Here is a 72,089-nt window from a genome sequence, read left to right on the forward strand (position 1 = left end):
GAAGCATTTTGAGTCAAGCTCAAACCTAATTTTCGTCCAAAATTGAGTTTAGTGTCAAAACTGCCCAGTTTGTGTTTTTAGGCAGTTTTGAGAGTTTTTAGCTTGTTTTGAGTCTTGTGAATCTGTTTTGAGTCCTTTGAGTCTTTGTTTTGTCCAAATTAGTTAGAAAGTGTTTTGATTTGTGTTTATAAGCGTTTTGATTCAAGTTTCCATCCAATTTCGTCCAAATTAGTGTAGGTGCTCAAAACTAACCTTGAAGAACGAGTCCTAGAAGAGGACTTTGAGAGGACTTTGAGAGGAAAGAGGAATCAACACGAATCGAATCCACCAAGCCCAGAACCTAACCTTGAAGAACGAGTCCTAGAAGAGGAAGAAGAGGTTACGGATCAGATTTTTGAAGAAACACAAGGCATGGCCGTGGACAACCGGACACTCAAGGAGCTTTCTACTTCAGGATTGGATAATGCCGCACCTTTGTGTATCCAATATCCCACGCCTGCCCAAGGTAAGACCGAAGAGTTCGAGTTGAAGTCAAGTTTGCTCCACCACATTCCAAAATACCATGGGTTGTCCATGGAGGATCCGAACAAACATCTGAAAGAATTCGAAGTGGTGTGTTCAAGCATGACTCCTGTCAACGTCGATGGAAGTATTTTGAAAATGAAGGCTTTTCCATTCTCTTTAATGGACAAAGCCAAAGATTGGTTGTATGAATTAGCTCCCGGAACCGTCACATCATGGGAGAGTATAAAGAGGGCATTTCTGGAGAAGTTTTTCCCAACTTCTCGAATCATCCTTCTACGTAAGAGGATAAGTGGAATTCAGCAAGATAAAGGTGAGTCTTTTCCTACATATTATGAACGTTTTAAATCACTTGTTGCTTCTTGTCCACATCATCAGATGAAGGAGGAGTTACTTCTACAATACTTCTACGAGGGGCTCCTACCAATTGAACGTCAAATGCTCGATGCCTCAGCGGGTGGAGCATTGGTGGACAAGACACCCATGGCTGCCAAGATCTTAATTGCTAATCGAGCGTTGAACGCTCAACAATACGAAGGAGTAGGCCAAAGAGGACCCCCACGACAGCAAGTTCATGAGGTAAGTTCCACACCCGACATTCATTCACAATTAGCTAATCTTACTTCCATTGTGTCTCAGATGGCCGAAGGAATGAGGATGCAAGGACCAATTATATGCAGAGTGTGTTCTATCCAAGGACATGCTTCTGAGAAGTGCCCACAACTAATTGAAAATGGTGGATGGGAAAGCGCAAATGCAATTGGATTTCAAGGCCAAAACCAACCAAGGAACGATCCATATTCTAACACATATAATCCAGGTTGGAGAGACCACACAAACTTCAAGTGGAGGGAGCCCCAACAACCACCACAACAATGAGGCTTTAGACAACAACCCCCGGGTTTCTTCACTAAGCCATACACACCCACACATGCTCCACAACAATCTGCCCCAAATGCTTTAGGTACATCCTTAGACAATGATAAACTTCTTAAGTCACTAACTAATTTGTCTCAGGGGCAAGAGAATCAAGCCAAAGCCATGCAAAACCAAGACAAGAGGGTGGTTCAATTGGAGAAACAAATTTGGCAGATTGCAGATTTTGTAGGGAAGTTTCGTGACCAAGGCCAATTTCCTAGTTCTACCATTCCAAACCCAAAGGGAGGCTTCGAAAGTGCAAAGGCCATACTCTTGAGAAGTGGAAAAGAAGTTGGGGCAAGTCCTACACCATCACCATCAGGTCCCAAAGAGGATGAAAAACTGAAAATTGAAGAGGAGGAAGTAAGCCAACCCACGGCAAAGGTGGAAACACCTTTGCCGCAAGTTTCTAGTGATCCCAAACTGTCCAATTTGTCCAAAAAGGGTAAGAATGTGTCAAATTCGGTTCCTACTAATGTTTTTCCTTCGAATGTGCCTTTTCCTAGTAGGTTCTTGCAAACAAAGAAAGAAGATGCCGAGAAGGACATCCTTGAGACATTTAGGAAAGTTCAAGTTAACATACCCCTCTTGGATGCAATCAAGCAAGTCCCGAGATACGCCAAGTTTTTAAAGGAGCTTTGCACCACTAGGAAGAGGATTTCGAACAAAGAGGTGGTAAAGGTAGGTGAAAATGTCTCCGCCATCTTGCAACGCAAACTACCCCCCAAATGCAAAGATCCGGGTAGTTGATGCGAAAATAGTTAAGCACACAAATTAACCCTCTTGTTGTCAAATTGTAGTAAGGATGCAAGTAGGGATCGTTTTGGACCGGGGATTAGGAGGGCTTGCTAAAGCCTCTAAACTGACTTAAAAACATAAAAACAAAGTTAAAAATGTTCACAAAGACTCAAAGGACTCAAAACAAGTTCAAAAGACTCAAAACTGCCTAAAAACACTAACTAGGCAGTTTCTGACCTTAAACACAATTTTGGACGAATTTAAGATTATAGGTTGATTCAAAACACTTTAAAACACAAACTAAACAGATTCTGAACACTATAGAACAAGAAAGTAAAGGGGGGTTTTGATTTGACGAAAATTGAAATAACAAAACAAGTTATAAAACTAGGCAGATTGTAAAACGAATTTTGGAAACAAGATGATGGATGGATTAGTTAGAGGTCCATTCTCCACACATGACACATTTGTATATGAATCGATTTTCCAATTGCTTTTCACTAACTATGATGCTCAACACCCCAAGTTAACCGTGATGCACTAATTAACCCTCAGATTTCCTTATGTCATTGAATTGGATGATGCATGCGACAATTCAAATCATTCTCCAACGGTCCTCAACATGAATGCATAGAAGAGGTACAGTGAGAGATCATTATGCTCCATGAAAATCATAAGTGTTGATGAGGCAATTGTAACTATGAATGCATGATACTCTTGCCAAGAATTCAATTAACGCGGTTGTGACTAGCAACCTTCACTACTCATGTTTATAAACTTGTGACGATTAGGTGAAACTCGTTTATAAACTAGCATCAAGTTCATGCATGAAAACTAAGTATGCATCCTTAATCAACATACAAGAACAAGTTTTGAATAAAACAGATAATTGAATTGCAATCACAACTTAACAAATCACAATTGGAAGAAATCAATTCATATCTCAAACATGTTCATGGCTTCAAACTTTCCCCTAACTAATTAGGGGTTTAGCCACTCATGATTACAGCAAACTCAGAAAGTAAAAACAAAGTAAACATTGAAAACAAGAACGAAGTACACCTAAGAACGCTCCAATCTGCAAGCATGAAACGTTCAAGGCCTCCTTCCTCTCCTAATTGTTGCGGCACAAGAGGTTGGGTGAGTTTAGGGGATTATGGATGATGTCGAATGATGGATTTAGGGTTAGGATGGATGTAGGGGACGACAAAAGTTGGTTTTGGGCAGAAAATATGGAGAATGGTGAAGTATGGATGTGTTAGAGGGAAGGGATGAATTTCTGGCGTGAATGGTGAATGAATCAATCAGTTTGTGGCTGCAACAAGGAGGTTTTATTATAGGATTTCAGGAATTAAAACCCTAGGTTATTTAGGTAATCAGAATTTAAGTCAAAAGCCTTTAGAAATAGGAAATCAAATCAGAAAATTAAAGGAACCTCCCTAAAAGCTGCGGCAATGCATAAAACACAAAAGGAGTGTGTTTTAATGCAAGGAAATAGGAAAGAACTATCTCCCTTGCACGGCAAGGAAGAGGAAAGGTCAAGGGAGGTGCACGGCAAGGCTTGCATAGGAAATAAGTAAGTGTTTAATTCCCCAAATCAATTCTAAGAATCAGGAATTAAGTTAAATCCCTTTAGAATAGGTAATTGAAATCAGGAATTAGGGGAAAAAGGGCTAAGTCTTGCGGCAAAGGGAGGAAGAGAAAGGGAAAGTGCAAAACTTGCAGATTTTGAGTGAAAGGGAATGTATAGATGCGGCTCAGACTTTTAAGAAAGGGATTGTGACATAATCTTGCAGATTTTGGGAGAGAAAAGGAAGGTAAGGTGCGGCACAATATAGGACATGTCTAGGGCTTCTAGAACATGTGATTTAGGCAACCAACATTATTTGGAAACTTGCACAATTGGAAACCTTTCAAGAATAGAAACTCCCCATAATGGAAACTGGTTTCCCATTCTTGATTCCTCCTTCTTCCTTCGATTCTAGGCTCACTTGGTCTTCAATTTCGTCCAACACTTTGGCTCCAAGCATAAGCTATCCATCCTTAGCCCAAAAGTGCTCCAAAAGGCTCCAAAATGCACTTCTTTGCTCCTTTAGCCCTTAGAACTTGAAAACGTACGAAAATGGCTTAAAAGACTTAAAGAACTAAGAAATAACAACGTAAATGCACAAGAACAAGCCAACTAAGTCGCCTAAATATGCTCCTATCAGTAGTTTTACCATTCGTTGTGTCATAGGTAACACTCATTTTGAATCTGCCATGCTAGACCTAGGTGCCTCTATAAATGTCATGCCATATTCAATTTATGCATCTATAAACCTAGGAGTATTGAAAAATGATGGTGTGATCATACAATTGGCTGATAGATCTAATGCCTATCCAAAGGGAGTTTTGGAAGATGTGTTAGTGCAGGTCAATCATTTAATCTTTTCGGCGGATTTCTATGTGCTCGAGATGGATGAATCTGACCATGCCCCTTCGTTGCCAATCCTCCTTGGATGACCATTCATGAAGACGGCTCAGACGAAGATTGATGTGTTTAATGGAACTTTGTCCATGGAATTTGATGGGGAAGTTGTTAATTTTAATCTCTCTGATTCTATTAAGTATCCTAGTGAGGATCATTCATGTTTCTCCATTGATATAGTTGACTCTTTGGCGCAGGGATACCTTGAAGAGTTGAACGCCGATGTACTTGAAAATGTCATTACAAGAAGCATGGAACTTAAAACCAAGGGAGGGGAACTTTTGCTAACCCACGACACACATGCTCTATCCCATGCCGTGCCTCCTAGTGAGGAATTCATTGAGTTGGTTGCTGGCCTTGAGTCATTGCCTAAGCACGATGGTAAGTCTTCTAACTTTGATTCAATTCCCATTTCGACTAACAAGTTGCTTCCATCCATAATTCAAGCACCTATCCTTGATCTCAAACCACTACCTAGCCATTTGAAGTACATTTTCTTGGGGGAAAAGGAGACCTTACCTGCCATTATTTCTTCATCACTCACGGCATAAGAAGAAGAGAAACTAGTGCGTGTTTTGAAGGAGTTCAAATCTGCCCTAGGTTGGACCTTGGCCGATATCAAAGGTATTAGTCCCACAACATGTATGCATCACATATTTCTTGAGGAGGGGGCCAAACCAACTAGAGAGGCTCAACACCGTCTCAACCCTCCGATGATGGAAGTGGTGAAAAAGGTGATAATCAAACTCCTTGATTGTGGAGTGATTTACCCCATCTCCGATAGCCGTTGAGTTTCACCTATCCAATGTGTTCCCAAGAAATCTGGAGTGACGGTTGTGGAGAATGCAGAGAATGAGCTTGTGCCCACCCGAATCCAAACCGGTTGGTGCGTATGCATTGATTATAGGAAGATAAACGCCACCACAAGGAAGGACCACTTCCCATTGCCGTTCCTAGATCAAATGCTTGAGAGGTTAGCGGGTCATTCCTTTTATTGTTTTCTTGACGAATATTCTGGTTATAATCAAATTGTTATGCCCCGGATGATCAAGAAAAGACCACTTTTACTTGTCCCTTTGGAACGTTTGCATATGAACGCATGCCATTCGGTTTGTGCAATGCTCCTACCACGTTTCAAAGGTGTATGGTTAGCATATTTTCTAATTATGTTGAGAGGATTATTGAGATATTCATGGATGACTTTAGTGTGTTTGGTGATTCCTTTGATAATTGTTTGGCTAAGCTCACTTTAATCTTGAAACGTTGTGTTCAAAGAAACCTTGTGTTAAATTGGGAGAAATGCCACTTTATGGTTAAACAAGGTATTGTTTTGGGTCATATAATCTCTGAAAAAGGAATTGAAGTTGATAAGTCTAAAATAGATCTTGTACGCTACTGATAGGAGCATATTCATGCGACTTAATTAGCTTGTTCTTGTGCATTTATGTTGTGTTTACTTAGTTATTTTAGTGTTTAAGGCCACTTTTGTGTATTTTCAGATTATAAGGCCAAAGTGTGCAAGAAGATGCAAATTGGAGCTTTTTGGAGCAAAAGAGGAAGGAATGAGTTGAAGAATTGAAGAAACGATGAATTCCTACTCCAACGATGAATTCCTACCAAAACGAGGATTCCTACTCAAACAAGGATTCCTACTTGAAGTAGGAAAGTTAACCCTAGGTTTCCCGTTTTGGTAACCTTTCCTAATCTTAAACGTCCGTATTTTCTAGCCACTTTGAAGGCCTTGTATGCACTTGAGGACACAAAACCAAGGCCCTAGCCCAATTGCATAGCCCTTGCCGTGCCTTAATCCTTATTCCCTTCCCTTGCCGTGCAAGGGGGGGGCATTTAGGTCCAATGTCATTCACTTAAACCTTATTTCCCTCTCCTAACCTAACCCTAGCCGCTCCTTGCAGCCATCCCTTTTAATTTCTGATTTTATTTCTTAATTCTAGAAGCTTTTAACTTAATTCTAATTAACCAAAATAAATTAGGGTTTGATTTTCTTAAACCCTAGGTTTTCCACCACCTAGCCGCACCTTAGGGACCTCTCATTATTACTTTTCATATTTTTTTCAGCCACCAAATCCATATCAGCCGCACCCAGGTTTAAACTTTCCATTCATTCACAAAACCATATCAGCCGCACTTTTTTCCTAACCCTAGGGCATTATTCATTCACTTCTCATTCTCTAATCATTCACCCTAATTTCCCCTAAGCCGTGACTCCCATCATTCACCCAAAAACTCCCTTGCCGCAGCCACCATCTTTTCTCCCACCTTCAGTCCGCAAGAACCATCCACTTCCAGCCACTTCCACACCTTGCCGCAACCATCTCCACCATTCCAGCCACCATACAAACCTTCCTCCATCACTCCACCACCTTGCCGCACCACCATATCACCATAAATCCATCCCTAAACCAGAAAATCATCCAAAAACACCATTTAACCTCACTGCCGCAGCAAGAAGAAAGGAGAAAGAGGAGCTTAAACGCGCAGAAATTCAAGTGGATTCGTTGGGCGTTTTAGGTGTAATCGATCTTTTAATCTTTATGTTTAAATTCAATTTTATTTCTCTTTCTATGAACATGATAGGCTAAACCCCTATTTAGCTAGGGGGTGATTCGAAACCATGTTTATGCTTGCAATATGATTTGATTACCTTTGGTTGGAATTTCATGTATTGTGGATTCAATTTGTTTAACTGCTTGATTGATAACTTATTTGTGTATGTTTATTGAGAGTGCACGCTTAATTTTCATGCATGAATATGACGCTAGAATGTAAGTGAATTTCACCTAATAGTTATGAACTTATATTCACAAGTAGTGGAGGTTGCTTATAAACAATCGCGTTAAATGAATTCTTGGCACTAGTTTCATGCTCATCATAGTAACGATTGCCTTGTCAACACTTATGATTTCCAAAGAACGTAATGATTCTAACTTGTATCTTTATCATGCTGTTCATATAGAGAACTTGTTAGGAATAATTTGTTTGCGATGCATATTCATCCAATTCAATGATTCTAGGGAAATCTGAAGGTTAATTTAAGCGGACTTAATTAACCCGGAGTGTTGAGTTTCACAATTCATCGAAAGACCAACTAAAAATCATCTTGTATGCAAGTGTGACATGTGTGGAGAAGAACCTTCTAGCTAGCATTCCATCCATATTTTCATCACATTCGTATTTACATTCTGCCCTTAATTACATTATGTGCTATTTGTTTAATTTCGTCAAAATCTCAACCCCCCTTTACTTTAGTGTCCAATTTAGTTAGAAAGTGTCTTGGTTTGTGTTTCTAAGTGTTTTGAATCAATTTATTACCCAATTTCGTCCAAAGTAGTCAAAGTGCTCAAAACTGCCCAGAAAGTGTTTTTAAGGCAGTTTTGAGTGTTTTGGTGCTGTTTTGAGTATTTTGATTTGTTTTAGTGTTTTAAGTGTTTAGTTTTGCATTCTTTGAGTCTATTTTAGTGTGTTAACCTTTGTTTTACGTTTTCGAGTCAGTTTCCAAGTGATTTAGTAATCCCTCCTAATCCCCAGTTTAGAACGATCCCTACTTGCATCTTTACTACAATTGTCACAAGAGGGTTTTAATTTGTGTGCTTATTTAGTTCGCATCACATTTTTGGCGCCGTTGCCGGGGATTAGCAACTTTGCTAATCCTTTGGATTGTTACTTTCTGTTTATTTAGTTATTTTGTTAAAGATTCTGACCTTGTGTTCTTTTTCTTGTTTTAGGTACTAGTGCATGACTCGGAGTTCTCAACCGATTTGTGAGCATATCTCGGACTTTGACAGCAATTTTGAGAGGACTTTGAGACGGAAGAGGAAGCAACACGAACCAAATCCACAAAGCCCGAAACCTGACCTCGAAGAACAAGTTCTAGAGGAGGAGGAGGAACCCATGGCAAGGATCTTTGAAGAACCACAAGTCATGGTCGTGGACAATCGAACACTTAAGGAGCTTTCGGCCTCGGGATTGGATAATGCCGCACCTTTGTGTATCCAATATCCCCCACCTGCCGAAGGGAAGACTGAGGAGTTTTAGTTGAAGTCAAGCTTGCTCCACCATATTCCGAAGTACCATGGGTTGTCCATGGAGGATCCGAACAAGCACCTGAAGGAATTTGAGGTGGTGTGTTCAAGCATGACTCCCATCAACGTCGATGGAAGTATATTGAAGATGAAGGCTTTTTCATTCTCTTTAATGGACAAAGCCAAGGATTGGTTGTATGACTTAGCTCCCGGAACCGTCACATCATGGGAGAGCATGAAGAGGGCTTTTCTGGAGAAGTTTTTCCCAACTTCTCGCATCATCCTTTTGCGTAAAAGGATAAGTGGGATCCAACAAGAAGAAGGTGAGTCCTTTCCTACGTATTATGAACGTTTTAAATCTCTTGTTGCTTCGTGTCCATAGCATCAGATGAAGGAGGAGTTGCTTCTACAATACTTCTACGAGGGGCTCCTACCAATTGAACAGCAAATGCTCGATGCCTCGGCGGGTGGAGCATTGGTGGACAAGACACCCAGGGATGCCAAGGTTTTGATTGCTAACCGAGCATTGAACGCTCAACAATATGAAGGAGTAGGCCAAAGAGGACCCCCACGGCAGCAAGTACATGAGGTAAGTTCCACACCCGACATTCATTCACAATTAGCTAATCTTACTTCCATTGTGTCTCAGATGGCCGAAGGAATGAGGGTGCAAGGACCAACTGTATGCGGAGTGTGTTCTATCCAAGGACATGCTTCTGAGAAGTGCCCACAACTCATTGAAAATGGTGGATGGGAGAGCGCAAATGCAATTGGATTTCAAGGCCAAAACAACCCGAGGAACGATCCATATTCGAACACGTATAATCCAGGTTGGAGAGACCACCCAAACTTCAAATGGAGGGAGCCCCAACAACCACCACAACAAGGAGGCTTTAGGCAATAACCCCCGGGCTTCTACAACAAGCCATACGTACCCACACAAGCACCTCCACAATCTGCCCAAACAAGTTCAGGTAACACCCTAGACAATGATACACTTCTTAAGTTACTAACTAATTTGTCTCAGGGGTAAGAAAATCAAGCCAAAGCCATGCAAAACCAAGACAAGAGGGTGGAGCAATTAGAGAAACAAATTGGGCAGATTGGAGATTTTGTAGGGAAGTTTCGTGAGCAAGGCCAACTTCCTAGTTCTACCATTCCAAACCCCAAGGGAGGCTTCGAAAGTGCAAAGGCCATACTTTTGAGAAGCGGAAAAGAAGTCGGGGCAGGTCTTACACCATCACCATCAGGTCTTAACGAGGACGAAAAACTAAGAATTGAAGAGGAGGAAGCAAGCCACCCCACGGCAAAGGTGGAAACACCTTTGCCGCAAGCTGATAGGAGCATATTCATGCGACTTAAATGGCTTGTTCTCGTGCATTTACGTTATGTTTCTCTCGTTATTTTAGTCCTTTATGCTTCTTTTGTGTGTTTTCAGGTTCTAAGGGCCTAGGGAGCAAGAAAGTGCATTTTGAGGCCATTTGGAGCATTTTTAGGCATGGATTGGATAGCTTATCCATGGAGCCAAGAGGATGGACGAATTTGAAGGCCTTGTATTCACTTTGGACATAAAACAAAGGGCCTAGCCCATTCTCTCTTATTCTCTCCCTTATAGCCATGCAAAGAACCATCCATTCCATCAAAAACAATCCATCAATTCACATGCAAAACCACCATTAACACACATGCACCCAAACAAAGCCAACCTAGCTAACCCTACATGCATTCTTTATTCACTCTTCATCATTGCATTCATTCTCCAAACACTTTCATTAGTTAAAACACATTTGCACATCCACTCATTCTTTCCCCAAAGCCGTGCATTCCCAATCCCTTTCCAACATTTCACATGCATTTCCACCTTGGTCATGATTTCCCATTTCATTATTCATTCACTTTGCATTCATTCAATCAACCCACATGCACTTTAATCATTCAAACATGTAGCCACATAATCATTCACCCTATCCATTCTTTGTCACAAAACAATGTCACATACACTCATCATCACACAACCTAGCTAACCCTACATGCATTATTTATTAACTCTTCATCATGCATCAACATTTTAAATCATCAAAAAAACCAACCCATTGCCGTGCATAATCTCTCATCATTTCAGCCACATTTCTAACTCACATGCATCACATTCATTTCCAAACAACAATCACTTCAAATGCCATGCATTCACATGCATTTACACCACCAAAAACCCCTTTGCCGTGGGCTTTCAATGCCTTTCCAGCTTTCCCTTTTATTTTCCAGCTTTCATTCTTCATCATTGCAGCCATTCCACATGCAATTCTCCATCATTCCTCCACACAAACACCTTAAACAAACAGCCATATACATCTCCACTCCTCCTATAAATACCCTTGCATTCCCATCATTCAAAAGCATCTCATTTTCATACACAACACATTACAAACACATTCTCCCTTCCCTAGCCGTGAGCTTCCCATCTCTCCCCTTATAATCCAAACACCATTTTTCCATTCCCCTTCCACTTCTACACCACTCCTCATCCATTTCCATAATCCCCCAAACCTCACCTTAGACCTTGTGCTACAACAACGAGGAAGATAAGAGGGCCTAAACGTTCATACAATTCAAGTTTGAGTTGTTGGAATGTTTAGGTGTTTCTTTGATTTCAAAGTTTAAATTCAATTCTCTTTGTTTTGTACGTATGAGGAATGGAAGAGAAGAGTGCCTAAACGTTCATACAATTCAAGTTTGAGTTGTTGGAATGTTTAGGTGTTTCTTTGATTTCAAAGTTATGAGGAACTAATCCCCCTTTAGCTAGGGGGTGATTCGAAACTATGTTTATATTTACAATATGAATTGATTAACTTTCGTTGGAATTTCATAAGTTGTTGATTCAATTTGTTCAACCGTTTGATTGATAACTTATTTATGTATGTTTATTAAGAATGCGCGCTTAATTTTCATGCATGAATATGACGCTAGAATATAAGTGAGTTTCACCTAATCGTTATGAACTTATATTCACAAGTAGTGGAGGTTGCTTATAAACAATCGCGTTAAATGAATTCTTGGCACGAGTTTCATGCTCATCATAGTAACGAATGCCTCGTCAACACTTATAGTTTTCATGTTGCTTAATGATCTTTGATTGTATCTTTATTGTGCTGTTCACGTAAAGGACTTTTGAAGAATGTGGTGAATTGCGTTGCGCTAACCCATCCAATTCATTAACTTAAGGAGAATTTGACGGTTAATTTAAGCGGACCTAATTAACCCGGGGTGTTGAGTTTCATAATTTATCGAAAGACCAACTGAGAATCAATCTTGTATGCAAGTGTAACATGTATGGAGATGAACCCCTTAGCTAGCATTCATCCATAAATTTCATATTTACATTCTGTCTAGTTTATTAACTTGTTTCGTTATTTCAATTTTCGTAAAACCTCAATCCCCCTTTTGCTTTAATGTTCATTTTAGTTAGAATTCAATTTAGTTTGTGTTTTTAAAGCATTTTGAGTTTTTGGTTTGTCTTAGTGTTTTAAACTTTAATTTTGTATTCTTTGAGTCTAGTTTAGTGTTTTATATTACGTTTTTACGTTTTTGAGTCAGTTTCCAAGTGATTAACAATCCCTCCTAATCCCCGGTCCAGAACGATCCCTACTTGCACCTATACTACAATTGATAAAAAGAGGGTTTAATTTGTGTGCGTATAAAATTAACGCATCACAAGCTTGTATTGATCCAAAAGTGTCCAATTCGGCCAAAAAGGGTAAGAATGTGTCAAATTCGGTTCCTACTAATGTTTTTCCTTCGAATGTGCCTTTTCCTAGTAGGTTCATGCAAACGAAGAAAGAAGAAGCCGAAAAGGACATCCTTGAGACATTTCGGAAAGTTCAAGTGAATATACCCCTTTTGGATGCAATCAAGCAAGTCCCGAGGTACGCCAAGTTCTTAAAGGAGCTTTGCACCACTAGGAAGAGGATGTCGACCAAGGAGGTGGTAAAGGTAGGTGAAAATGTCTCCGCCATCTTGCAACGCAAACTACCCCCCAAATGCAAAGATCCGGGTAGTTTTACAATTCCTTGTGTGATAGGTAATACTCTTTTTGAATCTGCCATGCTAGATCTAGGTGCTTCTATAAATGTCATGCCATATTCAATTTATGCATCTATGAACTTAGGAGTATTGAAAAATGATGGTGTAATTATACAATTGGCCGATAGATCTAATGCTTATCCAAAGGGAGTTTTGGAAGATGTGTTAGTGCAGGTTAATCATTTAATCTTTCCGGCGGATTTCTATGTGCTCGAGATGGATGAATCTGACCATGCCCCTACGTTGCCAATCCTACTTGGACGGCCATTCATGAAGACGGCTCGGACAAAGATTGACGTGTTTAATGGAACGTTGTCCATGGAATTTGATGGGGAAGTTGTTAATTTTAGTCTTTCTGATTCTATTAAGTATCCTAGTTAGGATCATTCATGTTTCTCCATTGATATAGTTGACTCGTTGGTGCAGGGACACTTTGAAGATTTGAACGCCGATGCACTAGAAAATGTCATTACACGAAGCATGGAACTCAAAACCGTGAAAGGGGGATTGATGCTAGCCCACGGCACACACTCTCTACTTCATGCCGTGCCTCCTAGTGAGGAATGCCTTGAGTTGGTTGCTGCCCTTGAGTCATTGCCCAAGCACGAGGGTAAGTTTTCTAAATTTGAGTCAATTCCCATTTCGACTAATAAGTTGCTTCCATCTATAGTTTAGGCACCCACTGATGCGAACTAATTAAGCACACAAATTAAAACCCTCTTTTGACAATTGTAGTAAAGATGCAAGTAGGGATCGTTCTAGACCGGGGATTAGGAGGGATTACTAAATCACTTGGAAACTGACTCAAAAACGTAAAACAAACGTTAAAAACACTACACTAGACTCAAAGAATGCAAAACTAAACAATAAAACACTAAAACAAATCAAAAGACTCAAAGAATGCAAAACACTTATAAACACAAACTAAGACACTTTCTAACTAAATTGGACACTAAAGTAAAGTGGGATTGAGGTTTTGACGAAATTAAACTAAGTGCACAGATTGCAATTAAAAGGCAGAATGTAAATATGAATGTGATGAAAATATGGATGAATGCTAGCTAGAAGGTTCTTCTCCACACATGTCACACTTGCATACAATTTGATTTTCAGTTGGTCTTTCGACGAATTATGAACCTCGACACTCCAAGTTAATTAGGTCCGCTTAAATTAACCTTCAGATTTCCCTAGAATCATTGAATTGGATGAATATGCATCACAACCAAATTATTCCTAACAAGTTCTCTATATGAACAGCATGATAAAGATACAAGTTAGAATCATTACGTTCTTTGGAAATCATAAGCATCGACAAGGTATTTGTAACTATGAAAAGCATGATACTCTTGCCAGGAATTCATTTAACGCGATTGTTTATAAGCAACCTCCACTACTTGTGAATATAAGTTCATAACTATTAGGTGAAATTCACCTATATTCTAGCGTCATATTCATGCATGAAAATTAAGCGTGCACTCTCAACAAACATACACAAATAAGTTATCGATCAAGCAGTTAAACAAATTGAATTCACCATTCATGAAATTCCAACCAAAGTTAATCAATTCATATTGCAAGCATAAACATGGTTTTGAATCACCCCCTAGCTAATTAGGGATTTAACCTCTCATGTTCACAGAAAGATAAGTACAATTGAATTTAAACATAAAGCACAAAGGATTGATTACACCTAGAACGCACAACGAATCCACTTGAATTTCTGCGCGTCCAAGCTCCTCTTTCTCCTTTCCTTGTTGCGGCAGAGATGGGTTAGGGAATTTCTGGATGTTATTTTGGGTTGGGGATGGATTTAAGGAACTTTGGTGGTGCGGCAAGGTAGTAGGGAGGTGTATGGAGGTGTGGAAGGTGGCTGGAATTGATGTGGTGGCTGCGGCAAGGATGGGGGAAGGCTGGAATTGATGGGGAATGCACGGGTTGAAGGGAAAAAAAATATGGAAGGGTGGCTACGACTGTGATGTAATTTTTATGTGTGATGGGAGGATACGGCTTAGGTGGTAGAATTAGGTTTTGGTTGATCCTCCGTAAAAATGGCTGAATGAAAAATATAAATGATAGTGAATAGGGTGCGGCTGATATTGGAGGAGAAGGCTTAGGGTTTTTGGATGGAAGTTTCGGATTCTAGGGAGAATATGGTGAACGGCTGAAAAGAATAATGGGATATGGTGGCTGAGGCAAGAGTCAATTTTTTGTCTTTTAGGGTGAATGATTAATGGAATAAAAAATTGCAGCTGAGAGCTTTTTGTCAATATGTGGCTGAATGGTTTAAAAATGAAATAAAATGGAAGGCTACGGATTAAAGGGGGGGGATATGGAAAGGTGCGGCTTAGTATGTAAAACCTAGGGTTTGAAATATGTTTGGTTCCAGAAATTAACCCTAGCTTATTTTTATTAACGAAAATAAATTCAAAGGCTTCTAGAATTTAGGAAATAAAATCAGAAATTAAAGAAGGAAAGATTAAAGGGTGCGGCTAGGGTTAGGTTAGGAGAGGGAAATAGGGTTTAATTACATAACATTAGACAAAAATGCCCCCCTTGCACGGCAAGGAAATGGAAGAAGGGTTAAGGCACGGCAAGGTTGTGTAATTGGGCTAGGGCCTTGGTTTTGTGTCCTAAAGTGCTTACAAGGCCTTCAAAGTAGCTAGAAAATACGGACGTTTAAGTTTAGGAAAGGTTACCAAAACGGGAAACCTAGGGTTAACTTTCCTACTTCAAGTAGGAAACCTTGTTTGAGTAGGATTCCTCATTTTGGTAGGAATTCGTCGTTTCTTCAAGTCTTCAACTCATTCATTCCTCTTTCGCTCCAAAATACTCCAATTTGCATCTTCTTGCACACTTTGGCCTTATAATCTGAAAATACACAAAAGTGGCCTTAAACACTAAAATAACTAAGTAAACACAACATAAATGCACGAGAACAAGCTAATTAAGTCGCATGAATATGCTCCTATCACCCACCCTTGATCTCAAACCACTACCAAGCCATTTGAAGTACATTTTCTTGGGGGAAGAAGAGACACTACCGGCCATTATTTCTTCATCACTCACGGCACAAGAATAGGAGAAACTAGTGCGTGTTTTGAAGGAGTTCAAATCTGCCGTAGGCTGGACGTTGGCCGATATCAAAGGTATTAGTCCCGCCACATGCATGCATCATATATTTCTTGAGGAGGGGGCCAAACCAACTAGAGAGGCTCAACGCCGTCTTAACCCTCCGATGATGGAAGTAGTGAAGAAGGAGATAATCAAACTCCTTGATTGTGGAGTCATCTATGCAATCTCAGATAGTAAGTGGGTGTCACCTATCCAATGTGTGCCGAAGAAATCTGGAGTGACGGTGGTGGAAAATGCGGAGAATGAGCTTGTGCCCACCCGAATCCAAACCGGTTGGCGTGTATGCACTGATTATAGGAAGATAAATGCCACCACGAGGAAGGACCACTTCCCATTGCCGTTTCTAGATCAAATGCTTGAAAGGTTAGCGGGTCATTCATTTTATTGTTTTCTTGATGGATATTCTGGTTATAATCAAATTGTTATTGCCCCGGATGATCAAGAAAATACTACTTTTACATGCCCCTTTGGTACATTTGCTTATCGTCGCATGCCATTTGGTTTATGTAATGCGCCTGCCACATTTCAAAGATGCATGATGAGCATATTTTCAGATTATGTTAAGAAAATTATTGAGGTTTTTATGGATGATTTCAGTGTTTTTGGTAACACATTTGATGGTTGTTTGAATAATCTTAGTGTGATTTTGAACCGTTGTGTTGAAACAAACCTTGTGTCACATCATGGGAGAAATGTCACTTCATGGTTAAGCAAGGTATTGTTTTAGGACATATTATTTCTGAAAAAGGTATTGAAGTAGATAAATCTAAGGTAGACCTTGTACGTCACTTACCCTCTCCAACTTCGGTTAGAGAGGTTCGTTCGTTTCTTGGTCATGCAGGTTTTTATAGGCGGTTCATAAAGGATTTCTCCAAGATTGCACAGCCACTATGCCGATTGCTTCAAAAAGAGGTGGTTTTCGAGTTCAACGAGGCATGTGAGAAAGCATTCAACCACCTCAAGGACCTCCTCACTTCGGCTCCCATTATCACACCTCCGGATTGGAGCCTTCCATTCGAGTTGATGTGCGATGCTTCGGACTATGCACTTGGTGCTGTTTTGGGGCAGCGAAAGAACAAACAACCTCATGTTATTTATTATGCATCCAGGACACTAAATGATGCTCAATTAAATTACTCAACCACTGAAAAAGAATTACTTGCCGTGGTATTTGCATTAGATAAGTTTCGATCCTACTTACTTAGTACTAAAGTTATTATTTTTACTGATCATGCAGCTCTCAAGTATTTGCTCACAAAAAAAGAGGCCAAGCCTAGACTAATTCGATGGATGTTGCTTCTACAAGAGTTTGACATTGAGATTCGGGATAAGAAGGGCGTGGAGAACGTGGTGGCTGACCACCTAAGCCGAATGGTGCATAATGAGGAGTCCCTACCCATTGCAGAGACATTCCCCGATGAACAATTGTTGTCCATAAAGGTTAGTACACCTTGGTATGCCGATATAGTTAATTTTTTGGTGTCAAAACGTATTCCAAGTGAGTTCAATAGGCACCAACGTGACAAACTTAGGCATGATGCACGGTTTTATGTGTGGGATGATCCATACTTACGGAAATTTTGTCCCGATCAGATTATACGTCGTTGTGTGCATGATTCTGAATGTCATTCAATTTTGAGTTTTTGTCATACATATGCATGTGGATGGCACTTTGGCACACAACGCACGGCCCTCAAAGTGTTACAATGTGGATTTTATTGGCCTAGTATTTTTAAGGATGCTAGAACGTTTTGCTTAACATGTGATAAATGCCAAAGAATGGGTGGTATTAGTGCAAAGGACCAAATGCCGCAGGTTTCTATCCTAAATGTTGAAATTTTTTGATGTTTGGGGTATTGACTTCATGGGTCCATTTCCGTCATCATATGGTTTTATGTATATTTTGCTTGCAGTTGATTATGTGTCGAAGTGGGTGGAAGCAAAAGCCACCCGGACTAATGATTCTAAAGTGGTTGCAGATTTTATTAGAACTAACATTTTTGCAAGGTTTGGCATGCCACGAGTGATCATTAGTGATGGAGGGTCCCATTTTTGCAACCGGACCATTGAGGCATTATTGAGGAAATACAGTGTCAACCATAAGGTTTCTACACCTTACCATCGTCAAACAAATGGCCAAGCCGAGGTTTCCAACCGAGAGATCAAGCAAATCCTAGAAAAGACCGTTGGGCCAACAAGAAAGGATTGGAGTTTACAGTTGGATGATGCACTTTGGGCGTATCGTACGGCATACAAAACCCCCATTGGGATGTCCCATTTTCGACTTATCCATGGCAAGGCGTGCCATCTTCCTGTGGAGTTGGAGCATAAAGCTCTTTGGGCCGTCAAGAAGTTCAACATGCACTTAGATGAAGCGGGAAGTCATAGGAAATTCCAACTGAATAAGCTTGATGAAATACGGCACGAGGCGTACGAGAATGCAAGCATTTACAAGCAAAAGACCAAAGCTTTCCATGACAACATGATCCGTGGGAAATCCTTCTCCATTGGGCAGAAAGTGCTTTTGTTCAATTCCCGTTTACGTTTGTTTCCCGGTAAGTTACGTTCCAAGTGGATTAGACTGTTTGTTATTACTAATGTTTTTGTTCATGGTGCAGTCCAAATCCAAAGCTTGAAAACGGGACAGGAATTTAAGGTGAACGGGCATCGTTTGAAGCCCTATTATGAGAACTTTGTGGAGCACATCATGGATGACACCCCCTTGGGTGCCGTGGGCTCCAATCTAGAGTGATTGGGTTCTTCGTCCGGCTGTACGACGTTAAAGCAAGCGCTACTTGGGAGGCAACCCATGCATTCAACAAAGGAAGACCTAGAAAGCACTCCAATTCCAGATTTGCGTTCCTAAGCTCTTCTCTTTGTTTCTATTTCGATTCTGCCATGTTTAGTGTGTTTAGTTGCTGTTTTTATGTTTACTTTTGTTTGGTGTGATTTTAAGCTTAAAACATTGAGGACAATGTTTGATTCAAGTGTGGGGGGGTAACTAATGTTGTTGATGCAAATTCGTGGGATTTTATCACCCATAACTTCCAATGTTGTTCCTTGCTATTTTTAAGTGTTTTTAAGCTATTTTAGAGTGTTTTAGTGTGTGTTGACTTAAAAATCCGAAAATCACCTAAAAATTTGAAAAATTGTTTTGAAAAACCCAAAAAGAGTTGTTTTTGTGTGTTTGTTTGTGTCGTAGGTTACCTTCCAACACAATGATGAGGATTTGGTTTTTAATTGCATGATGGTTAAAGAAAGTTACAAACATGGATGGACGTTTGATATACTCTTTGGTTTATGCTTGGTTGTAGTTATAGTTTACGAATTCACATGTAATCACAAAAGAAAAAATTAGTTTTTGTAACATGCTTGAAGGAAGGAACTTAACAAACGCTACATCCCTGTGAGACTTGAGCCTAAATGTTATTTGGAGAGTTAAAATCTGTGCATTATTGTTTTCTAAAGTCATTGCATGATCTCATTATTCTTTGCTTGGTTACTACTTAGAAGGCGTTTCATCACTTAGTTCCAAATGCTAGAACTCATGCCCATTTCATTCAAAGCATGTTATTGAATTGCATAACACATATTCAAGATGAAGTTGTGTAGTGACCACCATAAAAACCAAATAGCCGTGTGCCCTTCACTCATTTTGTGTTTAAGTTTAACCCCGTTGAGCTGTGTTAGCCATGTTCTTTGTTAACCCATATCATCCTCACCTAGCCTAGATTAGGACCATCCGTACCCTTGTTCTTGAAGCATAGTAAGCATGAATGAATTCCTTTTCATTAATGTGTTGCAGGAAATAAGTGTGGGGGAAGGGTTATTGATGTGAGTTATGTGCCATAGGCACGGCTAAAAAAAAAAAAGAAAAAAAAAAGAGAAAAGAAAAGAAAAAAAAAAACAAGAAGTGAAAAAGAGTTGAAAAGAGGTAAAAAAAAAAGAGTTCCAAGGTATTGTTGGTTGAAGTAAGGGTCCAAAACAATGAATTAGGCCCTAAGAGTTGTTTGAATCTTCCCTTTATGTCTAAAAGTTGATTTCTGCAGTCTAAGTGAATTCTAAATCTCAATTTCATTACTTTGCTCACTATTGCTTAAAGAACTGTTGTTTATCCCTATCTTTCCTTGTTAGCCAATACCCCAAGCCCCGTTACAACCCTTGACTTCTATCTTGAGTGTTGTGCATTTCAATTGTGGAGTTTGAATTTGGTATGAGCATATGGTGTCACTGGTTCTCACATCTAAGTAGTAGCATTCTATTCATGAGATCATATCTAAACATGTTTAATTACTCCAGAAATGGCGTTCTTTGTTATAACATATGTGAGTACTAGTCTTTCATGTTTACATCAATCTTCTCACATATAACTAGTGTAGGGTGTGTAGTCAGAAAATCTGAGTGAAAATTGAGTGCATAACTAGTGAGGAATTGAGGGAATTCTCTAAGGCATGTTACTACATTCAAAATGTGTTTTAATTGATTAAATGCGAACTAGTGAATGGTGACTATGATTAAGTATGTGCTTGAGGGGAAGGAAGACTAAAAACTATGTGAGTAATGATCTTTGACATGTCATGTTTCATTGGAAATCCCTGAGGCAATCGTTGGAAGGTTTAGGTTATGTTTTGTTTGTTTTGTTTCGTCTTGTTTACTTTAGTTGTTTTGTTTTGCTCGAGGACTAGCAAAAGTTAAGTGTGGGGGAATTTGATAGGAGCATATTCATGCGACTTAATTAGCTTGTTCTTGTGCATTTATGTTGTGTTTACTTAGTTATTTTAGTGTTTAAGGCCACTTTTGTGTATTTTCAGATTACAAGGCCAAAGTGTGCAAGAAGATGCAAATTGGAGCCTTTTGGAGCAAAAGAGGAAGGAATGAGTTGAAGAATTGAAGAAACGATGAATTCCTACTCCAACGATGAATTCCTACCAAAACGAGGATTCCTACTCAAACAAGGATTCCTACTTGAAGTAGGAAAGTTAACCCTAGGTTTCCCGTTTTGGTAACCTTTCCTAATCTTAAACGTCCGTATTTTCTAGCCACTTTGAAGGCCTTGTATGCACTTGAGGACACAAAACCAAGGCCCTAGCCCAATTGCATAGCCCTTGCCGTGCCTTAATCCTTCTTCCCTTCCCTTGTCGTGCAAGGGGGGGCATTTAGGTCCAATGTCATTCACTTAAACCTTATTTCCCTCTCCTAACCTAACCCTAGCCGCTCCTTGCAGCCATCCCTTTTAATTTCTGATTTTATTTCTTAATTCTAGAAGCTTTTAACTTAATTCTAATTAACCAAAATAAATTAGGGTTTGATTTTCTTAAACCCTAGGTTTTCCACCACCTAGCCGCACCTTAGGGACCTCTCATTATTACTTTTCATATTTTTTTCAGCCACCAAATCCATATCAGCCGCACCTAGGTTTAAACTTTCCATTCATTCACAAAACCATATCAGCCGCACCTTTTTCCTAACCCTAGGGCATTATTCATTCACTTCTCATTCTCTAATCATTCACCCTAATTTCCCCTAAGCCGTGACTCCCATCATTCACCCAAAAACTCCCTTGCCGCAGCCACCATCTTTTCTCCCACCTTCAGTCCGCAAGAACCATCCACTTCCAGCCACTTCCACACCTTGCCGCAGCCATCTCCACCATTCCAGCCACCATACAAACCTTCCTCCATCACTCCACCACCTTGCCGCACCACCATATCACCATAAATCCATCCCTAAACCAGAAAATCATCCAAAAACACCATTTAACCTCACTGCCGCAGCAAGAAGAAAGGAGAAAGAGGAGCTTAAACGCGCAGAAATTCAAGTGGATTCGTTGGGCGTTTTAGGTGTAATCGATCTTTTAATCTTTATGTTTATATTCAATTTTATTTCTCTTTCTGTGAACATGAGAGGCTAAACCCCTATTTAGCTAGGGGGTGATTCGAAACCATGTTTATGCTTGCAATATGATTTGATTACCTTTGGTTGGAATTTCATGTATTGTGGATTCAATTTGTTTAACTGCTTGATTGATAACTTATTTGTGTATGTTTATTGAGAGTGCACGCTTAATTTTCGTGCATGAATATGACGCTAGAATGTAAGTGAATTTCACCTAATAGTTATGAATTTATATTCACAAGTAGTGGAGGTTGCTTATAAACAATCGCGTTAAATGAATTCTTGGCACTAGTTTCATGCTCATCATAGTAACGATTGCCTTGTCAACACTTATGATTTCCAAAGAACGTAATTATTCTAACTTGTATCTTTATCATGCTGTTCATATAGAGAACTTGTTAGGAATAATTTGTTTGCGATGCATATTCATCCAATTCAATGATTCTAGGGAAATCTGAAGGTTAATTTAAGCGGACCTAATTAACCCGGAGTGTTGAGTTTCACAATTCATCGAAAGACCAACTGAAAATCATCTTGTATGCAAGTGTGACATGTGTGGAGAAGAACCTTCTAGCTAGCATTCCATCCATATTTTCATCACATTCGTATTTACATTCTGCCCTTAATTACATTCTGTGTTATTTGTTTAATTTCGTCAAAATCTCAACCCCCCTTTACTTTAGTGTCCAATTTAGTTAGAAAGTGTCTTGGTTTGTGTTTCTAAGTGTTTTGAATCAATTTATTACCCAATTTCGTCCAAAGTAGTCAAAGTGCTCAAAACTGCCCAGAAAGTGTTTTTAAGGCAATTTTGAGTGTTTTGGTGCTGTTTTGAGTATTTTGATTTGTTTTAGTGTTTTAAGTGTTTAGTTTTGCATTCTTTGAGTCTATTTTAGTGTGTTAACCTTTGTTTTACGTTTTCGAGTCAGTTTCCAAGTGATTTAGTAATCCCTCCTAATCCTCGGTTTAGAACGATCCCTACTTGCATCTTTACTACAATTGTCACAAGAGGGTTTTAATTTGTGTGCTTATTTAGTTCGCATCAGCTACTTACCCTCTCCTACTTTGATGAGAGAGGTTCGTTCTTTTCTTGGTCATGCATGATTCTATCGACGATTTATCAAAGACTTTTCCAAGATTGCACAACCCCTATGCCGTCTCCTACAAAAGGAAGTATCTTTCGAGTTCAACGAGGCGTGTGAGAAAGCATTCAACCATCTCAAGGACCTCCTCACCACGGCACCAATCATCACTCCACCAGATTGGTCCATTCCCTTTGAATTGATATGTGATGCATCGGATTATGCCCTTGGAGCTATTTTGGGCCAAAGGAAAAACAAACAGCCACATGTTATTTATTATGCTTCACGCACCTGAAATGATGCTCAATTGAATTATTCTATAACTGAAAAAGAACTTTTGGCGGTTGTATTTGCATTAGATAAGTTTAGATCATATCTAATTGGTACTAAAGTAATTGTTTTCACTGACCATGCAGCCTTGAAGTATCTTCTCACCAAAAATGAGGCCAAACCAAGGCTCATTCGTTGGATGCTCCTACTTCAAGAATTTGACATTGAAATTAGGGACAAGAAGGGATGTGAAAACATGGTGGCTGACCACCTAAGTCGAATGGTGCATGAAGAAGAGGCCCTTCCCATTTCAGAAAAGTTTCCGGATGAACAACTTCTGTCCGTTGAGGTAAGTACCCCTTGGTATGCCGATTTGGTCAATTTTTTGGTGTCTAAGCAAGTTCTTAACACGTTAAGCAAGGCCCAACGTGATAAACTAAAAAAGGATGCACGTTTTTATGTTTGGGACGACCCTTATTTGTGGAAAATCTGCCCGGATCAGATTGTGCGTCGTTGTGTTCATGAATCTGAGTTTAATTCCATTTTGAGTTTTTGCCATACATATGCATGTGGTGGACACTTTGGCACACAACGCACAGCGTTTAAGGTTCTTGAAAGTGGTGTTTATTGGCCTACATTGTTTAGAGATGCTAGGGCTTTTTGCTTAACATGTGATCGTTGTCAAAGGACAGGAAGTTTAGGCCAAAGAGACCAAATGCTGCAAACCCCAATCCTTGTTGTTGAAATCTTTGATGTTTGGGGTATTGATTTTATGGGTCCTTTCCCTATCTCTTTTAGTTTTACTTACATTTTACTTGCGGTTGATTATGTGTCAAAGTGGGTGGAAGCTAAAGCCACCTGAACTAATGATTCTAGAGTTGTTGCTGATTTTGTCAAATCTAACATTTTCTCTGGATTTGGGATGCCTAGAGTGCTCATAAGCGATGGTGGGTCTCATTTTTGCAACCGCACCATTGAGGCGTTGCTCAAGAAGTACAACGTGATGCATAAGGTTTCCACACCTTATCACCCCCAAACCAGTGGCCAAGCCGAAGTTTCAAATCGAGAAATAAAGCAAATCTTGGAAAAGACCGTTGAGCCAAATAGAAAAGATTGGAGCTTGCGTTTGGAGGATGCATTGTGGGCGTATCGAACGACTTACAAAACGTCCATTGGTATGTCCCCATTTCAGCTAGTCTATGGCAAGCCATGCCATCTACCCGTGGAGCTTGAACACAAGGCACATTGGGCGGTCAAGACCTTCAATATGGATGTGGACACGGCTGGAAACCATAGGAAGCTACAATTGAACGAGCTTGAAGAGATTAGGCATGAAGCTTATGGGAATGCCCGGATTTACAAAGAGAAGACCAAGGCATTCCATGACAAGATGATTAGAGGCAAAACCTTCTCAATCGGGCAGAAAGTGTTGTTATTTAATTCCCGTCTTCGGTTATTCCCCGGTAAGTTATGTTCTAAGTGGGTTGGTCCATTTGTTATCACTAATGTTTTTGTGCATGGTGCAGTCCAAATACAAAGTTTGAAAACTGGACAAGAATTCAAGGTGAATGGTCATAGGTTGAAACCTTACTATGAGAACTTTGTTGAGCATGTTGTGGAGGAGATCCCATTGCATGCCGTGGGCTCCAATGGGGAGTGAGCATACCATCGTCCGGCTGCAAGACGTTAAAGCAAGCGCTTCGTGGGAGGCAACCCATGTAATCACCAAGGAGAGGATGGCATTTACACTCCATAACCAGATTTGCGTCCCTAACCTCTTCTCTTTGTTATTTACATTCTGCCATGCTTAGTGTGTTTAGTTGCTGTTTGTGTATTTACTTTTGTTTGGTGTGATTTTAGGCTTGAAACATTGAGGACAATGTTTGATTTAAGTGTGGGGGGGTAACTAAGTGTTGTTGATGCAAATTCATGGGATTTTATCACCATAACTGCCAATGTTGTTCCTTGCTGTTTTTAAGTGTTTTTAAGCTATTTTAGAGTGTTTTAGTGTGTGTTGACTTAAAAAATCAGAAAATCCCATAAAAATTTGAAAAATTGTTTTGAAAAACCCAAAAAGAGTTGTTTTTGTGTGTTTGTTTGTGTCGTAGGTTACCTTCCAACACAATGATGAGGATTTGGTTTTTAATTGCATGATGGTTAAAGAAAGTTACAAACATGGATGGACGTTTGATATACTCTTTGGTTTATGCTTGGTTGTAGTTATAGTTTACGAATTCACATGTAATCACAAAGGAAAATTAGTTCTTGTAACATGCTTGAAGGAATGAACTCAAACTAACGCTACATCCCTGTGAGACTTGAGCCTAAACGTTTATTTGGAGAGTAATAATTTGTGCATCATTGTTTTCTAAAGTCGTTGCATGATCTCATTATTCTTTGCTTGGTTACTACTTAGAAGGCGTTTCATCACTTAGTTCCAAATGCTAGAACTCATGCCCATTTCATTCAAAGCATATTATTGATTTGCATAACACATATTCAAGATGAAGTTGTGTAGTGACCACCATCAAAGCCAAATAGCCGTGTGCCCTTAATTCATTATGTGTTTAAGTTTAACCCCATTGAGCCGTGTTAGCCCATGTTCTTTGTTAACCCATATTATCCTCACCTAGCCTAGATTAGGACCATCCATACCCTTGTTCTTGAAGCATAGTAAGCATGACTAAAAATGAATTCCTTTTGATTAATGTGTTGCAGAAAATAAGTGTGGGGGAAGGATTATTGATGTGAGTTTATGTGCCATAGGCACGGCTAGAAAAAAAAGTTGTGAAAAAAAAAAGTGAAAAAGAGTTGAAAAGAGGTGAAAAGAGTTCCAAAGTATTGTTTGTTGAAGTAAGGGTCCAAAACAATGAATTAGGCCCTAAGAGTTGTTTGAATCTTCCCTGTATGTCTAAAAGTTGATTTCTGCATTCTAAGTGAATTCTAAGTCTTAATTTCATTACTTTGCTTGCTATTGCTTAAAGAACTTTTGTTTATCCCTATCTTTCCTTGTTAGCCAATACCCCAAGCCCCGTTACAACCCTTGACTTCTATCTTGAGTGTTGTGTATTTCAATTTGTGGAGTTTGAATTTGGTATGAGCATATGGTGTCACTGGTTCTCGCATCTAAGTAGTAGCATTCCATTCATGAGATCATATCTAAACATGTTTAATTACTCCAGAAATTGCTTTCTTTGTTATAACATATGTGAGTACTAGTGAGGAATTGAGGGAATTCTCTAAGGCATGTTACTACATTCAAAATGTTGTTTTAATTGATTAAATGCGAGCTAGTAAATGGTGACTATGATTAAGTATGTGCTCGAGGGGAAGGAAGACTAAAAGCTATGTGAGTAATGATCTTTGACATGTCATGTTTCATTGGAAATCCCTGAGGCAAACGTTGGAAGGTTTAGGTTATGTTTTGTTTGTTTTGTTTCGTCTTGTTTTCTTTAGTTGTTTTGTTTTGCTCGAGGACTAGCAAAAGCTAAGTGTGGGGGAATTTCATAGGAGCATATTTATGCGACTTAATTGGCTTGTTCTCGTGCATTTATGTTGTGTTTCCTTAGTTATTTTAGTGTTTAAAGTCACTTTTGTGTGTTTTCAGATTATAAAGCCAAAGTGTGCAGCAAGATGCAAATTGGAGTCTTTTGGAGCAAAAGAGGAATGAATGAGTTGAAGACTTGAAGAAATATGAATTCCTAATTGAAGATGGATTCCTACTCACATGAGGATTCCTAGAAGAACAAGGATTCCTACTTGAAGTAGGAAAGTTAAGCCAAGGTTTCCCATTTTGGTAACCTTTCCTAATCTTAAAAGTCCTTATTTTCCAGCCACTTTGAAGGCCTCGTATGCACTTTAGGACACAAAACAAAGGCCCTAGACCCCTTTGGGACCTTTGTCGCACCTTTCCCTTTCTCCCCATCCTTTGCCGTGCAAGGGACCCCTTTTCCCTTCAGTTTTAGGACACTTCACCTTTCCTAAAGCATTAAGCCGCACCTCTTAACCTTTCCTTTTCCCTTGCCGTGCAAGGGGGGTCCTTATTTCCTATTTTCTGCACTTAAACACATTCCCCTTTCAAATAAAACCCTAGCCGCATATTTTAGCCAATTTCCTTTTAGTTTCTGATTTGATTTCCTAATTCTAGAAGTCTTTGACTTAATTTTAGTTAACCAAAATAAGTTAGGGTTTTAATTTCTGAAAACCCTTTTAATACTTGGACTTAAGCTGCACCCTAGGATCATTCTTTCATCATTCCATACATTGCCGCAGCCACCATCATTCTTCCACCTTCAATCCGCAACCTTCCATCCATTCCAGCCACCATTCTACACCTCCATACACTTACACACCATTGCAGCCACCTTCCACCTCTCTGCCGCAACCCTTTATCATCCTAAATCCCTTCCTAAACCAAAATCACCCTAAGACCTCTGTGCCACAGCAAGGAGAAGAAGAAAGAGGAGCTTGAATGTGCAGAAATTCAAAGTGGAATCGTTGGGCGTTCTAGGTGTAATCAATCTTTTGTTCTCTATGTTTAATTTCAATTTTGTTTCTCTTTCTGTGAACATGAGAAGCTAAATCCCTAGTTAGCTAGGGGGTGATTCAAAACCATGTATATGCTTGCAATATAAATTGATTACCTTTAGTGAGAATTTCATGAGTTGTGGATTCAATTTGTTTAATTGCTTGATTGATAACTTATTCGTGTATGTTTATTGAGAGTGCACGCTTAGTTTTCATGCATGAATATGATGCTAGAATATAAGGGAGTTTCACCTAATAGTTACAAACTTATATTCACAAGTAGTGGAGGTCGCTTATAAACGATCGCGTTAAATGAATTCTTGGCACTAGTTTCATGCTCATCATAGTAACGAATGCCTCGTCAACACTTATAGTTTTCATGTTGCTAAATGATCTTTGATTGTATCTTTATTGTGCTTTTCACGTAAAGGACTTTTGGAGAATGTTTTGAATTGTTGTATGCGTTTTCCCATCCAATTCATTAACTTAAGGAGAACTTGAAGGTTAATTTAAGCGAACCTAATTAACCCGGGGTGTTGAGTTTCATGATTCATCGAAAGACCAACTGAAAATCATCTTGTATGCAAGTGTGACATGTGTGGAGAAGAACCTTCTAGCTCGTATTCCATCCATATTTTCATCAAATTCGTTTTTACAATTTGTTTTCATTTCAATCTGTTTTCTTTGTTTTAATTTCGTCAAAACTAAATCCCCCTTTACTTTAGTGTTTCAATTTAGTTAGAAAGTGTCTTAGTTTGTGTTTCTAAGTGTTTTGATTCAAGTTATAACCCAAATTCGTCCAAATTAGTGTTAGGTGTTCAAAACTGCCCAGATTGTGTTTTTAAGGCAGTTTTGAGTGTTTTGTTGTTGTTTTGAGTCTTTTGGTTTGTTTTAGTGTTTTAGTGTTTAGTTTTGCATTCTTTGAGTCTAGTTTAGTGTTTTAACCTTTGTTTTACGTTTTTGAGTCAGTTTTCAAGTGATTTAGCAATCCCTCCTAATCCCCGGTTTAGAACGATCCCTACTTATACATATACTACAATTGTCAAAAGAGGGTTTTAATTTGTGTGCTTATATATTTTGCATCAGCTGACATGTCTCTTAGGACACCATTTTACGGAGGAATCTATTGAGCAAAAAAAAAAGAACTTATTGGCAGATTAAATTGATTACTTGAACAGAAAGAGCAATTATGGAGACAAAGGTCGAAGGAGAATTGGGTTAAACCTGGGGATCGGAATACAAAATATTTTCATCAGAAGGCAAATCGAAGACAAAAAAGAAATTGGTTGTATGGCTTGGAGGATGATCATGGGGTCTGGCATGAAGATCGAGGAGGGATGAAGGATATAGGGGTGTCTTATTTCTATCGACTTTTTACTTCTAATGGAGTGCATAACCTGGACGAGATACTAGGTCACATTGTGCCATCGGTAACGAAGACGATGAACTCCTCACTTGAGAGTCTTTTCACGGATGAAGAAATTAAATGCACTGTTTTTCAAATGCATCATACGAAAGCCCATGTCCTAATGGTATGTCCCCTGGATTTTATCAAAAACATTGGGGGGTGGTCGGTCCGGATGTGTGTAATAGGATCCGAAGCATAGTTCTCTCGAGTCGCTTTTTGAGGAAAATTAATTATAGTCACGTGACGTTAATCCCCAAGGTGAAGGATACAACGAAGATGACACAGTTAAGACCTATTAGTTTATGCAATGTCCTTTACAAGATTGTGGCGAAGGTTCCCAAAAATAGATTAAAAGTTATTCTCCCACGCATCATTGTGCCTACTCAGAGTGCGTTTATTCCAGGGCATCTGATTTCTGATAACTACTTAGTAGCTACTGAAGCTGCTTACTATATGCATAAAGCGATCTTCGAGGTCACGGCGTTGAAATTGGATATTAGTAAGGCATATGACCGTGTGGAATTGAGATTTCTTGAGGCTATGATGTCTCGTATGGGGTTCTCTAACATGTGGATTAGTATGATTATGCTTTGTGTTACAACAATGACATACTCCTTCAAGTTGAATGGGGAATTAGTGTGCTATGTGAATCCGGGGAAGGATTATTCGGCAAAGGGACCCTTTTTCACCTTATTTGTTCATTTTTTGTGCCGAAGGTCTTTTGACACTATTATAAAAGGTGGAAAACAAAGGGGAGCTGCAAGGAGTTAGGGTATGTCGTAATGCTCATAGTATTCATCATCTGTTTTTCGCTGATGACAGTTTTTTGTTCGCTCGTGGTACCCTATGTGAGTGTCAGAAAATTAAGCATGTGGTGTGAACATATGAGGGGGCCTCGGGGTAGACATTGAATTTTGAGAAGAGTTGTGTCTCTTTTAACTCTAATCTCACTAGTGTGGATAAGCAATTGCTTGCTAATTGCCTTGGCATGAGGATGGTGGATTTTCACGATAGATATCTGGGTCTGCCGGTCCTAATTAGGAATTCTAAGAAGGAAACTTTTTCATATGTGAAAGATAGGCTTTGGAAGAAATTGCAAAGTTGGAGATGAGGCTTACTAAGTTGTGCAGGACGGGAGTTGTTGGTGAAAACAGTTGCCCAAGCTCTGCCAATGTATTCTATGCAATGTTTTCTTCTTCCTAAATCTTTTTGTGAAGAGTTGAATATGATGATTGCAAAATTTTGGTGAAGTGAGGATCCGGGCAAACGGAAAATACATTGGCTTAATTAGCGTTGTTTTACTAAACCAAAGAGTGAGGGAGGGCTTGGATTTAGGGATCTTTATGCATTTAATTTGGCTTTGTTGGCAAAGCAAGCTTGGCGTTTCATGCATCAACCTGAGTCGTTGGCTTTTCAAGTATTTAAGGCTCGATATTTTCCTACGACAGAGTTCCTGGAGGCTCGGGTGAATGCAAACAACTCATATGTGTGGCGTAGCATTGTAGCCTCGTGGGGGGTGATTCAGAAGGGAACATGGTGGCAGGTGGGCAATGGAAGAAGTATACATATTTGGAACGATAGTTAAGTGCCCACAGACCATTATTTTTGGATTTTGTCCCCTCATCTGAACCACTGGAGTATTGATTTTACGGTGGATGACCTATTTTGGAATGGGTCAAATGTCTAGGATGTTTAGTTATTGGATGAGCTGTTTTCTCTGAAGGAAGTTGAGGTATTTTGAAACATCCCTATTAGCTTGAGGAATGTGGAGGATCGTCGCATATGGCACTATGAACGGAATGGTAAGTTCACAGTGAGGAGTGATTATCATGTAGCACGAGCCCTCCTAGGGTCTAGTGAAGGAAGTGCATTAGCATTGGGTTTATCTTTTGGTGGTGTGGGTGATAAATTTTAAAAGAAGCTATGGGATACATGTGTATTGGGGAAGGTTAAGATCTATGTTTGGCGTGCGTGTTTAGATGTGTTACATACACGCTCGAATCTTTGTAAACGGCACGTGATGATTGAAGATTTGTGTGTTGTTTGTGGTAGGCAAGTCGAGTCTGTTGAGCATGTTTTATGAGATTGCACATTGGCAAAGGTGGTGTGGTTTCGGAGTTTGGGATTGAGGGTGGAGATGGATCATGGGATATCTCTAATGCAATGGATTTCTTGGTTATCGGTGCAGCTGCAGCTACCTGGGTTTGAATTTTGCTTGATGTTGATTTGGGCTCTTTGGAAGCATTGGAACGACATGCTTTGGAACGGTAGGATGCTTCCGCCGCAGAAGGTTGTGATTATAACTAAGGGTTGGTTGATTGAGTTTCAAAAGTGGCATAAGGGAGCAACTAAGAAGACTCGGCGAGAGGTGCAGAAGTGGCAGAAACCCGAAGTTGGGTGTGTAAAGTGCAACTTCAATAGGGCATAGAGTCGAAATGGATGTCGAGGGGGCTTTAGGATCGTAGTTCGTAATCACTTGGAGGCATTTTTGGTGGCTTCTGCAGGCCCATTTGTGTTGACTCAATCTGCATTTCATGTAGAATTATTAGCTCTTTGACAAGCAGTTTTATTAGTTCGAAATGATTGTCTTCTTCGGTTGGAAGGTTATTTTTTAAGGAGATTCTAGCTTGGTGTTAGCGACAATAAAGGATCAAGAAGAAGATTGCTCACCTTTGGGTCTTGTAATAAATGATATATGATTTTTCCTAAGAGGGATAGCTGACTTGAGGTTTAATCATGTGCAGAGGGAAGGTAATTTAGCTGCTCATCGCCTTTCTTGTATGTGTGTTGGGAGTTCTCAGGAGATTATGTGGTTCAAGGAGCCTCCAGACTTACTTCAAGATGTCTTAGGGTTGGTTTGGTATTGCTGTGCTTTGAAAAAAAAACTGCTTCTACTGTGTTGTGAGTATAAGCTCATTTTTGTTGCTTCACGTTTTCAGTTTTTTTTTTTCCACTCAAAACTGTGAAAATAAGCTGTTTTTAAGTGTTTACCAAACACCTTTTTGAGGTCAACTTTTTTTGATACCCACTTTTTATAAAAGCACCTCAATACCAAACCAATAGTTAGTAGAGGAGGGATTGTAATTTCTTTATTGCTCAGCTGGTGATAGGTTTTACTGCTGTACTGGACACTCTTTTTCCCTTAGATCGGGTTCAAAGCCCCGAGGAGATTTTTATCGAGGCTCAATATGCACACTATCCTTAGGTTGTACGTATTCTTTGCTTTTTAATGAATATCGTATCGTTTCTCCAAAAAAAAAAAAAAAAAAAAAAATCCTTAATAACATGGTTTTTATCTATTAAAAAGTTTAAGATGACTAAATGGTTTAAGATCTAGATTGATTTTGGGTAGATTTGATCTTTAAAGAATGACTTAGAAAATTGACCGTCCAAATTGCCATGTAGCATTATAAGATGAGAAGGTGAGCTGGAAATGTACAATGAGAAGATTCAAATGAGAAAAGTTGCTAGCATTCTATAATACTGATTAAGTGCATATACAATGTACATTGTTAATATCGAAAAAAGAAGAAGTTACACACTCAGGGACCTAATTTGACTAATTAAGTGTGTATAACGTGCTTCGTAAGTACAGGAAAAAAGATGTTATGAATATATGATTGTGCATGTGCGATGCGTGACACAACTAAGAAAACAAATGACAAAATAGAAAAGAAATTAAGCCCAAAAAAAAACAAAAAAGAATAAAAGAGAGAAGGAAAAGGAAATCCTGAAAACTAGAATTTTCAGAATCGAGAAATTAAGTTTCACTACAGAAAAAAAGAAAAAGTTATGAATCAATGATTGTGCATGTGCGACGCGTGACACGACTAAGGAAGCAAATGACAACAAAGAAAAGAAATTAAACCCAAAAAAAAAAAAAAAAAAAAAAAACGGAAAAGGAAATCCTGAAAACTAGAATTTTCAGAGTCGGGAAATTAAGTTCCACAATTCAAAGGCAAAGCACTACACACTCTCTCTCTCTCTCTCATGTGTCTCTGTGTGCCTCTCTGCCTTTGATTTCTAATTCTGCGCCAATCAAAGTCCCCACAAATCTCCAGTTCACTCTCTCTCCTAAAAATGCCTGCTTCTCCTTCAGGTAAAACTCAAACCTAAGCCCTCTCTCTACATCTCTTTCTCTCTCTAGAAATTCAGACCCTCACATTTCAATTAATCACACACACAACAATCGGCGCTCCATAATTTCTGTTTGTTTTCACTCCATCATTGTCTTGAATTTTCCACAGACTCCCGCGGCAAATGGAGGAAGCGGAAGCGTGACCCCCAAATTCGCCGGAACAAGCGCGAGGACGACGAAGACGACGACGCCGACGACAACGAGCTCGACCCGAACGACGACTCGGAGGACCCCCAACATAACCCCCAATCCGCTCCCGCACCCGATCCCGCCCCTCACGAGACCGAGGTCCTCGACGGTGGGGTCCGCGTAAGCGACTTCCCTCCCGTCGTTTTGCGCACCGTCAACCGGCCCCATTCCTCCGTTCTTGCCCTCGTCGCGCTCGAGCGAGCCAATCATTGCGGCGGGGATGCCAAGGGGCCCGCCAGTCCGATTTTATTGGAGAATGTGTCGTACGGTCAGCTCCAGGCGCTGTCCGGCGTGCCTGCTGATAGTCCGGCGTTGGATCCGGACCGTGCAGATGGCTCCGGGGCGGCTTACGTGGTCATACCGCCGTCGATTATGGAGGGCCGTGGCGTTGTGAAGCGATATGGGAACAGAGTTCATGTGGTTCCAATGCACGCAGGTATGTATGTGTTATCCAACTCTTTCTCAATCTCAGTTACTTGTGAGCTAAAGAAAGTGGCAAACAGTTGCTAAAGCAGTAGAATTTCTGGGTATTTTATGGTTGGATAGTTGAAGCTCCATATGTTACAGTTATTTGGGTATTTGTTGGGTTGCATTAATTGTTGTCTCCTCGAATTTCACTGCAAAATTGCTGCTGGGTTTGTGCAATTTATTTCGTTTATCTGTTGGATTATAGTCTGAAGTAATGACTAATGGGAATTCAAGTTTCATCAGACTTTTGTTAGCTGCAGAATTTCATATTTGTTTTGTTGTGCAAGAAAGTGGCTGGGAAGTGTTGATGTTTAATAACTCTTTTCGAGATTGGTTTTTCTGGAAAATCTTTGTTGTACTTTTATGCTAGTGTCTTATGGAACTTTCATGGTACGCTAATTGAACTGACCTTACTCAACACTTGCCACTTGTTTGATTTGCTAACACTGGACTGACGTTATGACAGTTATGTGATTGGAAAAGGACATAATGAGAGGCTTTTTTCTGATATTCTCCCAAACAAAAGATTTACTTTTGGGTTCTGACAAAGCTAACCTTTAGAAGGTTTTGGATTCCTTTATAGGAAGCGAGTATCGTATATGGTTATAATATTATCTGCACCTTAAAGCTTTGAGATTTCTTTTGTTGCAAACTGCTGTACACGTTTATAATGCATTTTTTGCATATATAGATGCATATTGAATATGGATTTCTGCTTGTTGGGATTCTCCTGTTTGCAGATTGGTTTTCACCTGCCACAGTGCATCGACTGGAGAGACAGGTGGTGCCACATTTTTTCTCAGGAAAATCATCAGATCATACTCCTGAGCTATACATGCATTGTAGGAATGAAATTGTTGCCAAATACATGGAAAATCCAGAGAAGAGGCTTGCATTTTCTGATTTCCAACAATTATTAGGTCGTCTAAGTACCGAAGATTTGACTCGAATAATTCGTTTTCTTGATCACTGGGGAATTATTAATTACTGTGCTGAAGCACCCAGTCATGAGCCGTGCAATGGCAGTTCCTACTTAAGGGAGGAGGTAAATGGTGAGATTCAAGTGCCATCAGCTGCTCTGAAGTCCATTGATAGTTTAATCAAATTTGACAAGCCCAGATGTAGGCTTAAGGCGGCTGAAGTTTATTTGTCATTGCCATGTCATGGTGATGATGATGTCCCTGATTTGGACAACACAATTCGGAAGCGTCTATCTGAAAATCATTGCAATTACTGTTCTTCTTCTCTTCCCAGTGTATACTATCAGTCACAGAAAGAGGTACATATCTTTCATCCCATTCATGTTATGTTTTTTCTGTCCATAATTCTATCTAATGGGTGGTGTTTTTTCTTCAAAGAATGAATGAAACTGCAGTAAGTAGTTACTATGACAACATGTGACACAATTTAACACAGTTGATTGTACGGAAATGAAGTTTTTGTGTTAAATGGCAGAATGTTGGTTTAGATAGCTTCCTAACCCCCCCTTTTGCACAAGAACAATACTCTGCGGTACTTGTTGGCTTGTTACTTTCATGTTGATGTGACTCCCAGGCCAACTGCAAGATATGACAATAAGTTTTCAATGAAAATTTAACTAGTTTTATAAACTGACTCAATTTATTGGCATCCTCAAGTGCAATTGAACTTTCATGATTTGATATTGAGCATTATACTGGTTCTTATGATAACGTTTAGCGCAAATGTCACATTTAGTAATTGCTGCCACATTTTCCTTTTCCATATTGGATGCATTACTATTAACAGCATGTCCTCGACACCTGTGTATTCTGGCCTGTTATGTTATTTTATGTAAACGCCAGCACATTCGCTCGTGGCTCTATCAATGGCAATGCTTGTTCAAGCCTTTGTTCAAGTTTGGACGCAATTGCACCTTTAAAGCTTTAAAATCATCTGATATGTAGTTAATGCCTTCAAGTTAGCAAGAGGGGGCCAAGTTTGGATGCGAGTACACCTCTAAAGCTTTAAAACCATCTGATAGGTTGTTCATAACTGATTATAGATAGACAGGTAAGTTGACTTTTAATCTCATGGTAATTCAAACTTAATGAGATTTTGACTTTTATTAAGAAACTTTGTTACCCCAAGATTTCCCCTGATAAATTAACTTATTCATCTTTTATATTTTTTCCCTACTCAGTAGAAAGATATTATTAAACAGAAAAACCTAAAATGGGATTTATTTAGTTTTAAAGTTGCTTCTATTTGATTCCATCAGATAGTGAGTATAAGTGATATTGTTTTACGGGCTTCAATTAGTTAAATTAAAGGATTATAGAAAGAAATAAAATTTTATTGTAATTTTAAAATTAGTAGCCCATTTATTTGTGCTAAACACTGCCTGAACGCTCCTTACTTTGTGATTTTTTCTAAAAAAAGATTAGCTGCAAACGTATGAATTTGACTAGTCTTTGCTGATACCTGATGGGCACAAACCAAAAGTTGACTTCTTAATTTCAACAGTCTTCAACGTACTAATTCTCTTCCAGGTTAGTTTCAACTTTCAGGCATTAGAAACACATTTGAAAACCCTAGCTATATTTGAATGACGTTGAAGTTTGCCTTTATATGTTTAAAGATAATACGTCACCTTGATGAGTTTGAGTGGAGACCAAGGTTCTAAAAGGGGCTCATTGGGGTGGTGGGCCCTAGCGCCTAGGTGGGGGCCTAGGCGGTTTATAATTAAATTTATTTAAATAACATATAAATTAAAAAGTACTAGAACATATTGAAAACACGGGGAACAAACATATAATGACCGTTCATATAATGACCATTCATCCAAGTATCCAACAAGTCTCTTACAATTTATTGAAAAACTAAAATGCAAAATGAAAGTTATCTATTTTCTATCTAAATGAGAATCACGACCTGGGGGGGGGGGGTGCCTAGGCAGGTCTAGGCTGGTTAGGTGGGCTAGGTAGATGCCTACGTAGGTCTAGGTGCCCCTTCTTATTTTTTAAACGCCTAGAGATTAATCGTGGCAGTGTCCAGCTGCCAAGCGCCTAGGCCGCCCAAGGTGGGGCAACACTGGTGGAGACAAAGGATCCTTGTAGCTGAACCAAATTAATTATATTAATTCTTAGGATAAGTATAGTTTGGTTGAATTCTTATTCTCTACTGTAGTTAATTGGTGTCTTGTGCTTCAGGTTGATGTATTGCTGTGCTCTAATTGCTTCCATGAGGGAAGATATGTTGTTGGTCATTCAAGCATAGATTTTGTACGGATGGATTCAACAAAAGATTATGGTGATTTGGATGGGGAAAGTTGGACCGATCAAGAAACCCTATTGCTGCTCGAGGCAATGGAAATACACAATGAGAACTGGAACGAAATTGCTGAGTATGTCGGTTCAAAGTCAAAAGCACAATGCATCCTTCATTTTCTTCGTTTGCCTGTGGAGGATGGCCTGCTTGAAAATATTGAAGTTCCGGGCGTGTCCCTGTCTTCCAATTCATCAGATAGAGATGGTCGTGGAGGATTTCATTCAAGTTCAAATGGTGATGCAGCAGGTTTTTTTATTTACTTATGGTTCTCATCCTCAAGTAATCCTAATGTATTTTCTAAATTACATGCTGACTTATCTTTTCACAATTTGTATTTAGGATCCTTCCTACAAGATGCTGATTCTGACAGTAGGTTCCCTTTTGCGAATTCTGGGAATCCAGTCATGGCCCTGGTAGGTGACTAGTCTGATGTTTCATGATCCTTTATTTTCTTATAGTTCCCTTGAAACATATGGGCAGGTATTCTGGAAAGGTACCGTCCCAGTTATATAAAAGAAGCAAGATTACTTGTTCTTTATTTGTGTATCCTTGACACACCCCTAATATCAAAGAGAATGGAAGCATGTTTATTTATTTATTTTTTCATGATGCGACTTTTTCATCTGTTTGGAAAATGGAAATGCTTTAAACAGATGCGGCTAGACTATGCAGTCTGGACTCAGGATAAATATTTTGATAGTGGCAATTATTGTAATAAACTGAGTATATTTGATTCTAAGTTACCAACTCAGATAATGAATGCATACATGCTTATGGGAGCTTGTAAAGATTTTTCTTGGTTCAGTTTTTCGTTCTTATTGCGTGGTTGGGACTAGGACCATGCATTGTAAACATTCATTCTGAGGGTGCAAAGCATTCACTTAATAATAACTCTACTTTCTTGAGAGAGTGGTATTGAGGTGAGCCTACAACTAGTGCAAGAACAAATGACAAAAGAAAAAGAATACTAGATAAAACTGATAATAGAGGGTTGAGTGATTAGATTACAAGATTACACGCTCTCTTAACAAAGCGTTATCAGAATTCTTGTGTAATTTGATTAATCGTTTAAAGGCATGCTGAAAAAGGTCTAGAGGGGCGCTAGCTAGATTCACGAATGCAGAATTTATCAATAGGGATAAAGGTTCTCCCAGATTTCACTTGTGTTTTCCATTATAATGCAAATTTAATGCGAGAGAAAGGTATTCCAGACTTCACTTGTGTTCTTACATAGCTAACATGTGTATTATTTTGCAGGTTTCGTTTCTGGCCTCCTCTGTTGGGCCAAGAGTCGCTGCATCTTGTGCCCATGCAGCCTTGACGGTATTTTCTGAGGATAATGGTGTATCTGCCTCTGCAAGTATAATGGAAGGATCAGGCCAGAGGTGTTTTTCCTTTGTTGTAATGTTTACAGCGGACTCATTTTATATTTTTCATACTAAAATAGTTCCCTGGGGAGCTCATAGGACTTTTAGTGGTTAAATATCCACAGTTACCACCCCTCCCCCCTTCTCTATTTTTAACCGTCAAGTTGCCTGGTTAAATTTTTTTAGTAAAGGATGAGGGGTCTCTTGTACAGCTAATCTAGTGAACACATTGGAAACTCCAAAAAGTTTTTCATTGTAATTGGTATATTTTCTTTATTGATATTGTGAATCTTTTCCTGTTTGCTTAAAATCTCTTTTTGACCAATGAAGGATAAACCCTGAGAGTATACATGGTACAGAAGGTGGTACTTATAGAAATTCTGCAAATTCAATTCCGCAAAAGGGTAGGCCAGTTCTTTATGTTCTTTTTTCATACTCTCTCACTCACTATCTCTCTCTCAACTAATCCAGTTATTCATGGATTCATTTACAGAAAAGAACTCAGCAGGCCATGGTTCTTGGGGTCAAAATGAGGCAGGCGTGGTTCCAATACCTACAGAAAAAGTAAAAGCTGCTGCCAAGGCCGGGCTAGCTGCAGCTGCAATAAAAGCAAAATTGTTTGCTGATCACGAAGAACGGGAAATTCAGAGGCTATCTGCTAATATCATAAATCATCAGGTATAAATATTGGTAAATGTAACTGTTTCTTTCCTTATTAGATTTTTTTTTTCTTTCCTTTTTCTTGTATTAGTTGAAAAAGAAAAGAAACAAGACTTGTGCCATTTTTCCTAGTATTAGTTGCTGTCTGATAGTTGGTTAATGGGTAAAGATGAGACTTTTCTTATCAGACGAAAAAAGAAAGCAGTAAAAGAAGATAAGTGAAGATGGAGTTGAACCTCTTATGAACCAAAACTAAGAGGTCCTTTTCTAAATCTGACTTTAGCTGCGTACTTAAGAAACCATTTTTTGATGTGTTAATTGGAAGATTTAAAGAACTATTGTCTCACGTATTAATCCAATCGTAACACAAATCATGTATAGCCGTCCTTTGTGATTGTCATTCAGTATTTAGGATCTTGGATATTTTATTTCAATTTGTCTGGTGTCTGTTGATAGCTTTATCTGGGTATTGGACCAAAAGGTATCCTGGGCGTACAACCCCGAGATGGATCATCTCTATTGAAAATGGGCCAAACGAGTACCCACTTGTATCCACAGAAATTCATTGTGTTTTTGCTCTGAGAAACTTGTTTTATTTTGACAGGAGCTGCTTTATTTGCTGAACTTTCAACTTTTATTAACGTTATTATATGATTAGAAAAGTTTATCGACTTCATGTTCTGTCCTCTATCTCACACAATCACAGGGATAATGTCATATCCTTGGTCACTGGATATTATCCAAAATTCAAAAGCCTATGTGGGCATGACATTGCCGTACATTTCCATAACATAACACCTGACATTTTTACTAATGTCTGGTTCCTTGAGTTACCTATATCTTACTAAGCAGGGTTTAATTAATATTGTATGACGTCATACTCAAACTGAATAAGATTAGTATTCTTATCTTTAGCGTGCAATTTATGACAGTTGAAGAGATTGGAGCTGAAGTTAAAGCAGTTTGCAGAAGTGGAAACCTTCCTAATGAAAGAATGTGAACAAGTGGAGAAGACAAGGCAGAGGATGGTTAGTGAACGTGCCCGCATTATGTCAACTCAGTTTGGACCTGCTGGAGCTTCGCCCATGAGTTTAGGAGGTGTTGGTTCTTCCGTGTCAAATAATAACGTTGGTAACAATAGGCAACAGATTATGTCACCTTCAGCTTCACAAACGAGCATATCAGGATACAGCAACAACCAATCAGTCAATCCCCACATGCCATTTGTGCCACGTCAATCAATGCTAGGGTTGGGGCCGAGGATGCCTTTAACATCCATACAGCCATCCTCATCGGCTCAAAATGCCATGTTTAATGCCACAGGGGCTGCCCAGCCGACGCTAAATCATCCAATGTTGAGGCCTGTACCAGGTACCAGCTCCGGTCTAGGTTGAAAGAAACCGAAAGGAAGAGGTAGTGGATAACATAGATGCATTCACAATCAATCTGACTCATATTTTTATTTTAGTTTACATAGAAGATACTTTGGGCGGATTGTAGGGGGGCCTGTATGTGCATTCTCTTGATTATTGAAATTGATTTAGCCAAAAATGAATTGTGTTGTGAAATGATGTTTGGAGCCGATCCCTTTTTTCCCGTTCGGAAAATATTTCCTTGCCCATTTCTTCTTTCTTCCTCTTGTTTAGAAAATAGTAATGCACCTTGGAAAACTCTGGCATGCCGGTGAAAGGTTTCTGAGAGGATGAAGATTTCAAATGTCTCTAGTAGTATGGTTGAGTTATTTTTAAGTCTGTAAATTATGCTCCTTCTGATATAATGACCAACAAAATAATAATAATTATAACATCCGTTTAATAATAATTTTGGTTTTAGTTTTTATTTTATGCTACGAATAAATTTCGATAGAGTTCTCATTAGAATATCTAACACCGAGTATTTTGGTGGTACTCTAAAAATATCGAAGGAATATCATAATAGAGTGCTGGTGATATTACAGAGAGAATGTGCTAGGTATTGTAGATTGATACTTGATACTAGAACTTCAAATGCTTGATATAAACCGCATAGTCCTCTCGGGGACATCCGATAAAATTGGAATGATAGAGATAACATGCACGCATGTTATATTGATGAAAAATCAACTAATTAAACAAAAAGATGTACATGTACATGTATATCCTCTATTGTGGTAGTGGTATGCCAGCTAAGTCCTGTCTGAAAGGTACTGGGAGGTCACTAGAATTGAGAAGCCCACTTTCCATTTGGTTTTGGGCTGCGGGGTCGTTGTTTGTGGGTTCAATAAAAGTAACCACTGTGTCTTTTCTTAGGGTTAGGTAAACGACTGCAAGGATGTAAATGGCCATGAGAGGGAACACCAAGATCCCAATGAACACAGTTGCAACTTTGGGTAAGCTGCTGTGGATTATCCACCCCACAAATCCTGTGCTGAGGTAGTAGACGTTGATGCCTATGATTCCCATACCTAGAATCCATGATATCACAATGATCTGCATTCAAAATTCACAGCATTGTTACTTTTAATTAGTACTAGCTACTAGCGGGTTAGTTTGATATACATTGTTGATATATTATCTATGAGTTTTCTAGGTTTAGTGGCTACATAAGGCCCATTCTGTTTCGAAGTGATTATGAAAGGGCCATAATCACCTATGAGGAGCCTCTTACTTCCAAATGGACCCATAAATATAGTATCGGATTTCCGTGTCCCCGCTGCCTTCTTGAAAGAGAGATGTCCTGAACCACTAGACGATGGGGGCAGACTTACACAAACGCCACCATACTATGTTCATAGTATGAATAGCTTTTTAAAATTGTCAATATAATGGAATGGTATGACGCGATACGAAGGATCTTTCCGTCTTTCATGATTCTTTCTATACAATATTTTTAGTCTCCAAGCCTCATCACTCACTTGTCGCTCTAATGTTCTTAACAACTTAAAACATTTTGTGTCCAGTCGATTGTTACTTAATTAGTAGCTAGTTAAGCTCAAAGGACTTGATAATTAACTACTCACATAGATTGAATTCTTGTGAGGTCCCATCTTGGTGGCACTACTGCTGAATTTGAGGAGTGGAATTAGAGCAAATGGGAGCTCAAAAGATAGTATCATCTGCAAAATGCATTAAAAAATTTGCTCTTAAGTTAATTATTTTTGGGTATTATTTATGGATATAAATCATATATATATAATAATTTGAGAAGAAAATTGAATAAATTTTAGTTAATTACGAACCGATGCAATGATAATGAGTCTGCCTGCTCCAGAAGACCCTCCGATAATGGAAACAATGAGACTCGGTGTAATGGCAACGCACCTGGTCAGTAGGTTTCTAGCCCATTTGTTCATCTTAATGTCCAAAAAACCCTGCAAATCACCATCAATTTTAGTTATTCTACGTTACTTTAAACTGCGGGAATAGAAATTCGAACTTGAATGCACAAAGAAGAGTGCACTCCTCTACAAAGGAAGAAGTTAAATTCCAAATTAACCTGCATGACAAATTGTCCTGCGTAAGTGCCTGTGATTGTGGAGCTTTGGCCTGAGGCTAATAGTGCAATGGCATAAAAGATTTTGCTTGATCGTCCCAACACATTCTGCACATATTAGTTATCTCGTGTTATATTGGGAAATAGTATTTTATTGTATGTTACGTTGATAAACTATCAATTTGGTCTATAAATAAGATGAGTTTGTACAATGACATATTTTACAAGGTAAGAGAACGTTACTAGTTAGGTGTATATGATTCTCTTCTTAGCACATATTCTGTTTAATGTAGCAAAAATGGAATGATAGGATTGTAGGGACCATGCAGATACTGTATGTAATTTTTGTATTTTGGAGCAAAAAATGGAAATGACGACGAAATATATAAGACCTCGTATATTTGAATACGTGATCCCTATGATAGTCTGGTACGTATTTGTCTGTTTTTGCAACGGTAGTCAAGATATCTTCTATGAAGCTGGTCATATATATGAAAACGCATGCGTGTCCTTTAGATTAGAGGGGCGAGGGGTGTTAATTCGTACCTGGAGAAGGAAGGAAGCAGAGTTGAGAGTAAGATCACTACATGTTTTGTCCTCCGTATCAGAGAGGTCGTTCTGATGGCAGACGGTGCCGGATACGGAAATAATAGCAACATTGATTAAAAATGCTACAAATAATGCAAATCCACTCTCTATCAAGAAATATCGACATGCATCCTGCAAAAATTCAATTAATTAATGTTAAATATAAAGTACACGAGGCGTTAATTAAGAAAATTGTACAGTAATGGAGGCTATCTATTATATAGTCCCGTTCTCCTATGAAGCAAAAACTATAACAACAAAAATTAAACAGTGAAGCAAAAACTAAGTAACAATTGTACTATATAATATATAGTACAATAGTTGGTGGTTATTTAATCCACCATTCGATCTTTAATTCAACAGTGAATCAAAAACTATAACAATAAAAATTAAATAACCACCAACTATTGTACTAAAATTGAACAATGTGTAACCACTATTTTCTAGGACCCTGAGGTTTAGGAGAACGGGTGTATTAGAGTGTGTGTGTGTGTGTATATATACAATTAGTATATCCACAGTATTGTAATAATATTTTGGATTTGTTTGTAACTTAAAAGGCCAATAATTGGAACTTTCACTTTTTTTTTTTTGGTTCGATTTTGCTTAATACTCATAAAAACCCAAGTACAACTGGATTCACGGAAGATGACATCTTATAATAATATGGTTTAAATTTTCCTTTGATAACATAAGTGCTCTAGGCAAGGTGACAAACAGTGTAGCATTAAGTTGATAATTAGTTCTATAAATTATTCAAGTATTATCAGTTCGAGATTTTCAACCAATTACTTGGATCTTCATGCCATTTAAGGTTATGTATCAATTATTTACTGTAATCTAATTGAATAGAAAAGCTGATTTTTTTAATGTATGGAACTTACATTGATGCCACTGACAGATTTCGGAATTTTCCTAGAAAGCACAAGAGCTGAGTGGAGAAAAAGGTTGTGCCTGTCAAAATATATAGTTAAGTGTAAGTGTAATATAACGTGCGATCGGGCGTAGCAAGCAACATAATATAAGAACATGTATGAAAAATAAGATGACATAAGACTAGCAGTTTTTAATTTAATTTTTATCATTGATTGAATCATAATTTGACGACGTAAGTATTTGTCGCAACATGTACTTACGGCATAACAAGGGCTCCCAAGAGGGCAATGGCATCGCCGGTGGCTCGTTGGCCGCTGAGCTTAGGGATGAACATGCCTTGGATCACACTCGATGCCGGAGGCTTCACATAACTCATTTCCCCAAAGAAACAGGCAGCCATCACAAACACCAGCACTGCTATCAGTATTTCCAGCTTCCTCACCTGCCCATACACATAATGCAACCACAAACATACAATCAATATTGATCCAGGCCTCAACATTGACCTTCCTACCAAGACAAAAATCGAGAATTCTCCAATCAAAATATTTTTTATCCATAAAATAAATTCAATACACGTGAATAAGACAAATTACATTACATATTAATCAATCCAAAAAAAAAAGGTATTTGATTTTATATCAATGATTGGGTTTCACCCCAAAAGTATTTTGATTAGTATATTGACATGGTGATTTAATATAATAACTAAAAAAAGATAATATACAAAAGATTAAACTAATTAATCTCTTAAGAGTTGCATTTGCAGTTAACATGACCAGTAAAATTAATTACCCCATATCTCTGCAGGCCAAGAAGAAGGAGAGTACTGAAACCAGTTAAGAGTACTCCAGTCCAAACTGGAATATTGAACAGTAAATTAAGAGCGAAGGCCGTGCCAATCACTGCATTCCAAATTAAGAATCGTCGTTATAATTTATTCATACAGGCTTAGTCTACGATACTCTTTAAAAGAATCGTCACTTATAAAACACACACACACACATACACACGATACCCTTTAAAAGAATCGTCACTTATAATATATATGTATATAGATAGATACACACACATGTTAATGCGTAAACATGAATTAAGTTTGAAATGAATATATTTGCCTTCGGGTATGTCAGCCGCTATGACGGCCACTTCTGCTAGCAACCACAAACAATATTTGACAAATGGTGGGTATTCCGCCTTGCATAATTCTGACAAATGTTTCCCTGAAATTTATTAAAAATAAAAATTATTCTTTAAATTGAAATAAAACAACCATAGATAGATCTTCAATTTTTCTTTTGTCCAGAATAATATAATCTTGTGTTTGCTTTCTCTCCTCGATCGATCTCTTAGAATCTATCGTATCAGCTGTTTATCTTATCTCGATCCTCCAATCCATTTTAGCTAACAACAACAATAAGAAACAAAACTTGTTCTTAGTTTCTATTTATTTATTATAGAATTTCCCCTAATTATTTTTTTCTATAAAATATATTATATTCTAAATATGCTATTTTTTTAGATTAAAATAATTTGTCCATTTACATACCAGTTGTCACGCCAAGGTTTGCTGCGAGCGATTGGATTATGAGAGCGAAGACCAACCCAATAAGAATCACCCATAGCAGCTGAAAATACATGCACAGCAATATATTATCTTTATAATTAAGACCACTGCTTTGACCTTTTGTTTTGCATGCCAAATAAATATAAAGAATTTGATCGATCTTCAGTATTTTTTTATCTGTTCTTAATGCTTGTTTTTAATAATTGTCTTATTTTTTTTCATTTTTATCTGAATTTTATTTTATTACCTCGTATCTGTGATTTGCTCCAGCTTGCAGATCAGTTTCCACTGTAAGATCATCATAAACAACATGAACTTTAATCAACAAATGAAGAACAAAAGCATAAAGTCTCATACATATATGTATGTATTACGTATGTACACATGAAAATATTGTTATGGCAGGTTGATTGAGCTATATATGTGTTAATGTGCCTTTACTAGATTTATATTGTCAAACTGTGAATTTGAATTGCACATTCAGATAAAAACAACTTAATCAGCGGTTCAAATTCAGAACCTGCGAAAACCTTTCATGTATATAACATAGGGAGAAAGAGTGACTCACAATTGCCAGGATCAAGGTAAGCCAAAGAGACAAGGAATCCAGGGCCAACATGTGCTAGAAACTTTCTCCATCCAGGCTTCTAATGATGATCATCGGAATTAATCAACAAAAACACAAGATGAAAACTTAACATTTTATTTTGTTAAAAAAAAAAAACAAAAAAAAAAAAGCTTCATAAAAATGAGAGAGAGAGAGAGAGAGAGACCTGAGGCTCATCCTTGGGGTCAATAGTATGCTGAAGGTCAAGATCAAAGTGTTTGCTGGGTGGTGTGCCTTCTGAATAGATGGCTGCAGTTATGCGAGTGGAAGCACCATCTGTACCTGCTCTCTGTTGCTGTTCTTGGTTTTGGTTTTCCATCTCTCTCTCTCTCTCTCTGTGTCTGCAGCAGCTAGTTAAACTGAGTAGTGAAAGTAATACTGCCTGAATGTGAGGAGACACATATATGTAGAGGTGGCTATATATATTGCATGAAAGAGTAATAGTAATAAAAAAATGACACCATTTCTCATTCAAAGGGCAAAATTGGAAACTCCTTATTTAGGCCATTGCATGATTCAAATTCCGATTTTGGTATCATAGTAATGTACCATTTGATGTGACAAGTGATGTATACATGACATGTAAATTACTGAATTCATCTTATTGACTAATGACTATATGAATTATTTGTCACATAATATGGTACACTAAATGGTATAAATATGTAGCCTTCCTAACTAACATTACTCTTAATTATATGGATTTTTTCTTTCCAGTTTAGTTTGAAAAGCCTTGACTCTCACTTTAGGAACAATATAAGTGAAAAACATTTAGCCATAACAAAACAAAAAGATGAAAAAATTAGTGTAAAAGTTTCTTTTCTTTGGTTTACAAAATTATTCTTCAATCGTTTGACACGCCAAAAAAAAAAGGAAAAAAAAAAACATTTTAACATATTATCCTCAAAGTTGTACTCATAGATATGAAAAGCCAAAAAAAGCCTCAAAATATCAAAGCTTTGGCATCCCCATATATATACGTATCTTTTAATAGTTTAAAGAATTGACAAAAAGAGTTGTACAGATGACTATTCCTTAGATTCTCTTCACCAACATCATCTAAACATCTCCTATTACTTGATAACAATTAATTAGTACTGAAGAGACAAGAACAAGCATGCTCGATCAATAAAGGATGAAGATTTTGTTGTTTTTAAACGGACTGCAGTCCAAATAATCTGTTGTTTTTAATTCAGATGAGTATATCTTATAGCAACTAATATGGCTTTTATTTTTTAGGGAAAATGAATTTCATTAAACTGCAAAACTCTAACGCGGTACAAACTAGGGCATGCATACACAATTGTCTAATAAAACTTTGAATGGGTGGAAAAAAACGAAGGAAGAAAAAGGAGCGAAAAAGGAGCGACACATGTCGCTTATTTAATCGACACTTACATAATCGTCGAAAGTACAGTCCATTTGCCAGGACGGGCCATTACCCTCCCACAAAGAGAAATCACTAAGCCGAAGATAATTTTTGCAATTTAATTTAGCCACCCGATATATGTATCAGTCAAATGTATTATACAATGTACTATTGTCACTACCAGAAATTACCATCTGCTCGACAAAATTTTGTCCAACGAATAGTATTTCGTGGGGCAAATAACCTTTACCCGTCATAATACAAATGTTTGTTGGGCAAAAAGGGCCAATGTTTTGGTTTCTGCAGAGGTTTTTGCCCGATGGATAGAGTTCAACGGGCAAAGCTTCAGTCGTTTGGTAAAGTTTTCGTGCCAAGGAAAAGACATAGGCTGTAAAATGGCAACCTTTGCGCGACGAATCACCTGGGTTTTGTCTCATAAAGGTCTATTTATGATTTAAGGTCTATAATTTGTAGGGCAAAATATACTATTTTGTCAAGCAAAGGTGAGGGACATGACATATTTAATTCCTTCGATGATTTTTGCAGTCTCCAAAATCAATTTAAACAATCCACCTCTCAAACTTGTTTGTATATACTCCGAGATCGCATACGCAAAAAATCACCAAAAACAAATTGTCACATCGCGGGCTCAACTCCACCGTAGCATGATATTGTTCGCTTTGGGCCCCGACCACACCCTCACGGTTTTGTTTCTGGGAACTCACACGAGAACTTTCCAGTGGGTCACCCATCCTGGGATTGCTCTCACGCGAACTCGCTTAACTTCGGAGTTCCGATGGAACCTAAAGTCAGTGAGCTCCCAAAAGGCCTCATGCTAAAGAAGGTGGGCTTGTACATATAAGGCATAGATGATCCACTCCCCTGGGCGATGTGGGATCTAACAATCCACCCCCCTTAGGGGCCTGACGTCCTCGTCGACATATTTCCGGCTAGGGATTAGCTGATACCAAATTGTCACATCCCAGGCTCAACTCCACCGTACCATGATATTGTTGTTGGAAGTATGCCCACAAAGCCACTCATTTGATGTAATAGCTTTTTGGAATACTTATTGTGTTAAACTTTTATATGTTTAATAGAGGGCAAAGCTTATTGTTAATCACTATTTATAGTATCTTGTGTTTAAGCAATAAGGGAATCCAAGGAATGTATTTGATCTAAGAGACAAGTGATTTAAGTTAGTTGAATTAACGAGACCTTTCTCTTATGTTCATTCCTAAAACGTTCCTAGCCATAGGATTGCCAATTGGGCATTGACAATCCGCTAAGGTTAGTATGTGTTATGTCGACTCAAGCGTGAGTATGAACTAGTCTCAAGTCATTTGGTGTTGGACACTAAGGCAAACACATAGGTGCTCGAAAGAGTAATCGAGTACACTGAACAACGATCAAACGAGAGTTCGAACATACATGTCATGTGAGAACTCGATAGTTGCAATATGCAAAGTAGTCCTTTGACCTGAGGCATCATTGATGTCTAATGGTTAGGTCCTTGATCTTTGATTATGTCAACGGCATTCCATTGGAGTGTCCACGGCATTGTTGGGGTCAAGCTATCTAGTCATGTAGGCATATGAATGCACAACAAGGGATCTCTAACCTTCCATGGTGGAAGGAGAATACTCTAAGATATGATTCGAGAGTCTTTGGCCAAAGCATATGAATATGACTAAGGAAGCTTGTTCCAAATCTTATTCAATTGAATCATATAGAGAAGTATCACATTGGATAGTAGACATGAAACAAACTATCACTTAAACAATGTGATTAAGAGTATTGTATTAGAGAAGGACCGTATTGCATTGTAGTTGTAACTGGATAGGTTGTCCAACCACTTCTACTTAGCTTGGGTAACCATGACATGCTGCTAGGCGTCACCCATGGTTTGTGGAAGCCCTAAAGATTAGCAAACACTAATTTTAAGGGAGAATTGAAATGTGGTTTCAATTCACAATCGATCGTTAAGAGTAACATCGCCCACTACCTCGCTAATTGGAACCTAATGGATCGTACACCGAATAAGGATATAAGTGAAGAAATTATATGAAATGGATAAGCAATTAAATGGTTTAATTGAAGAATGGTCAAGATTAATTAAATAGTTAATTAATTATACGAAACGTTCGTATTGGGCGTTTAAGTTAGTTTTGGGCTTCGGGGCACAAAAACGTTTTGGTCCACAAGGCCCATTATGTTTAAGTTGTATGACAACTAAAACAAAATGGGCAATTAAGCCCAATAACAACATATGGCCGGCCATAAGGGTGAGGGGTAGCAAACTTGTATTAATTACAAGTTTGCCACTCACATGAAATGAAGTATAAAATCAACATTATAGCTTTGTTTCACATTAGGGTTTTCTAATTGAATTTGGGTGAAACATATTCTCTCATTTTCTACATAGAGGCCGGCCACTTAGGGGAGGAACATCTAGCAATCTATTCTTCCCTAAGTCATCCATTTCATCTTCACACTACATCTTTGGTGTGGAGACTTAGAGACACCAAACCTTTGGTGTTTTGGAGAACAAATCCTCAAATCCTCAAAGAAGAAAAGGAGCACTAAAAGGGAGGAAATCACAAGGAAGATCCAAGGAGCAAGGAGGTGACTTGAAGGCCCTCCACTTGGGTGAATCCCTTGTGCAATCAAGGATGAGCTTCAAGGGTAAAGAATCTCTAAATTCTTATTCTCTTTAATATTGTTAAAGAGTCTTATGGTTCACCATATACTAGGCTTTGAAAGTCATGGGTTTTATGAATTGTTTTTGGATGCATGCCTACTTTAATTTTTTAATAGTTTGCCTATGTATTCAAATGTTCTTTACATGTTCTTAGCTAGAACAAAATATTTCCTTCAAGTGGTATCAGAGCCTAGGCCTAGTTTATGGTGGATCCTTTTGGGTTTTGTGATTTTTCATATTTTGTGATTTAAGTGTTGTAAATGTTACAAGCTTTGTTCTTGCTTTGAATATAAATTTTGCTTGAAAATTTAGCATCTCAAATGTTGTAGATGTATTTCATTAAAGCATGAATAATGGAACTAAAAGTTGGTGCCAAGTGTTTTGGGATTTTCGGCCAAATCCAAAGGGTGATTTTTTGGGTTCTTGTTAGTCTTGTTAAAATGGTTTTAAAGTGCTTTTTGGAACCCCTAAGTACCCTAGGATATTAACCCTCTTTTGAGTTGTGAAAATTTGAGTTTTTGGTGAAAGAAAACATCCATGGAGCTATTATGAGTTTTCATGTATGTTCTTCATATTTCTTGAAGTTCTTACCAAGAACAAAAAAGTTTTGAAGTTTTGATTCAAAAGTTTTATGTTTTTCATAAAGTTTTGTTTTTCAAATGGTGGGTGATAGTTATTGGTGAGATGTGACTAAAAGAATTTTAAAGTTTTATAAAAAAAAAAAACATTTTCTTACAAACCATCAAAGTCACCTTTGTCTCACCTACCAAAAACCACTTACAAAACTTTAGATTTTTTCAATTTTTCAACACTATGGCCGGCCACCTTTGGTAAAAGGTGTTGGAGGGACTTTTGTGCAATTATATAAAGTTTTGATACTTTTGTGTATTTGCATTTTGACCCCAAAAGTTTTTTTTTTAACAAAGTGACCCAAATTGTTGTGGTCATTGTTTTTGGCCCAAAACAAAATGAGAACAAAAATTGTTTTGTCTCTTTAATGAGAATTTGATTTTCATTATATTTAGTTCCATTTAAATCAATTCTATGGATCCAAAAACCAATTGTTTAAAGTTGCTTTCTTAGTTAATTTAGTTAATTAAGAAAAGGGTGATTATGAACCAAAGGCCTCGATAATTGAGCTATGTGATTGGCCGATTTACATTATGAATGCTTGGGTTTTAAGTAATGTAGATTTGAATGTAATTTGATTAATTCAAGTTGTTGTATTGGGCATAAGTCCTTCAATTTGTTGTAAAGGGCATAAGCCCATTATTTGTGTTGTAAAAGGGCATAAGCCCTTCTTATTATTTCATGTATTCCTCTTTGTTTATATGTATGCAAATTGGAATAGTTGGGTCCAACGCCCAATAGGAAATAACGGTTTAATTGGATTAAACGCGTAACTAAAATCAACAACTATCTACCTTAAACCCAAGGTCCAACACAAGGCTCGTGTTGGATCAAATCAAACGGTTCATAATCATCCTAAAACCTAATATGACTATATAGTCCATATGAGGATGCAATGCGTTCGTTAGTAGTTCCATATAGTCTCGCTTGTTTCAACGAAACAGTGGGAGTATTATATGCTACTAAATCATATTAACTTGGACCAATAGTTATGACAGGGCCATGTTCTTTTAATATGATTAAAATGATTTTGATGTAGCCCAAAACTACTCCCTCAACAAACGAATATTAAGTTGATAAACGAGAGATGTTTTGAACATTTCTTCGTAGGCCTTCCACCGTGGTGGGCTCCAATCGTTTGTGACTTGTACACCGGCTTCACCCTATCATGGGGGAGTACAAAGTGCATGCTTACACTCAGGAGGAGTCCATAAACATATGATGAGGTAAGTGTAGGCAACGAGGATGGCCGATATCATATCATTGTGAGGCTATTCTTGAACCCCTTCATGAACTAAGCATGGTGGGAATAACTTAACTAAGTGCAATGGTGCCGATATCGTATCATCGTGAGGCCACATTCTCTAGAGGCCAAACTAGATGGGTAATTACAAGAGTTGTAAATGAGTAAAGTGTTATTCTCTCATCATTATTTTTGCTAACCGATATCGTATCATCGTGAGGTGGGCTTGGTAATGGTGAGTCTCCCATACCCCGCTAAGAGTTCAACATAACTCTCGGATTCTATTGAGGGATATGGAATTTGCCAAAAATAGTGGGTGGTACTATTTGATTCAAGACCCAATCAAGTAGTTAATCAACAATCTAATACGATTTCTGTTATGTTATGTAGTTAACGACATGCCTAAAATACTACCCACCATTATACTTGACAAAATGGCCCAAGATTTTTTCCTTGCATATCTCTCGGATGATTTCACTAAGTTTATTGTAAACTATAAAGTGAATAGATTCGATCATACTTTTAACGAGATGATTGACATGTGCTGTAAATTTGAAAAATGTTTCAAAAAGGACAGTGGGAGTGAGAATGCAAAAACAAGGAAAAGGTTACATAAGAAGAAGGCAAAGAAATCCAAAGGAACATGCTTTCATTGTGGAAAGGATGAACGTTGGAAGAAGAAATACAGGGTGCACATTGCGAGCCTTATGACACGAACTTTTGAAGAGACTATTTCTGTCATAGAGAGTGCTTTTACAGTGAGCTCTAATTCCTGGATATTTGATTCAGGTGCTAGTCAACATATCTGTAATACGATACAGGGACTAGCAGGGAGCAAGACACTGCGCAATGGGGAGATGGTTGTGCGAGTGGGGAACGGCGCTAAAATCTCTGCAAAAGCAATAGGCACCTACATGCTTAACCTACCCTCTGGGGAAGTCCTGGAACTTAAAAATTGTTTATATTTTCCTTCATGTATAAAGAATTTGATTTCTATCTCTAAGCTTTTACGAGATGGGCACTCAGTATTGTTTGACAAAATGTGTTGCACTTTATACTTGAACGGTCGTATTATCTCTCATGGTAATATGATAGAGGGACTTTTTCACCTAGAGACGAATAGTGGGATGCACTGTATTGAAATGCACTGTATTGAAAGCGGGAATACCTCAAAACCCAAAAGGGCTAGAGAAGAAGTTAACCAAGAAAGGATGTGGCATCTTAAACTTGGACATGTGAACCTTGAAAAGATTCGCAAGATGTCGAAAGACGGATATGTCCGCCCATTAGGTAATGACCAGATGGGTACTTGTGAATGCTGTTTGAAAGGGAAGATGACCAAATCTCCATTCACTGGGAAAGGAGAGCGTGCCACTGAAATTCTAGGGTTAATCCACACTGACGTATGTGGACCTATGTCTACTACGTCGAGAGGAGGTTTCTCCTACTATATCACATTCACCGACGATCACTCTCGGTTTGGCTATGTGTATCTTATGAAGTACAAGTCAGAATCCTTTGAAAGGTTCAAAGAATTCAAGAATAAAGTTGAGAAGCAAACTGGAAAACAGATAAAAATCCTAAGATCAGATCGAGGGGGTGAATATCTGAGTAATGAATTCCTAGATTATCTCAAAGAGTGTGGAATAATATCACAGTGGACTCCACCGGGAACTCCACAACTTAATGGAGTTTCTGAAAGGAGAAATCGAACCTTGATGAACATGGTTCGTTCTATGATGAGTTCCGCTGATCTGCCAGTAACATTCTGGGGATACGCTCTATATACAGCAGCTTACTTGCTTAATAGAGTACCTTCCAAATTAGTTTCACAAACGCCCTATGAGATATGGCATGGAAGAAAGCCAAGTCTTAATCACATTAAGATTTGGGGTTGTGAAGCATATGTCAAGAAGCTTGAAGCTACTAAGCTTGAAGCGAGATCAGTAAGGTGCTATTTTGTGGGATATCCTAGAGAAACTATGGGATATGAGTTCTACCATCCTGACGACCAGAAAGTCTTTGTCGCCAGAACTGCTATGTTTCTTGAGGAACAATTTATTCTCAAAGGAACTATAAGTAAAACGATGGAAATTAATGAGATTAATGATGAACCACAAACAAGCACACGACATGTTGACAACCCTGTTCCTGAACTCCTAGCTCCACGTAGATCTGAACGGGTTAGTAAGCCACCTAAGAGGTATGTCTTAGACAATGAATTTGCGGAATTGCACCTTCTAGGTGACAATGACACAAAGGAGGACCCTAGGGACTACACTGAAGCAATGTCCGACATTGATTCAAAGAGATGGCATGAGGCCATGAAATCCGAGATGGATTCCATGTATCAAAATCAGGTCTGGACTCTTGTAGACCCTCCAGAAGGTATAGTACCTGTTGGAAATAAATGGGTATTCAAGAGGAAGATAGGCGTTGATGGGAACGTGGAGACTTATAAGGCTAGACTAGTAGCCAAAGGTTACAGGCAATGAGAAGGGATTGACTATGAAGAAACTTTCTCTCCTATAGCCATGATTAAGTCCATTCGGATTTTGCTTGCTATAACTGCGTACCATGATTATGAAATCTGGCAAATAGACGTGAAGACAGCCTTTCTGAACGGTTACCTAGAGGAAGAGCTTTATATGGCTCAACCCGAAGGTTTCGTGTCCAAGTCTGAAAAGACTAAGGTATGCAAGCTTCAGAGGTCCATTTATGGACTTAAGCAAGCCTCCAGGAGCTGGAACATTCGTTTTGATACTGAAATCAAATCGTTTGGTTTTACTCAAAACAAAGACGACAATTGTGTTTATCAAAAAGTCGTTGGGGAAGCAGTTGTATTCCTAGTGTTATATGTAGATGACATATTACTATTCGGGAATGACACTGCAGTACTTTCTTCTGTAAAAGTGTGGTTGTCCAAAACCTTCCACATGAAAGATTTAGGAGATGCATCTTATGTACTTGGGATAAAGCTCTATCGTGATAGATCCAGAAAATTAATTGGATTATCCCAATCTATGTACATTGATAAGGTGCTAAGTAGGTTCCAGATGGAGCAATCTAAGAAAGGTATTCTTCCTGTAGGACATGGAATTCATCTTTCTAAGTCCATGGGACCTAAGACTCCTGAAGAGATACGACATATGAATATGATTCCTTATGCTTCCGCCATAGGAAGTCTTATGTATGCCATGATATGCACAAGGCCTGATATCGCATATGCTGTGAGCATTACTAGTCGATATCAATCTAACCCAGGATCAGAACACTGGGCAGCTGTCAAGACGGTCCTTAAGTACTTAAGAAGAACTAAGGACATGTTCCTCGTTTATGGAGGAGCGACAGAGTTGCGAGTGGAAGGCTATACAGACGCAGATTTCCAATCTGACGTCAATGATAGAAGTTCCAACTCCGGATATGTATTCACTCTGAATGGTGGGGCTGTCAGCTGGAAAAGCAAGAAACAAAGTGTAATTGCCGATTCCATGACAGAGGTTGAATATGTCGCTGCAGCTGAAGCCGGCAAAGAAGTGTTCTGGATGAAAAAGTTCATTACTGAACTTGGAGTGGTTCCAACCATTACATCACCAGTAACTTTGTACTGTGATAATAGTGGGGCGATAGCTCAAGCCAAGGAACCCAGGGCACATCAAAAGAACAAGCATTTTGATAGGCGCTTTAATATCATTAGAAGATATGCTGCCGAGGGGAAAATCAACATCCTCAAAGTTGCTTCAGCCGATAACGTAGCAGATCCACTGACAAAGCCAATGTCTCAAATCCAGCTTGACCGTCATATGGAAAAGATGGGTATTAGATACATGGGAAGATGGCTTTGAGTGCAAGTGGGAGATTGTTGGAAGTATGCCCACAAAGCCACTCATTTGATGTAATAGCTTTTTGGAATACTTATTGTGTTAAACTTTTATATGTTTAATAGAGGGGAAAGCTTATTGTTAATCACTATTTATTGTATCTTGTGTTTAAGCAATAAGGGAATCCAAGGAATGTATTTGATCTAAGAGACAAGTGATTTAAGTTAGTTAAATTAACGAGACCTTTCTCTTATGTTCATTCCTAAAACGTTCCTAGCCATAGGATTGCCAATTGGGCATTGACAATCCGCTAAGGTTAGTATGTGTTATGTCGACTCAAGCGTGAGTATGAACTAGTCTCAAGTCATTTGGTGTTGGACACTAAGGCAAACACATAGGTGCTCGAAAGAGTAAACGAGTACACTGAACAACGATCAAACGAGAGTTCGAACATACATGTCATGTGAGAACTCGATAGTTGCAATATGCAAAGTAGTCCTTTGACCTGAGGCATCATTGATGTCTAATGGTTAGGTCCTTGATCTTTGATTATGTCAACGGCATTCCGTTGGAGTGTCCACGGCATTCCGTTGGAGTGTCCACGACATTGTTGGGGTCAAGCTATCTAGTCATGTAGGCATATGAATGCACAACAAGGGATCTTTAACCTTCCATGGTGGAAGGAGAATACTCTAAGATATGATTCGAGAGTCTTTGGCCAAAACATATGAATATGACTAAGGAAGCTTGTTCCAAATCTTATTCAATTGAATCATATAGAGAAGTATCACATTGGATAGTAGACATGAAACAAACTATCACTTAAATAATGTGATTAAGAGTATTGTATTAGAGAAAGACCGTATTGCATTGTAGTTGTAACTGGATAGGTTGTCCAACCACTTCTACTTAGCTTGGGTAACCATGACATGCTGCTAGGCGTCACCCATGGTTTGTGGAAGCCCTAAAGATTAGCAAACACTAATTTTAAGGGAGAATTGAAATGTGGTTTCAATTCACAATCGATCGTTAAGAGTAACATCGCCCACTACCTCGCTAATTGGAACCTAATGGATCGTACACCGAGTAAGGATATAAGTGAAGAAATTGTATGAAATGGATAAGCAATTAAATGGTTTAATTGAAGAATGGTCAAGATTAATTAAATAGTTAATTAATTATACGAAACGTTCGTATTGGGCGTTTAAGTTAGTTTTGGGCTTCGGGGCACAAAAACGTTTTGGTCCACAAGGCCCATTATGTTTAAGTTGTATGACAACTAAAACAAAGTGGGCAATTAAGCCCAATAACAACATATGGCCGGCCATAAGGGTGAGGGGTAGCAAACTTGTATTAATTACAAGTTTGCCACTCACATGAAATGAAGTATAAAATCAATATTATAGCTTTGTTTCACATTAGGGTTTTCTAATTGAATATGGGTGAAACATATTCTCTCATTTTCTACATAGAGGCCGGCCACTTAGGGGAGAAACATCTAGCAATCTATTCTTCCCTAAGTCATCCATTTCATCTTCACACTACATCTTTGGTGTGGAGACTTAGAGACACCAAACCTTTGGTGTTTTGGAGAACAAATCCTCAAATCCTCAAAGAAGAAAAGGAGCACTAAAAGGATGGAAATCACAAGGAAGATCCAAGGAGCAAGGAGGTGACTTGAAGGCCCTCCACTTGGGTGAATCCCTTGTGCAATCAAGGATGAGCTTCAAGGGTAAAGAATCTCTAAATTCTTATTCTCTTTAATATTGTTAAAGAGTCTTATGGTTCACCATATACTAGGCTTTGAAAGTCATGGGTTTTATGAATTGTTTTTGGATGCATGCCTACTTTAATTTGTTAATAGTTTGCCTATGTATTCAAATGTTCTTTACATGTTCTTAGCTAGAACAAAATATTTCCTTCAATTGTCCGATTTGGGCCCTGACCACGCCCTCATGGTTTTGTTTATGGGAACTCACACAAGAACTTCCCAGTGAGTCACCCATTTTGGGTTTGCTCTCGCGCGAACTCGCTTAACTTCGGAGTTCCGATGGAACCTGAAGCTAGTGAGCTCCCAAAAGGCCTCATGCTAAAAGAGGTGGGCTTGTACATATAAGGCATAGAGGATCCACTCTCCCGGGCGATGTGGGATCTAACAATCCACCCCCTTTAGGAGCCTAATGTCCTCGTCGGCACATTTCCAGCTAGGGATTGGCTGACACCAAATTGTCACATCCCGGGCCCAACTCCACCGTACCACGATATTGTCCGCTTTGGGCCCCGACCACGCCCTCACGGTTTTGTTTCTGGGAACTCACACGAGAACTTCCCAGTGGGTCACCTATCTTGGGTTTGCTATCGCGCGAACTCATTTAACTTTAGAGTTTCGATGGAACACGAAGCCAGTGAGTTCCCAAATGGCCTCGTGCTAAAGGAGGTGGGCTTGTACATATAAGGCATAGAGGATCCACTCCCCCGGACGATGTGGGATCTAACACAATCCCTAATCGAAAGTGTGCCGATGAGGACGTTGGGCCCCTAAGGAGGGTGGATTGTTAGATCCCACATCGCTCAAGGGAGTGGATCCTGTAAGCCTTATATGTATATTCCTATCTCTTCCTAGCACGAGGTCTTTTGGGAGCTCATTGGCTTCGGGTTCCGTATGAACTCCGAAGTTAAGCGAGAATGGGCTAGAGCAATTTGAAGATGGGTGACCCATTAGGAAGTTCTACTCACGTGTGTTCCCAGAAACAAAACTGTGAGGGTGTGGTCAGGGCCTAAGGTGAACAATATTGTGCTATGGTGGAGTTGAGCCAGGGATGTGGTGGGGGCCCGGGCCGGGATGTGACCTCTATGCCTTATATGTACAAGCCCACCTCCCTTAGCATAAGGTTTTTTGGGAGCTCACTGGCTTTGGGTTCCATCTGAACTCTGAAGTTAAGCGAGTTCGCGCGAGAGCAATTCCAGGATAGGTGACCCACTGGGAAGTTCTCGTGTGAGTTCCCAGAAACAAAACTGTGAGGGTATGGTCGGGGCCCAAAGCGGACAATATCGTGTTACGGTGGAGTTGAGCATATACATATAAGGCATAGAGTATCCATTCCCCTGGGCAATCTGGGATCTAACAACACATATTAGGCTAAAACGGAACTCTCCATTAATCGTTAGCACGTGGGGCTACATTTGAGGCTAACTTTATATTTTTAGTTTTACATGTGAGCCTTTATGCGCTAACAATTAATGGAGAGTTGACGAAATTTTCAATTGTGGGCCTAAATTCTAACAGACTTCACCACCAGAGCCTAAATCCTAATTTTTTTTACCACATGGATTATCTTCCAACTACCATATCTCCATGGGAACTAATAATCCAAATAAGGCTAATAAATAAAACAAAACACGAAATTTGAACTCCAAGTAATAATATGAAACATAGTCCTGTTACTCATATAGTTCACGATTCCAAATATCATCATTCAGTTTAACTACCTGAAAAGAAATAAGAAACCATAAATCCACATCTAGAGTGATCATAGTCCATCCTAGTACCAGCTAAATCTAGGCCTAGTTTGGTACTGAGGTGATACTGAAAAAAGCTGGTATCAAAAAAAGTTGGGAGCTGTTTTTGTGTTTAGTAAACATTCAGCTTCAGTATTTTTTCACAGTTTTGGGTGAAAAAAAGCCAACAACAAGAAGCTGCAAAACCCAGCTTTGAAAAACAGGCTTTTTTTTCACATCTGTTTTACATAAAAGCCTACCAAACACTATAATACTGTTTTTTTTTTTTTTTTTTCATAAGCACTTTTACAAAAAAGTTTACCAAACACTCTGCTGCTTTATTTAACAGCTGCTTATTCTCACAGAACAGCATAAGCAGCTTTTTTTCAAAGCAAAGCAATACCAAACCAGCTCCTAGTCCGCCCTAATGAAATCACAATTACTCAACCCTTTTGAAGACTTTTGAACTCTAGAGTGGTCATAGTCCATCCAAGTATCAACTAAATCTAGTAAACTCGAAAAAGTATCACAATCACTCTACCTATTTAAAGAATTTGAGAATCATGACATCCCTAAAAAAACAATGCAATTTGGGAAAATAAGTTTTAAAGAGCTGAAAGCACATAAATACACACTCTTTGGAATTTCAAATAAATAATTAAGCGAGCAAGAGGCAAACCCAAAAAGCTGGTGGGCGATGGCGAGAACGGTGGTGGTTTTTTCAATGCCCGGAGGACCATAGAAGAGCATGTAAAGACACTGCCAACAAAAACCCAACTCACAGAAATAAACAAATGAAGAAATAGGAATAAGTGTGTTAAGGTTTTGAAAATTGAAGCTTCATGGATGTTTGATTCATAAAATCCGAAAATTTACAAAAACATTGCAAAATAGTTTTGAAAAACCCAAAAAGAGTTGTTTTTGTGTGTTTGTTTGTGTCTTAGGGTACCTTCCAACACAATGATGAGGATTTGGTCTTTAATTGCATGACTATTAAAGAATGTTGTAAACATGGATGGAAGTTTGATTTACGCTTTGGTTTATGCTTGGTTATGGTTATAGTTTACAAATTCACATGTAATTACAAAGAGAAAATCAGTTTTTGTAACATGCTTGAAGGAAGGAACTCAAACTAAAGCTACATCCCAAAGAGACTTGAGCCTAAAACGTTCTTTGGAGAGTATAAATCTGTGATTTCTTGTTTTCTAAAGTCGTTGCATGATCTCATCACTCTTTGCTTGGTTGCTACTTAGAATGCATCTTATCATTATAGTTCCAAATACTAGAACTCATGCCCATTTCATTCAAAGCATGATATTGATTGCATAACATACAATAAGATGAAGTTGTTAGTTAAGCCAAAGCCAAAAAGCCTAACCCTTTTGCATAAGTATTGTAGGATTACCCCTTTTGAGCCTTTTCAAGCCTATTTTCTTTGTTAACCACATTATCCGTACCTAGCCTAGATTAGGACTTTCCATACCCTCATTCTTAAAGGATAGTGAAGCATGACTTAGAATGGATTCCTTTTGAGCAACATATTGTAGAAAGCAACTGTGGGGGAAGGTAATAGGGCACGGCAAAGAAGAAAATAAAGAAAAAAAATTTGTGGAAAAATAAAAAAGAAAATAGAAAAGTGGTGAAAAGAAAGAAAAAGAGTTGAAAAATAAGTGAGAATGATCTCACAAGTGTTGGTTGTTGAAGGAAGGGTCCAAAAGTTTGAATTTGACCCTAAATGTTGCATGAATCTTCCCTTCTGTTTAAAAGTTAATTTCTGCCATCAAAAGTGAGTTTAAGTGTCAATTTCATTACTTTGCTTCCTATTGCTTTAAGAACCTTTATTTATCCTTTACCTTTCTTTGTTAGCCAATACCCTTAGCCCCGTTACAACCCTCAACTTCTATCTTGATGTTATGTGTTCAATATGTGGAGTCTGAACATGGTATGAGCATATGGAATCACTGGTTCTCGTTCTAAGTAATAGCATTCCATTCATGAGATCATATACATGTTATTATCGTAAATCCAGAAATTGCTTTCTTTGTTATAACATATGTGAGTGTTAGTCTTCATGTTTGAATCAATCTTCTCACATATACCTAGCGTAGGGTGTGCAGTTAGAAAATCTGTGTGAAAATAGAGAGCATTCTAGTGAGGAATTGAGGGAATTCTCTAAGGCATGTTACTACATTCAAAATGTTGTTTTAATTGATTAAATGTGAACTAGTAAGTGGTAACTATGGTTAAGTGTTTGTTAAAGTGTAAAGAAAGCCAAAAACCGTGGGAATGATGTTCTTTAATGTGTCATGTTTGTTGGAAATCCCTGAGGTACATGTTGGAAGGTTTAGAATGTGTTTTGTTTTGTTTGTTGTTTCTTTTATTTTGTTTTGCTCGAGGACTAGCAAAAGCTAAGTGTGGGGGAATTTGATAGGAGCATATTTAGGCGACTTAGTTAGCTTGTTTTCGTGCATTTATGTTGTTAGTTCATATAGTAGTTTAAGCTATTTTCGTGTGTTTTTAGGTTCATATGGCTAAGGAAGCAAAAAGGTGCATTTTGGAGCAAAATTGGACTTGGAATGGATAGCATATGCTTGGAGCAAAAGGAATGGACGAAATTGAAGACCTAAAGGTGTTAGGATTCCTAATCATAAGAGGATTCCTAATCAAAAGAGGAATCCTAGTCAAAGAAGGTTTCCTACTTGGAGTAGGAAAGTTAAGCCAAGGTTTCCTATTTTGGTTTAACCTTTCCTAATCCTTAAAGACACCATGTTTCAGCAACTTTGAAGACTTCTATGCATTCTAGGACACAAACCAAGCCTTCCTTGCAACCTAGCATTCCTTGCCGTGCAACCCATTGACTTTCCCTTCCTTGCCGTGCAAGGGAGGTCCTTGTTTCCTATTCTATGTCATAAAACCACATTCATTTTCACTCCAATCTTAGCCACACCTCACATACCTTTTCTATCTCTAATTCTTGCCTAATTTCAGCATTTAAACACATTCCCTTTTCCTATTCTTTAGTGGTCGCAAGTTTCCTTCTTTTTCCCTTTTAATTTCTGACTTTATGACTCATTTTCCTGATGGATTTGGGGTCTAAATCCTTTCCTAAACTATGTAATAAACTTTAGGGATTCTTTTTCTCAAATAAATACCAAGGCCGCACCTTTCATTGAACCCTAATCCCTCACACACACAATCTGCCATCATTCACAGAAAAAAAACCTTTTTGCCGTAGCCTTTAACCCATCCTTCTACCATTCATACACATTCATACCTTTATCCAAGCATCCATACACCATCTCTAACCTTTGCTGCACCACCCTACCATCCTAAATCCATTCACAACCCAGAAATCCATCCACAAATCACCCTAGACCTCTTGTGCCGCAACTTTGCAAGGAAGAAGAGAAGGAGGAAGCCTTGGACGTTTGTGCATTCAAGTTGGAGTGTTGAAGCGTTTTTAGGTGTAATCTATCTTTTGTTTTCAATGTTTAATTTAATTTTCCATTGTTTTGTTGTGAACATGAGAGGCTAAACTCGTTTTAGCTAGGGGAGGCTTTGAAACCATGACTATGTTTATAATATGAGGTGATTAATGATGCGTTACGAATGTGACACACAAATTAAACCCTATTTGTGACAATTGTAGTAATGATGTAAGTAGGGATCGTTCTAACCGGGGATTAACTAGGGGTGCTAAACACTTTAAACTGACTCAAATAAATAAAACTAACATTTAAAACACTTAACTCACTTAAAAAAAACTCAAAACAAGTTCACAAGACTCAAAATAAGCTAAAAACACTCAAAACTGCCTAAAAACACAAACTGGGCAATTTTGAGCCTAAACACAAACTTGGACGAAAATTGGTTCTAACTTGACTCAAAACTCTTAAAAACACAATCTAAAACATAATTGAACCAATTAGACACTCTAAGACAATTGGGGATTTGGTTTTGGACGAAAATCAAACAAACAAAACAATAATGTAAACTAGGCAGATTTGGACGAATTTGAAGGTGTTTGTGACTCCAAATACTTAAAAACACAAAATAAGACAGATTATAAAGACTAAGACTTAACAAAATATGGGGGGATTGTGTTTGGACGAAATTAAATTAAATGGACAGATTGTAAAGAAAACAGATTGTAAAACAAATTGTGATGAATCAATGGATGATGGAATAGCTTGAAGGATTATTTTGGAAGATGACATGTTCATTTAAGCAACATCATTAGCATGCAATTAACAAATTAAAGGCGGAATCATGCTAGCATGCACTTAAAAACAAAACATTACCCATGAATGTTCAAAGCCTAGTAAAATGGTGAACCAATAATCAACTCAAAACAAAGTGAGTTGAAATATATACCTTTGTAGATTCCTCTTTGTATTTAAATAAAGGCTAATCACCCAAAGAGAGGGCCTTCATTCCTTGCATCTTAGATCTATGGATTTGGATGGATGAAAAAAGGTTTCTCCAAAGTTCCCAAAATTGAGAACCTCTAATGATTCATCACCAAGGCATAATGAAGAAGAAATGAGTGACCTTGGAGGAGTTTGATTGCTAGATGATCCCTCCAAGGTGGCCGAAATTTTAGAGAGAAAGGAGAGCTTGTGTTCTCATCCTTTCCCCAAAAACAACCCTTAATGAATTTTAGGCTATAAAGTCCTTTATATAGTCCCTTCAAATAAGTGACCTAATGGACCAAAAGCCCTATTCTTCTAACATGGCCGGCCTATAGGGTTTATTGGGCTTTCAAGCCCTTTGTTTATTCAAGTTGTCATACAACTTGAGTTAATGGGCTTGACATTCAAATCCCATTGGGCCTTGCGGCCCAAAACTAACCCGAGGTCTTTAACGAACTTATTCGTTTGATTAATTAACATATTAATTAATCCTAGTCTTAGATAAATAATTAAACCATTTAATTATTCTTACTCATCTCCGTTGTTTCTTCAAACTCTACCTTACTCGGTGAACGATCCATTAGGTTCCTTTTAGCGAGGCAGTGGACGATTAAAACTCTTTCTAATCGATTGTGAATTGAAACTTACTTTCAATTCTCCCGTTAGTGATAATACACTTTTAGGGCTTCCACAAACCATGGTTGACGCCTAGCAGCATGTCATGGTTACCCAAGCTAATCAGAAGAGGTGGAGAACCTATTCAGTTTTAGGATTACAAATGCAATACGGTCTTTCTCTAATACAATACTCTTGACCACATTGTTTGGTTTGATAGTTTATTCATGTCTACTATCCAATGTGAGTTTTGTGCTTATATGATTACCTTGAATGTTCATACTTTGGCCAAAGATTCTTAATCATATGTTTGAAGGTTAGAGATCTCTTGTTGCGCATTCACTTGCCTCCATGGCTAAGTGGCTTAACCCCAACGATGCCGTGGACACCCTCCTGATGGAGTGACTTTGACATAATCAAAGATTAAGGACCTAACCACAAGACAACTGTGATGCCTCAGGTCAAAAGACTAATTTGCATTATCCCAACCATGAGTTCTCATGTGACATGAATATGAGAACTCTTCGTTGATCGTGTTCAGTGAACTCATTCTCTATTGAGCACCTACGTACTTGTCTTGATGTCACACACACCAATGACTCGAGACTAGTCATTCTCCCTGAGAGAAGACATAGCACGTACTGATCTTAACGGACTGTCAATGCCCAATTGACAATCCTATGATCAGGAACGTTTAGGATGTGTCAACGAAAGAATGGTCTCATGAATCTAACTTCTTTAGATCGCATTCTTCCAATCACATATTCCTTGGACTTATCGTTTAAGCATATAACATTTATATGAGACGGCTCAAACAATAATCTTTGCCCTTTACATTTAAACTACATTAGTTTAACTTTGTGAAATGTCCGTAAAGTATCATCATATAATTGGTTTTAGGGCACATTTCCAACAATCTCCCACTTGCACTAGAGCCAATCAGCTTGGTTATCAGTGATGATACCTCTTCTGTAATTCATTTCATAAATGGCTGAGTAGTAGGCCTAAACAAGATGGATATCTATATGTTATCCATAGAAGCAACCTTGAGAATAACGACGTCACCATTATTCATGATTCCTAATCATGTGGTTCAGTCTCTCATTTGAGTTCGGACCTTGATGAGACCTTGATTCCCTAGCTTGAGCTATCGCCCCATTAGTGTCATACACTTTCTGGTTGGAACCGAATAGAGAGTTCATAAATGAACTTTCCCATCCAAACAACATTGTTGTAAACTTCTATATGGCAATATATTTTGCATTCATAATGGAACACACTAAAGTCATTACTTTAATGTTTCCATCCAAATATCTTTTTAGTCATAATAAAGAGATATATGTTTATCTCTTCATTCATAATGAAGAAATATCCAATGATGGATTAGATTCATAATCTAATACATTTACGCTTCCATTACGTTACTCTAATTCTTTCTCAATTATTGAGTAATATATCCTTTAGTATTTCTCAAATACTTAAGGACTCACTTGACAGTTGCCATGGTTCTGATCCTGGGCTTGCACTGATATTGTCTTGTACCTTTCTAGGTACATCTTATATCAATGTTTTTCATACAATATGAAATACATAAATCACCTTTCTGTTTATGCATAAAGGATTCTATTTACGCATTATTTCTTTGGGAGTCAAAGGGTACATTCCCTTTGAGAAGAACAACTTCCTAGTCTCACTAGAATTGTCATTCTAATTGAAGTTTATCATCAAATGAGAAACTTCCTAGCATCTCTTGTCTATTTTAGGGATTGATATAATCCAATTATATCTTGAAATATATCATTATAGATTTCCATTCCATTATATAGACTATATCTCCCATATACATTCTATCGTTATAGAATAACTTTAACGAAGAAGTACTCTTTTCATTTCCAAAAATTGATATATCATATATATATATATATATATATATATATATATATTTAAATTTAGGAATACGATTAACTCCCACTAATCTTTTGTAAACCTAGTAAACAAAAGATTCATTTACATCTTTATGAGAAATCAAACAATTGATCTTTTCTCATAAGACGCTTATAGCTCCCACTAGCTTGCTAAGATCCATGATGGATGGATCTCTACAACTAACTTGTCTTGTGATTTATAGTTTTAGACATATATTATCAAGACTATCTTAATAATGGTTTCGGAAACCCATATTATGTCCAAACATTAAATCACCATTTAGTTGTAGCTAGCAATCTTCGAATTAATTGAAACTAAGACTACGTCAAAGATGGTTTCTTCAAAGTCAACCATTCTCTTTGAGTGTAGTCACCTTAAGCTACCAATTAGCTGTGAAGGTTTCATTATTTCGGGTCAAATGGTACTTTACCATTTCCTTGAGTATATATCGTATATACAATCAATGTAGTCATAAGGATTTTCATTCTTATTTCTTTCGAATTAAGAGGTGCAACTCTATGACATAGTCATAAAGTTCAAACCATTCAACTGAGACGGTTTATAAATCCTTCTGGACTACCTTGGAGCTTGTGGTATAGGAACTAGGTTGTCTTAGAAGTATATATCATATATATATGGGTAATTGATAATGTCCAACGAACTAAATCTTATTCATGTTCACTCTTCTCCTAATGGAGAAATTCATTATCTTACGATGCTACTTTCCTTGATATTTTTCAAGGAAATTAATCTAAAGTGTTACTTTTTCCTTGGATCAAATCTAAGGAGGTAAATACTTTAGACGTCTTTCTCATCCACTTACATTTATTGAATTCTTTGAAACCTTTTGCAAAGTATTCGGACTTGTGTTTATTCAAAATAAACTATAGTCCAACCGAGAGTGATCTTCGGTGAATGTCATACAACATGAGTAGTATTATGTTGTGGACAAGTGCCACTAACATCTAAGTGAATTAACCTCAACAACTTTGTGATTCTTTCTTCTTTCCAAAAGAATAAAGATTCGAACATTTCGCCTCTATACAATTTTAACAAGAAGGTATTGGATCCGGATCTAACGATCCAAAGCATCCATCTATGACCAACTCGTAACTTATGTTTTAGAGGTTTCACAACTCAGTTGGGATTAGTCACTACCTTGCAACCTTTTGGGTTTTAAGCATCATCGTATTCTAAACAGTTAAACTACCACATCATCTCTACTATAGAGACAACCAATTAAATTACAATAATCTAATTATTGATTAATAAAGAACAATGTTTTGTCAAACAAAACATTTATCCATCTCTACTATAGTGACGGATTTAAGTTCCTTAAAATTGGAATGTAAAGACAATCTTTAGTATTTTCCAATTTCTTTGGTAGTTCATATGAGGAAGTAAGTACAATCCGCTTTCGCAGAGATCTATATTTTATTCACTTTCCGAATGTGAAGTACTTTCTTTTCTCTCATTAATCTTCTACTTTTTATTAGCACACTTTTACAACAATTGTAAAACATAGTTACTAATACGGAATCAAGCATTCAAGTAGAAGAACCAACTGTTTTGAACTATTTCAAGAACATATTACAACACCTTCGAAAGGTGTGTTCTTGACACTTGCAAGACATTTCTTGCAAATACCCCTTCCAATGTCCATCCTTTCATAAAGAAAGTTTGTTCCCTTGGAGTTATTTTGCCTTCTTCATTTGACTTCTCCTTTGACTACAATAGTCATGGTCCCTAAACTCCCACTATCTCTCTTGAAACTTATTTCAATTGTGTTATACACATCAAACAATTTGGAGAGTGTGTGGTTATTGTTCACTATATAGTTTACAATAAACTTAGTGAACCATTAGGATAGGGACACAAAGGTGAAGTCCTTGCCTAATTTCCATCTCGTTAAGTGGTTTAACACTTCAACACTCAATGATTCAAAATCATCATAAGTCCATGTTGATGGACTATTTTTGTCAACCAACCATTATGTTCTAAACATAATTACAAACTTTCAAGAGTTGTTCAAGGCAACTCTCATTTCTTCATACAACAATTTATAAGTGAAGAATCATGGCACATAAAGCGTCCATGCCCTTGTGCTTACTTCAAAAGTTCCTTGTTTATGTAACAAAGAAACAAGCACTAAAGTTTGTGTTGATTAAGGGTTGTTCAAAGCAACTCTTATTTCTTCATACAACAATTTGTATTTGAAGAATTATGACATTAAAAGTGTTGTCCTTCTCATGTTAGACTTATCTAACATATTCTTCCAATGATACATTATCAATAGGAAGATTGTGAGGATGAGACTACTTAGTTACATCTACAAGCCATTAAAGACAATCTATGGGATTGTAGAACTAAGTCCGGAAATTAAAGCATTCGGCTTTTCTTTGTCAAGTTTTGGATAGCGTTTGCAAATATATTGGTAAACAAATACATAACGAATATAAATTGATTGATTTTAAGCCATTTGATTCGGGTCTTTAAATCAAATAGCACCACCCACTATTTTTGGCAAATTCCATATCCCTCATCGGAATTCGAGAGTTTTGTTGAACTCTTAGCGGGGTATGGGAGACTCACCATTACCAAGCCCACCTCACGATGATACGATATCGGTTAGCATTAATAATAATGAGAGAGTACGCTTACTCATTTACAACTCTTGTAATTACCCATCTAGTTTGGCCTCTAGAGAATGTGGCCTCACGATGATACGATATCGGCACCATTGCACTTAGTTAAGTTATTCCCACCATGCTTAGTTCATGAAGGGGTTCAAGAATAGCCTCACAATGATATGATATCGGCCATCCTCGTTGCCTACACTTACCTCATCATATGTTTATGGACTCCTCCTGAGTGTAAGCATGCACTTTGTACTCCCCCATGATAGGGTGAAGCCGGTGTACAAGTCACAAACGATTGGAGCCCACCACGGTGGAAGGCCTACGAAGAAATGTTCAAAACATCTCTCGTTTATCAACTTAATAATGGTTTGTTGAGGGTTTTAGGTCTCATCACATATATATATATATATATATATATATTCATTTTAATCATAATTAAAACAATTTTGGTCCTATTACAACTATTGGTCCATATGATTGATTTAGTTGTATATAATACTCCCACTAAGCTTTTAAAACGGTTTTTAAAGCAAGAGTATATGATACTACTAACATAAGGTTTGCATTCATTGATGGACTATATAGTTGCCTTAGGGCCTTAGGATGACTATGAACCTTTGATTAGATCCAACACGAGCCTTGTGTTGAATCTCGGACTAGGGATGGAGATTGATTTTAGTTACGCGTTTAATCACATTAAGGCGTGTTGTCTTAGGGCGTTGGACCCAACTACTTCATTTCATGCATATCAAATAAAGCAAGAAAGAAGTACTTCAAAGTAAATATGAGCTTATGCTCTTTACAACAATTGAATATAACTAATTACTTTAAAGTAAAGAAGAGCTTATGCCCTTTTACAACATTTGATCAAATCAAATTACAACCAAAATCTAATCTACTCATTCCCATGGTTCAAACAAATTTGGAACGGCCATTCACATAGCTCAACTATCGTAGGCTAAGGTTCATAATCACCCTTTAATTAATTAACACTTTAACTAATTAAATTGAATGCAACAATTATCATTTGGTTTTTGGATCCATAGAATTGATTTAAATGGAACTCAATATAATGAAAATCAAATTCTCATTAAAGAGACAAACAATTTTGTTCTCATTTTGTTTTGGGCCAAAAACAATGACCACAACAATTTGGGTCATTTTGTTAAAACAAAAACTTTTGGGGTCAAAATGCAAATACACAAAAGTATCAAAACTTTATATAATTGCACAAAAGTCCCTCCAACACCTTTTACCAAAGGTGGCCGGCCATAGTGTTGAAAAATTGAAAAAATCTAAAGTTTTGTAAGTGGTTTTTGGTAGGTGAGACAAAGGTGACTTTGATGGTTTGTAAGAAAATGTTTTTTTATAAAACTTTAAAATTCATTTAGTCACATCTCACCAATAACTATCACCCACCATTTGAAAAACAAAACTTTATGAAAAACATAAAACTTTTGAATCAAAACTTCAAAACTTTTTGTTCTTGGTAAGAACTTCAAGAAATATGAAGAACATACATGAAAACTCATAATAGCTCCATGGATGTTTTCTTTCACCAAAAACTCAAATTTTCACAACTCAAAAGAGGGTTAATATCCTAGGGTACTTAGGGGGTTCCAAAAAGCACTTTAAAACCATTTTAACAAGACTAACAAGAACCCAAAAAATCACCCTTTGGATTTGGCCGAAAATCCCAAAACACTTGGCACCAACTTTTAGTTCCAATATTCATGCTTTAATGAAATACATCTACAACATTTGAGATGCTAAATTTTCAAGCAAAATTTATATTCAAAGCAAGAACAAAGCTTGTAACATTTACAACACTTAAATCACAAAATATGAAAAATCACAAAACCCAAAAAGGATCCACCATAAACTAGGCCTAGGCTCTGATACCACTTGAAGGATTATTTTGGAAGATGACATGTTCATTTAAGCAACATCATTAGCATGCAATTAACAAATTAAAGGCGGAATCATGCTAGCATGCACTTAAAAACAAAACATTACCCATGAATGTTCAAAGCCTAGTAAAATGGTGAACCAATAATCAACTCAAAACAAAGTGAGTTGAAATATATACCTTTGTAGATTCCTCTTTGTATTTAAACAAAGGCTAATCACCCAAAGAGAGGGCCTTCATTCCTTGCATCTTAGATCTATGGATTTGGATGGATGAAAAAAGGTTTCTCCAAAGTTCCCAAAATTGAGAACCTCTAATGATTCATCACCAAGGCATAATGAAGAAGAAATGAGTGACCTTGGAGGAGTTTGATTGCTAGATGATCCCTCCAAGGTAGCCGAAATTTTAGAGAGAAAGGAGAGCTTGTGTTCTCATCCTTTCCCCAAAAACAACCCTTAACGAATTTTAGGCTATAAAGTCCTTTATATAGTCCCTTCAAATAAGTGACCTAATGGACCAAAAGCCCTATTCTTCTAACATGGCCGGCCTATAGGGTTTATTGGGCTTTCAAGCCCTTTGTTTATTCAAGTTGTCATACAACTTGAGTTAATGGGCTTGACATTCAAATCCCATTGGGCCTTGCGGCCCAAAACTAACCCGAGGTCTTTAACGAACTTATTCGTTTGATTAATTAACATATTAATTAATCCTAGCCTTAGATAAATAATTAAACCATTTAATTATTCTTACTCATCTTCGTTGTTTCTTCAAACTCTACCTTACTCGGTGAACAATCCATTAGGTTCCTTTTAGCGAGGCAGTGGGCGATTAAAACTCTTTCTAATCGATTGTGAATTGAAACTTACTTTCAATTCTCCCGTTAGTGATAATACACTTTTAGGGCTTCCACAAACCATGGTTGACGCCTAGCAGCATGTCATGGTTACCCAAGCTAATCAGAAGAGGTGGAGAACCTATTCAGTTTTAGGATTACAAATGCAATACGGTATTTCTCTAATACAATACTTTTG

At 38.0% G+C, this 72,089-nt stretch overlaps 2 protein-coding genes and 1 pseudogene across 4 annotated transcripts; 2 read left to right on the top strand and 1 right to left on the bottom strand.

Annotated features, from left to right (window-relative positions):
• Positions 1-32,815: 32,815 nt before the first annotated feature.
• LOC137718278 (SWI/SNF complex subunit SWI3C) lies at positions 32,816-40,737 on the top strand. 3 transcript variants are annotated; one of them, XM_088698503.1, is made up of 10 exons: positions 33,003-33,175; positions 33,324-33,839; positions 34,612-35,150; positions 37,042-37,405; positions 37,499-37,572; positions 38,417-38,544; positions 38,857-38,930; positions 39,020-39,204; positions 39,375-39,445; positions 40,119-40,737. In XM_088698503.1, the coding sequence occupies exons 1-9, from the start codon at positions 33,157-33,159 to the stop codon at positions 39,402-39,404; spliced, it is 1,929 nt and encodes a 642-aa protein (XP_088554629.1). In that variant the 5' UTR covers positions 33,003-33,156; the 3' UTR covers positions 39,405-39,445; positions 40,119-40,737. The 3 variants fall into 3 exon arrangements, with proteins under 3 accessions (XP_068313898.2, XP_068313899.2, XP_088554629.1); XM_068457797.2 differs by lacking the exon at positions 39,375-39,445 and having other exon boundaries at positions 32,816-33,175; XM_068457798.2 differs by lacking the exon at positions 39,375-39,445 and having other exon boundaries at positions 32,987-33,175; positions 37,042-37,393.
• A 469-nt stretch (positions 40,738-41,206) lies between these two features.
• LOC137718239 (metal transporter Nramp7.2-like) lies at positions 41,207-46,614 on the bottom strand. Its single transcript, XM_088699118.1, has 13 exons — positions 46,462-46,614; positions 46,257-46,335; positions 45,936-45,976; positions 45,671-45,749; positions 45,240-45,344; positions 44,917-45,026; positions 44,382-44,563; positions 44,130-44,199; positions 43,204-43,377; positions 42,661-42,765; positions 42,404-42,535; positions 42,185-42,280; positions 41,207-41,654 (listed from the first exon to the last, which is right to left on the bottom strand). Exons 1-13 carry the CDS (start codon positions 46,612-46,614, stop codon positions 41,328-41,330), a joined length of 1,653 nt encoding a protein of 550 aa, XP_088555244.1. The 3' UTR covers positions 41,207-41,327.
• Positions 46,615-55,354: 8,740 nt separating this feature from the next.
• LOC148695057 (secreted RxLR effector protein 161 pseudogene) lies at positions 55,355-56,107 on the top strand (annotated as a pseudogene).
• The last annotated feature ends 15,982 nt before the right edge of the window (positions 56,108-72,089 follow it).

The sequence above is a fragment of the Pyrus communis genome, chromosome 8, assembly GCF_041283825.1.
Source record: "Pyrus communis isolate YQ-2024b chromosome 8, ASM4128382v1, whole genome shotgun sequence".
Lineage (NCBI taxonomy): Eukaryota > Viridiplantae > Streptophyta > Magnoliopsida > Rosales > Rosaceae > Pyrus > Pyrus communis.

Bases quoted from the DNA above. Each gene is read 5' to 3' on its own strand.
- LOC137718278 (XM_068457797.2), top strand. The intron at 37,406-37,498 runs GTTTTTTTATTT...ATTTGTATTTAG, and splicing joins TTCAAATGGTGATGCAGCAG to GATCCTTCCTACAAGATGCT. The intron at 37,573-38,416 runs GTAGGTGACTAG...ATTATTTTGCAG, and splicing joins GGAATCCAGTCATGGCCCTG to GTTTCGTTTCTGGCCTCCTC.
- LOC137718239 (XM_088699118.1), bottom strand. From the start codon at position 46,614: ATGGAAAACCAAAACCAAGAACAGCAACAGAGAGCAGGTACAGATGGT. The intron at 46,336-46,461 runs GTCTCTCTCTCT...GATCATCATTAG, and splicing joins ACCCCAAGGATGAGCCTCAG to AAGCCTGGATGGAGAAAGTT. The intron at 45,977-46,256 runs GTGAGTCACTCT...ATGATCTTACAG, and splicing joins TTACCTTGATCCTGGCAATT to TGGAAACTGATCTGCAAGCT.